The sequence below is a fragment of the Phyllobates terribilis genome, unplaced genomic scaffold (assembly GCF_046119375.1).
Source record: "Phyllobates terribilis strain yellow unplaced genomic scaffold, ASM4611937v1 Scaffold_25__1_contigs__length_18738178, whole genome shotgun sequence".
Classification (NCBI taxonomy): domain Eukaryota; kingdom Metazoa; phylum Chordata; class Amphibia; order Anura; family Dendrobatidae; genus Phyllobates; species Phyllobates terribilis.
The window spans coordinates 17,187,146-17,259,234 of record NW_027362785.1 but is presented as its reverse complement, the minus strand read 5'-3'; positions in this window follow the sequence as shown (position 1 = coordinate 17,259,234).

Sequence of the window (72,089 nt, the reverse complement as noted above, 5' to 3'; positions counted from 1 at the left end):
GACTCCTGTACAGTCTACTACCACAACCAGCTCCTATAACAGCCAGTCTACTGTACAGTGCACCACCAGAACCAGCTCCTATAACAGCCAGTCTCCTGTACAGTCCACCACCAGAACCAGCTCCTATAACAGCCAGTCTCCTGTACAGTGCACCACCAGAACCAGATCCTATAACAGCCAGTCTCCTGTACAGTCCACCACCAGAACCAGCTCCTATAACAGCCAGTTTCCTGTACAGTCCACCACCAGAACCAGAGCCTATAACAGCCAGCCTCCTGTACAGTCCTCCTCCAGAACCAGCTCCTATAACAGCCAGTCTCCTGTACAGTCCACCACCAGAACCAGCTCCTATAACAGCCAGTCTCCTGTACAGTCCACCACCAGAACCAGCTCCTATAACAGCCAGTCTCCTGTACAGTGCACCACCAGAACCAGCTCCTATAACAGCCAGTCTCCTGTACAGTCCACCACCAGAACCAGCACCTATAACAGCCAGCCTCCTGTACAGTCCACCACCAGAAACAGCTCCTATAACAGCCAGTCTCCTGTACAGTCCACCACCAGAACCAGCTCCTATAACAGCCAGTCTCCTGTACAGTCCACCACCAGGACCAGCTCCTATAACAGCCAGTCTCCTGTACAGTCCACCACCAGAACCAGCACCTATAACAGCCAGCCTCCTGTACAGTCCACCACCAGAAACAGCTCCTATAACAGCCAGTCTCCTGTACAGTCCACCACCAGAACCAGCTCCTATAACAGCCAGTCTCCTGTACAGTCCACCACCAGGACCAGCTTCTATAACAGCCAGTCTCCTGTACAGTCCACCACCAGAACCAGCCCCTATAACAGCCCGTCTTCTGTACAGTCCACCACCAGAACCAGCTCCTATAACAGCCAGTCTCCTGTACAGTCCACCACCAGAACCAGCGCCTATAACAGCCAGCCTCCTGTACAGTCCACCACCAGAACCAGCACCTATAACAGCCAGTCTACTGTACAGTCCACCACCAGAACCAGAGCCTATAACAGCCAGTCTCCTGTACAGTCCACCACCAGAACCAGCTCCTATAACAGCCAGTCTCCTGTACAGTCCTCCACCAGAACCAGATCCTATAACAGCCAGTCTCCTGTACAGTCCTCCACCAGAACCAGATCCTATAACAGCCAGTCTCCTGTACAGTCCACCACCAGAACCAGCTCCTATAACAGCCAGTCTCCTGTACAGTCCACCACCAGAACCAGCTCCTATAACAGCCAGTCTCCTGTACAGTCCACCACCAGAACCAGCACCTATAACAGCCAGCCTCCTGTACAGTCCACCACCAGAACCAGCTCCTATAACAGCCAGCCTCCTGTACAGTCCACCACCAGGACCAGCTCCTATAACAGCCAGTCTCCTGTACAGTCCACTACCAGAACCAGCCCCTATAACAGCCCGTCTTCTGTACAGTCCACCACCAGAACCAGCTCCTATAACAGCCAGTCTCCTGTACAGTCTACCACCAGAACCAGCGCCTATAACAGCCAGTATTCTGTACAGTCCACCACCAGAACCAGCACCTATAACAGCCAGTCTACTGTACAGTCCACCACCATAACCAGAGCCTATAACAGCCAGTCTCCTGTACAGTCCACCACCAGAACCAGCACCTATAACAGCCAGTCTCCTGTACAGTCCTCCACCAGAACCAGCTCCTATAACAGCCAGTCTCCTGTACAGTCCTCCACCAGAACCAGTGCCTATAACAGCCAGCCTCCTGTACAGTCCACCACCAGAACCAGCTCCTATAACAGCCAGTCTCCTGTATAGTTCACCACCAGAACCAGTGCCTATAGCAGCCAGTCTCCTGTACAGTCCACCACCAGAACAAGCTCCTATAACAGCCAGCCTCCTGTACAGTCCACCACCAGAACCAGCTCCTATAACAGCCAGTCTACTGTACAGTCCACCACCAGAACCAGCTCCTATAACAGCCAGTCTCCTGTACAGTCCACCACCAGAACCAGCTCCTATAACAGCCAGTCTACTGTACAGTCCACCACCAGAACCAGCTCCTATAACAGCCAGTCTACTGTACAGTCCACCACCAGAACCAGCTCCTATAACAGCCAGACTCCTGTACAGTCTACTACCAGAACCAGCTCCTATAACAGCCAGTCTACTGTACAGTTCACCACCAGAACCAGCTCCTATAACAGCCAGTCTCATGTACAGTCCACCACCAGAACCAGCACCTATAACAGCCAGCCTCCTGTACAGTCCACCACCAGAAACAGCTCCTATAACAGCCAGTCTCCTGTACAGTCCACCACCAGAACCAGCTCCTATAACAGCCAGTCTCCTGTACAGTCCACCACCAGGACCAGCTTCTATAACAGCCAGTCTCCTGTACAGTCCACCACCAGAACCAGCCCCTATAACAGCCCGTCTTCTGTACAGTCCACCACCAGAACCAGCTCCTATAACAGCCAGTCTCCTGTACAGTCCACCACCAGAACCAGCGCCTATAACAGCCAGCCTCCTGTACAGTCCACCACCAGAACCAGCACCTATAACAGCCAGTCTACTGTACAGTCCACCACCAGAACCAGAGCCTATAACAGCCAGTCTCCTGTACAGTCCACCACCAGAACCAGCTCCTATAACAGCCAGTCTCCTGTACAGTCCTCCACCAGAACCAGATCCTATAACAGCCAGTCTCCTGTACAGTCCTCCACCAGAACCAGATCCTATAACAGCCAGTCTCCTGTACAGTCCACCACCAGAACCAGCTCCTATAACAGCCAGTCTCCTGTACAGTCCACCACCAGAACCAGCTCCTATAACAGCCAGTCTCCTGTACAGTCCACCACCAGAACCAGCACCTATAACAGCCAGCCTCCTGTACAGTCCACCACCAGAACCAGCTCCTATAACAGCCAGCCTCCTGTACAGTCCACCACCAGGACCAGCTCCTATAACAGCCAGTCTCCTGTACAGTCCACTACCAGAACCAGCCCCTATAACAGCCCGTCTTCTGTACAGTCCACCACCAGAACCAGCTCCTATAACAGCCAGTCTCCTGTACAGTCCACCACCAGAACCAGCGCCTATAACAGCCAGTATTCTGTACAGTCCACCACCAGAACCAGCACCTATAACAGCCAGTCTACTGTACAGTCCACCACCATAACCAGAGCCTATAACAGCCAGTCTCCTGTACAGTCCACCACCAGAACCAGCACCTATAACAGCCAGTCTCCTGTACAGTCCTCCACCAGAACCAGCTCCTATAACAGCCAGTCTCCTGTACAGTCCTCCACCAGAACCAGTGCCTATAACAGCCAGCCTCCTGTACAGTCCACCACCAGAACCAGCTCCTATAACAGCCAGTCTCCTGTATAGTTCACCACCAGAACCAGTGCCTATAGCAGCCAGTCTCCTGTACAGTCCACCACCAGAACAAGCTCCTATAACAGCCAGCCTCCTGTACAGTCCACCACCAGAACCAGCTCCTATAACAGCCAGTCTACTGTACAGTCCACCACCAGAACCAGCTCCTATAACAGCCAGTCTCCTGTACAGTCCACCACCAGAACCAGCTCCTATAACAGCCAGTCTACTGTACAGTCCACCACCAGAACCAGCTCCTATAACAGCCAGTCTACTGTACAGTCCACCACCAGAACCAGCTCCTATAACAGCCAGACTCCTGTACAGTCTACTACCAGAACCAGCTCCTATAACAGCCAGTCTACTGTACAGTTCACCACCAGAACCAGCTCCTATAACAGCCAGTCTCATGTACAGTCCACCACCAGAACCAGCTCCTATAACAGCCAGTCTCCTGTACAGTGCACCACCAGAACCAGATCCTATAACAGCCAGTCTCCTGTACAGTCCACCACCAGAACCAGCTCCTATAACAGCCAGTCTCCTGTACAGTCCACCACCAGAACCAGAGCCTATAACAGCCAGCCTCCTGTACAGTCCTCCTCCAGAACCAGCTCCTATAACAGCCAGTCTCCTGTACAGTCCACCACCAGAACCAGCTCCTATAACAGCCAGTCTCCTGTACAGTCCACCACCAGAACCAGATCCTATAACAGCCAGTCTCCTGTACAGTCCACCACCAGAACCAGCTCCTATAACAGCCAGTCTCCTGTACAGTCAACCACCAGAACCAGCACCTATAACAGCCAGCCTCCTGTACAGTCCACCACCAGAACCAGCTCCTATAACAGCCAGTCTCCTGTACAGTCCACCACCAGAACGAGCTCCTATAACAGCCAGTCTCCTGTACAGTCCACCACCAGAACCAGCACCTATAACAGCCAGCCTCCTGTACAGTCCACCACCAGAACCAGCATCTATAACAGCCAGTCTCCTGTACAGTCCACCACCAGAACCAGAGCCTATAACAGCCAGTCTCCTGTACAGTCCACCACCAGAACCAGCTCCTATAACAGCCAGTCTCCTGTACAGTCCTCCACCAGAACCAGATCCTATAACAGCCAGTCTCCTGTACAGTCCTCCACCAGAACCAGATCCTATAACAGCCAGTCTCCTGTACAGTCCATCACCAGAACCAGCTCCTATAACAGCCAGTCTCCTGTACAGTCCACCACCAGAACCAGCTCCTATAACAGCCAGTCTCCTGTACAGTCCACCACCAGAACCAGCACCTATAACAGCCAGCCTCCTGTACAGTCCACCACCAGAACCAGCTCCTATAACAGCCAGTCTCCTGTACAGTCCACCACCAGGACCAGCTCCTATAACAGCCAGTCTCCTGTACAGTCCACTACCAGAACCAGGCCCTATAACAGCCCGTCTTCTGTACAGTCCACCACCAGAACCAGCTCCTATAACAGCCAGTCTCCTGTACAGTCCACCACCAGAACCAGCGCCTATAACAGCCAGTCTTCTGTACAGTCCACCACCAGAACCAGCACCTATAACAGCCAGTCTACTGTACAGTCCACCACCAGAACCAGAGCCCATAACAGCCAGTCTCCTGTACAGTCCACCACCAGAACCAGCACCTATAACAGCCAGTCTCCTGTACAGTCCTCCACCAGAACCAGCTCCTATAACAGCCAGTCTCCTGTACAGTCCTCCACCAGAACCAGCGCCTATAACAGCCAGCCTCCTGTACAGTCCACCACCAGAACCAGCGCCTATAACAGCCAGTCTCCTGTACAGTTCACCACCAGAACCAGTGCCTATAGCAGCCAGTCTCCTGTACAGTCCACCACCAGAACAAGCTCCTATAACAGCCAGTCTCCTGTACAGCCCACCACCAGAACCAGTGCCTATAGCAGCCAGTCTTCTGTACAGTCCACCACCAGAACAAGCTCCTATAACAGCCAGTCTTCTGTACAGTCCACCATCAGAACAAGCTCCTATAACAGCCAGTCTCCTGTACAGTCCACCACCAGAACCAGCGCCTATAACAGCCAGTCTCCTGTACAGTACACCACCAGAACCAGCCCCTATAACAACCAGTCTTCTGTACAATCCACCACCAGAACCAGAGCCTATAACAGCCAGTCTCCTGTACAGTCCACCACCAGAACCAGTGCCTATAGCAGCCAGTCTCCTGTACAGTCCACCACCAGAACCAGCGCCTATAACGGCCAGCCTCCTGTACAGTCCACCACTATAACCAGCGCCTATTACAGCCAGTCTACTGTACAGTCCATCACCAGAACCAGAGCATATAACAGCCAGTCTCCTGTACAGTACTCCACCAGAACCAGCGCCTATAACAGCCAGTCTCCAGTACAGTCCACCACCAGAACCAGTGCCTATAGCAGCCAGTCTCCTGTACAGTACATCACCAGAACCAGCTCCTATAACAGCCAGTCTCCTGTACAGTCCACCACCAGAACGAGGTCATATAACAGCCAACCTCCTGTACAGTCCACCACCAGAACCAGGTCCTATAACAGCCAGTCTCCTGTACAGTCCACCACCAGAACCAGCGACTATAACAGCCAGTCTCCTGTACAGTCCACCACCAGAACCAGCTCCTATAACAGCCAGTCTACTGTACAGTCCACCACCAGAACCAAAGCCTATAACAGCCAGTCTCCTGTACAGTCCACCACTAGAACCAGCGCCTATAACAGCCAGCCTCCTGTACAGTCCTCCACCAGAACCAGCTCCTATAACAGCCAGTCTCCTGTACAGTCCACCACCAGAACCAGCGCCTATAACGGCCAGTCTCCTGTACAGTCCACCACCAGAACCAGCGCCTATAACAGCCAGTCTACTGTACAGTCCATCACCAGAACCAGAGCCTATAACAGCCAGTGTCCTGTACAGTACTCCACCAGAACCAGCGCCTATAACAGCCAGCCTCCTGTACAGTCCACCACTAGAACCAGCGCCTATAACAGCCAGTCTACTGTACAGTCCATCACCAGAACCAGAGCCTATAACAGCCAGTCTCCTGTACAGTACTCCACCAGAACCAGCTCCTATAACAGCCAGTCTCCAGTACAGTCCACCACAAGAACCAGCGCCTATAACAGCCAGTCTCCTGTACAGTCCTCCACCAGAACCAGCACCTATAACAGCCAGTCTCCTGTACAGTCCACCACCAGAACCAGCGCCTATAACAGCCAGTCTCCTGTACAGTCCTCCACCAGAACCAACTCCTATAACAGCCAGTCTCCTGTACAGTCCACCACCAAAACCAGAGCCTATAACAGCCCGTCTCCTGTACAGTCCTCCACCAGAACCAGTGCCTATAATGGCCAGTCTCCTGTACAGTCCTCCACCAGAACCAGAGCCTATGACAGCCAGTCTACTGTACAGTCCACCACCAGAACCAGCACCTATAACAGCCAGTCTCCTGTACAGTCCACCACCAGAACCAGAGCCTATAACAGCCAGTCTCCTGTACAGTCCACCACCAGAACCAGAGCCTATAACAGCCAGTATCCTGTACAGTAATCCATGAGAACCAGAGCCTAAAACAGCCAGTCTCCAGTACAGTCCACCACCAGAACCAGCACCTATAACAGCCAGTCTCCTGTACAGTCCACCACCAGAACCAGCTCCTATAACAGCCAGCCTCCTGTACAGTCCACCACCAGAACCAGCTCCTATAACAGCCAGTCTCCTGTACAGTCTACCACCAGAACCAGCTCCTATTACAGCCAGTTTCCTGTACAGTCCTCCACCAGAACCAGCTCCTATAACAGACAGTCTCCTGTACAGTCCACCACCAGAACCAGTGCCTATAGCAGCCAGTCTCCTGTACAGTCCATCACCAGAACCAGCTCCTATAACAGCCAGTCTCCTGTACAGTCCACCACCAGAACCAGGTCCTATAACAGCCAGCCTCCTGTACAGTCCACCACCAGAACCAGCTCCTATAACAGCCAGTCTCCTGTACAGTCCACCACCAGAACCAGCTCCTATAAAAGCCAGTCTCCTGTACAGTCCACCACCAGAACCAGAGCCTATAACAGCCAGTCTCCTGTACAGTACTCCAACAGAACCAGCGCCTATAACAGCCAGTCTCCAGTACAGTCCACCACAAGAACCAGCGCCTATAACAGCCAGTCTCCTGTACAGTCCACCACCAGAACCAGCACCTATAACAGCCAGTCTCCTGTACAGTCCACCACCAGAACCAGAGCCTATAACAGCCCGTCTCCTGTACAGTCCTACACCAGAACCAGTGCCTATAATGGCCAGTCTCCTGTACAGTCCTCCACCAGAACCAGAGCCTATGACAGCCAGTCTACTGTACAGTCCACCACCAGAACCAGCACCTATAACAGCCAGTCTCCTGTACAGTCCACCACCAGAACCAGTGCCTATAACAGCCAGTCTCCTGTACAGTCCACCACCAGAACCAGAGCCTATAACAGCCAGTATCCTGTACAGTAATCCATGAGAACCAGAGCCTAAAACAGCAAGTCTCCAGTACAGTCCACCACCAGAACCAGCACCTATAACAGCCAGTCTCCTGTACAGTCCACCACCAGAACCAGCTCCTATAACAGCCAGCCTCCTGTACAGTCCACCACCAGAACCAGCTCCTATAACAGCCAGTCTCCTGTACAGTCCTCCACCAGAACCAGCTCCTATAACAGCCAGTCTCCTGTACAGTCCACCACCAGAGCCAGAGCCTATAACAGCCAGTCTCCTGTACAGTCCACCACCAGAACCAGCACCTATAACAGCCAGTCTCCTGTACAGTCCACCACCAGAACCAGCTCCTATAACAGCCAGCCTCCTGTACAGTCCACCACCAGGACCAGCTCCTATAACAGCCAGTCTCCTGTACAGTCCACCACCAGAACCAGCTCCTATAACAGCCAGTCTCCTGTACAGTCCACCACCAGAACCAGCTCCTATAAAAGCCAGTCTCCTGTACAGTCCACCACCAGAACCAGCTCCTATAACGGCCAGACTCCTGTACAGTCCTCCACCAGAGCCAGCTCCTATAACAGCCAGTCTCCTGTACAGTCCACCACCAGAACCAGCACCTATAACAGCCAGTCTACTGTACAGTGCACCACCAGAACCAGATCCTATAACAGCCAGTCTCCTGTACAGTCCACCAACAGAACCAGAGCCTATAACAGCCAGTATCCTGTACAGTCCTCCACCAGAACCAGCTCCTATAACAGCCAGTCTCCTGTAAAGTCCACCACCAGAACCAGCTCCTATAACAGCCAGCCTCCTGTACAGTCCACCACCAGAACCAGAGCCTATAACAGCCAGTCTCCTGTACAGTCCACCACCAGAACCAGCTCCTATAACAGCCAGTCTCCTGTACAATCCACCACCAGAACCAGCGACTATAACAGTCAGTCTACTGTACAGTCCTCCACCAGAATGAACTCCTATAACAGCCAGTCTCCTGTACAGTCCACCACCAGAACCAGCGCTTATAACAGCCAGTCTCTTGTACAGTCCTCCACCAGAATGAACTCCTATAACAGCCAGTCTCCTGTACAGTCCACCACCAGAACCAGAGCCTATAACGGCCAGTCTCCTGTACAGTCCTCCACCAGAACCAGTGCCTATGACAGCCAGTCTACTGTACAGTCCACCACCAGAACCAGCACCTATAACAGCCAGTCTCCTGTACAGCCCTCCACCAGAACCAGAGCCTATAATGGCCAGTCTCCTGTACAGTCCTCCACCAGAACCAGTGCCTATGACAGCCAGTCTCCTGTACAGTCCACCACCAGAACCAGCGACTATAACAGTCAGTCTCCTGTACAGTCCTCCACCAGAATGAACTCCTATAACAGCCAGTCTCCTGTACAGTCCACCACCAGAACCAGCTCCTATAACAGCCAGTCTCCTGTACAGTCCACCACCAGAACCAGCTCCTATAACAGCCAGTCTCCTGGACAGTCCTCCACCAGAACCAGCTCCTATAACAGCCAGTCTCCTGTACAGTCCACCACCAGAACCAGCTCCTACAACAGCCAGCCTCCTGTACAGTCCACCACCAGAACCAGAGCCTATAACAGCCAGTCTCCTGTACAGTCCACCACCAGAACCAGCTCCTATAACAGCCAGTCTCCTGTACAGTCCACCACCAGAACCAGCACCTATAACAGCCAGCCTCCTGTACAGTCCACCACCAGAACGAGCTCCTATAACAGCCAGCCTCCTGTACAGTCCACCACCAGAACCAGCGCCTATAACAGCCAGTCTCCTGTACAGTCCACCACCAGAACGAGCTCCTATAACAGCCAGTCTCCTGTACAGTCCACCACCAGAACCAGCTCCTATAACAGCCAGTCTCCTGTACAGTCCACCACCAGAACCAGGCCCTATAACAGCCAGTCTCCTGTACAGTCCTCCACCAGAACCAGCTCCTATAACAGCCAGTCTCCTGTACAGTCCACCACCAGAACCAGCGACTATAACAGCCAGTCTCCTGTACAGTCCACCACCAGAACCAGCTCCTATAACAGCCAGTCTCCTGTACAGTCCACCACCAGAACCAGCTCCTATAACAGCCAGTCTCCTGTACAGTCCACCACCAGAACGAGCTCCTATAACAGCCAGTCTCCTGTACAGTCCACCACCAGAACCAGCGACTATAACAGTCAGTCTCCTGTACAGTCCTCCACCAGAATGAACTCCTATAACAGCCAGCCTCCTGTACAGTCCACCACCAGAACCAGTGCCTATAACAGCCAGCCTCCTGTACAGTCCACCACCAGAACCAGTGCCTATAACAGCCAGTCTCTTGTACAGTCCTCCACCAGAACCAGCACACCTATAACAGCCAGTCTCCTGTACAGTCCACCACCAGAACCAGCGACTATAACAGTCAGTCTCCTGTACAGTCCTCCACCAGAATGAACTCCTATAACAGTCAGTCTCCTGTACAGTCCTCCACCAGAATGAACTCCTATAACAGCCAGTCTCCTGTACAGTCCTCCACCAGAACCAGTGCCTATAACAGCCAGTCTCCTGTACAGTCCTCCACCAGAACCAGAGCCTATAACAGCCAGTCTCCTGTACAGTCCTCCACCAGAACCAGCACCTATAACAGCCAGTCTCCTGTACAGTCCACCACCAGAACTAGCGCCTATAACAGCCAGTCTACTGTACAGTCCTCCACCAGAACCAACTCCTATAACAGCCAGTCTCCTGTACAGTCCACCACCAGAACCAGAGCCTATAACAGCCAGCGTCCTGTACAGTCCACCACCAGAACCAGAGCCTATAACAGCCAGTCTCCTGTACAGTCCTCCACCAGAACCAGCTCCTAAAACAGCCAGTCTCCTGTACAGTCCACCACCAGAACCAAATCCTATAACAGCCAGTCTCCTGTACAGTCCACCACCAGAACCAAATCCTATAACAGCCAGTCTCCTGTACAGTCCACCACCAGAACCAGAGCCTATAACAGCCAGTCTCCTGTACAGTCCTCCACCAGAACCAGCTCCTATAACAGCCAGTCTCCTGTAAAGTCCACCACCAGAACCAGTGCCTATAACAGCCAGTCTCCTGTACAGTCCACCACCAGAACCAGCGCCTATAACAGCCAGTCTCCTGTACAGTCCACCACCAGAACCAGCTCCTATAACAGCCAGCCTCCAGTACAGTCCATCACCAGAACCAGAGCCTATAACAGCCAGTCTCCTGTAAAGTCCACCACCAGAACCAGTGCCTATAACAGCCAGTCTCCTGTACAGTCCACCACCAGAACCAGCGCCTATAACAGCCAGTCTCCTGTACAGTCCACCACCAGAACCAACTCCTATAACAGCCAGCCTCCTGTACAGTCCACCACCAGAACCAGAGCCTATAACAGCCAGTCTATTGTACAGTCCACCACCACCAGAACCAGCTCCTATAACAGCCAGTCTACTGTACAGTCCACCACCACCAGAACCAGCTCCTATAACAGCCAGTCTACTGTACAGTCCACCACCAGAACCAAAGCCTATAACAGCCAGTCTCCTGTACAGTCCTCCACGAGAACCAGAATCAATAACAGCCAGTCTCCTGTACTGTCCTCCATCAGAACCAGCTCCTATAACAGCCAGTCTCCAGTACAGTCCACCACCAGAACCAGAGCCTATAACAGCCAGTCTCCTGTAAAGTCCACCACCAGAACCAGTGCCTATAACAGCCAGTCTCCTGTACAGTCCACCACCAGAACCAGCGCCTATAACAGCCAGTCTCCTGTACAGTCCACCACCAGAACCAGCTCCTATAACAGCCAGCCTCCTGTACAGTCCACCACCAGAACCAGAGCCTATAACAGCCAGTCTACTGTACAGTCCACCACCACCAGAACCAGCTCCTATAACAGCCAGTCTACTGTACAGTCCACCACCAGAACCAGCGCCTATAACAGTCAGTCTCCTGTACAGTCCTCCACCAGAACCAGAGCCTATAACAGCCAGTCTCCTGTACAGTCCTCCACCAGAACCAGCGACTATAACAGCCAGTCTCCTATACAGTCCACCAACAGAACCAGCTCCTATAACAGCCAGTCTCCTGTACAGTCTACCACAAGAACCAACTCCTATAACAGCCAGTCTCCTGTACAGTCCACCACCAGAACCAGCGCCTATAACAGTCAGTCTCCTGTACAGTCCTCCACCAGAACCAGAGCCTATAACAGCCAGTCTCCTGTACAGTCCTCCACCAGAACCAGATCCTATAACAGCCAGTCTCCTGTACAGTCCACCACCAGAACCAGCTCCTATAACAGCCAGTCTCCTGTACAGTCCACCACCAGAACCAGCACCTATAACAGCCAGCCTCCTGTACAGTCCACCACCAGAACGAGCTCCTATAACAGCCAGCCTCCTGTACAGTCCACCACCAGAACCAGCGCCTATAACAGCCAGTCTCCTGTACAGTCCACCACCAGAACGAGCTCCTATAACAGCCAGTCTCCTGTACAGTCCACCACCAGAACCAGCGACTATAACAGCCAGTCTCCTGTACAGTCCACCACCAGAACCAGCTCCTATAACAGCCAGTCTCCTGTACAGTCCACCACCAGAACCAGCTCCTATAACAGCCAGTCTCCTGTACAGTCCACCACCAGAACGAGCTCCTATAACAGCCAGTCTCCTGTACAGTCCACCACCAGAACCAGCGACTATAACAGTCAGTCTCCTGTACAGTCCTCCACCAGAATGAACTCCTATAACAGCCAGCCTCCTGTACAGTCCACCACCAGAACCAGTGCCTATAACAGCCAGCCTCCTGTACAGTCCACCACCAGAACCAGTGCCTATAACAGCCAGTCTCTTGTACAGTCCTCCACCAGAACCAGCACACCTATAACAGCCAGTCTCCTGTACAGTCCACCATCAGAACCAGCGACTATAACAGTCAGTCTCCTGTACAGTCCTCCACCAGAATGAACTCCTATAACAGTCAGTCTCCTGTACAGTCCTCCACCAGAATGAACTCCTATAACAGCCAGTCTCCTGTACAGTCCTCCACCAGAACCAGTGCCTATAACAGACAGTCTCCTGTACAGTCCTCCACCAGAACCAGAGCCTATAACAGCCAGTCTCCTGTACAGTCCTCCACCAGAACCAGCACCTATAACAGCCAGTCTCCTGTACAGTCCACCACCAGAACCAGCGCCTATAACAGCCAGTCTACTGTACAGTCCTCCACCAGAACCAACTCCTATAACAGCCAGTCTCCTGTACAGTCCACCACCAGAACCAGAGCCTATAACAGCCAGCCTCCTGTACAGTCCACCACCAGAACCAGAGCCTATAACAGCCAGTCTCCTGTACAGTCCTCCACCAGAACCAGCTCCTAAAACAGCCAGTCTCCTGTACAGTCCACCACCAGAACCAAATCCTATAACAACCAGTCTCCTGTACAGTCCACCACCAGAACCAAATCCTATAACAGCCAGTCTCCTGTACAGTCCACCACCAGAACCAGAGCCTATAACAGCCAGTCTCCTGTACAGTCCTCCACCAGAACCAGCTCCAATAACAGCCAGTCTCCTGTAAAGTCCACCACCAGAACCAGTGCCTATGACAGCCAGTCTCCTGTACAGTCCACCACCAGAACCAGCGCCTATAACAGCCATTCTCCTGTACAGTCCACCACCAGAACCAGCTCCTATAACAGCCAGCCTCCAGTACAGTCCATCACCAGAACCAGAGCCTATAACAGCCAGTCTCCTGTACAGTCCACCACCAGAACCAGCGCCTATAACAGCCAGTCTCCTGTACAGTCCACAACCAGAACCAGCTCCGAAAACAGCCAGCCTCCTGTACAGTCCAGCACCAGAACCAGAGCCTATAACAGCCAGTCTACTGTACAGTCCACCACCACCAGAACCAGCTCCTATAACAGCCAGTCTACTGTACAGTCCACCACCACCAGAACCAGCTCCTATAACAGCCAGTCTACTGTACAGTCCACCACCAGAACCAAATCCTATAACAGCCAGTCTCTTGTACAGTCCACCACCAGAACCAAAGCCTATAACAGCCAGTCTCCTGTACAGTCCTCCACCAGAACCAGAATCAATAACAGCCAGTCTCCTGTACTGTCCTCCATCAGAACCAGCTCCTATAACAGCCAGTCTCCAGTACAGTCCACCACCAGAACCAGAGCCTATAACAGCCAGTCTCCTGTAAAGTCCACCACCAGAACCAGCGCCTATAACAGCCAGTCTCCTGTACAGTCCACCACCAGAACCAGCTCCTATAACAGCCAGCCTCCTGTACAGTCCACCACCAGAACCAGAGCCTATAACAGCCAGTCTACTGTACAGTCCACCACCACCAGAACCAGCTCCTATAACAGCCAGTCTACTGTACAGTCCACCACCAGAACCAGCGCCTATAACAGTCAGTCTCCTGTACAGTCCTCCACCAGAACCAGAGCCTATAACAGCCAGTCTCCTGTACAGTCCTCCACCAGAACCAGCGACTATAACAGCCAGTCTCCTATACAGTCCACCAACAGAACCAGCTCCTATAACAGCCAGTCTCCTGTACAGTCCACCACAAGAACCAACTCCTATAACAGCCAGTCTCCTGTACAGTCCACCACCAGAACCAGCGCCTATAACAGTCAGTCTCCTGTATAGTTCTCCACCAGAACCAGAGCCTATAACAGCCAGTCTCCTGTACAGTCCTCCACCAGAACCAGATCCTATAACAGCCAGTCTCCTGTACAGTCCACCACCAGAACCAGCTCCTATAACAGCCAGTCTCCTGTATAGTACACCACCAGAACCAGCTCCTATAACAGACAGTCTCCAGTACAGTCCACCACCAGAACCAGCGCCTATAACAGCCAGTCTCCTGTACAGTCCACCAACAGAACCAGCTCCTAAAACAGCCAGTCTCCTGTACAGTCCTCCACCAGAACCAGAGCCTATAACGGCCAGTCTCCTGTACAGTCCACCACCAGAACCAGCTCCTATAACAGCCAGCCCCCTGTACATTACACCACCAGAACCAGAACCTATAACAGTCAGTCTCCTGTACAGTCCACCACCAGAACCAGCTCCTATAACAGCCAGTCTCCTGTACAGTCCTCCACCAGAACCAGCTCCTATAACAGCCAGTCTCCTGTACAGTCCACCACCAGAACCAGCTCCTATAACAGCCAGCCTCATGTACAGTCCACCACCAGAACCAGCTCCTATAACAGCCAGCCTCCTGTACAGTCCACCACCAGAACCAGCTCCTATAACAGCCAGTCTCCTGTACAGTCCACCACTAGAACCAGCGCCTATAACAGTCAGTCTCCTGTACAGTCCTCCACCAGAACCAGAGCCTATAACAGCCAGTCTCCTGTACAGTCCTCCACCAGAACCAGCGACTATAACAGCCAGTCTCCTATACAGTCCACCAACAGAACCAGCTCCTATAACAGCCAGTCTCCTGTACAGTCCACCACAAGAACCAACTCCTATAACAGCCAGTCTCCTGTACAGTCCACCACCAGAACCAGCGCCTATAACAGTCAGTCTCCTGTATAGTTCTCCACCAGAACCAGAGCCTATAACAGCCAGTCTCCTGTACAGTCCTCCACCAGAACCAGATCCTATAACAGCCAGTCTCCTGTACAGTCCACCACCAGAACCAGCTCCTATAACAGCCAGTCTCCTGTATAGTACACCACCAGAACCAGCTCCTATAACAGACAGTCTCCAGTACAGTCCACCACCAGAACCAGCGCCTATAACAGCCAGTCTCCTGTACAGTCCACCAACAGAACCAGCTCCTAAAACAGCCAGTCTCCTGTACAGTCCTCCACCAGAACCAGAGCATATAACGGCCAGTCTCCTGTACAGTCCACCACCAGAACCAGCTCCTATAACAGCCAGCCCCCTGTACATTACACCACCAGAACCAGAACCTATAACAGCCAGTCTCCTGTACAGTCCACCACCAGAACCAGCTCCTATAACAGCCAGTCTCCTGTACAGTCCTCCACCAGAACCAGCTCCTATAACAGCCAGTCTCCTGTACAGTCCACCACCAGAACCAGCTCCTATAACAGCCAGCCTCCTGTACAGTCCACCACCAGAACCAGCTCCTATAACAGCCAGCCTCCTGTACAGTCCACCACCAGAACCAGCTCCTATAACAGCCAGTCTCCTGTACAGTCCACCACCAGAACCAGCTCCAATAACAGTCAATCTCCTGTACAGTCCATCACCAGAACCAGCACCTATAACAGCCAGTCTCCTGTACAGTCCACCACCAGAACCAGAGTCTGTAACAGCCAGTCTCCTGTACAGTCCACCACCAGAGCCAGCGCCTATAACAGCCAGCCTCCTGTACAGTCCACCACCAGAACCAGCTCCTATAACAACCAGTCTACTGTACAGTCCACCACCAGAACCAGCTCCTATAACAGCCAGTCTCCTGTACAGTGCACCACCAGAACCAGCTCATATAACAGCCAGCCTCCTGTACAGTCCTCCAAAAGAACCAGCTCCTATAACAGCCAGTCTCCTGTACAGTCCTCCACCAGGACCCGAGCCTATAACAGCCAGCTTCCTGTACAGTCCACCACCAGAACCAGCTCCTATAACAGCCAGTCTCCTGTACAGTCGACCACCAGAACCAGAGCCTATAACAGCCAGTCTCCTGTACAGTCCACCACCAGAACCAGCTCCTATAACAGCCAGCCTCCTGTACAGTCCACCACCAGAACCAGCTTCTATAACAGCCAGCCTCCTGTACAGTCCACCACCAGAACCAGAGCCTATAACAGCCAGTCTACTGTACAGTCCACCACCACCAGAACCAGCTCCTATAACAGCCAAACTACTGTACAGTCCACCACCACCAGAACCAGCTCCTATAACAGCCAGTCTCCTGTACAGTCCACCACCAGAACCAAATCCTATAACAGCCAGTCTCTTGTACAGTCCACCACCAGAACCAAAGCCTATAACAGCCAGTCTCCTGTACAGTCCTCCACCAGAACCAGAATCAATAACAGCCAGTCTCCTGTACTGTCCTCCATCAGAACCAGCTCCTATAACAGCCAGTCTCCAGTACAGTCCACCACCAGAACCAGAGCCTATAACAGCCAGTCTCCTGTAAAGTCCACCACCAGAACCAGTGCCTATAACAGCCAGTCTCCTGTACAGTCCACCACCAGAACCAGCGCCTATAACAGCCAGTCTCCTGTACAATCCACCACCAGAACCAGCTCCTATAACAGCCAGCCTCCTGTACAGTCCACCACCAGAACCAGAGCCTATAACAGCCAGTCTACTGTACAGTCCACCACCACCAGAACCAGCTCCTATAACAGCCAGTCTACTGTACAGTCCACCACCAGAACCAGCGCCTATAACAGTCAGTCTCCTATACAGTCCTCCACCAGAACCAGAGCCTATAACAGCCAGTCTCCTGTACAGTCCTCCACCAGAACCAGCGACTATAACAGCCAGTCTCCTATACAGTCCACCAACAGAACCAGCTCCTATAACAGCCAGTCTCCTGTACAGTCCACCACAAGAACCAACTCCTATAACAGCCAGTCTCCTGTACAGTCCACCACCAGAACCAGCGCCTATAACAGTCAGTCTCCTGTACAGTCCTCCACCAGAACCAGAGCCTATAACAGCCAGTCTCCTGTACAGTCCTCCACCAGAACCAGATCCTATAACAGCCAGTCTCCTGTACAGTCCACCACCAGAACCAGCTCCTATAACAGCAAGTCTCCTGTACAGTCCACCACCAGAACCAGCACCTATAACAGCCAGCCTCCTGTACAGTCCAACACCAGAACGAGCTCCTATAACAGCCAGCCTCCTGTACAGTCCACCACCAGAACCAGCGCATATAACAGCCAGTCTCCTGTACAGTCCACCACCAGAACGAGCTCCTATAACAGCCAGTCTCCTGTACAGTCCACCACCAGAACCAGCGACTATAACAGCCAGTCTCCTGTACAGTCCACCACCAGAACCAGCTCCTATAACAGCCAGTCTCCTGTACAGTCCACCACCAGAACCAGCTCCTATAACAGCCAGTTTCCTGTACAGTCCACCACCAGAACGAGCTCCTATAACAGCCAGTCTCCTGTACAGTCCACCACCAGAACCAGCGACTATAACAGTCAGTCTCCTGTACAGTCCTCCACCAGAATGAACTCCTATAACAGCCAGCCTCCTGTACAGTCCACCACCAGAACCAGTGCCTATGACAGCCAGCCTCCTGTACAGTCCACCACCAGAACCAGTGCCTATAACAGCCAGTCTCTTGTACAGTCCTCCACCAGAACCAGCACACCTATAACAGCCAGTCTCCTGTACAGTCTACCACCAGAACCAGCGACTATAACAGTCAGTCTCCTGTACAGTCCTCCACCAGAATGAACTCCTATAACAGTCAGTCTCCTGTACAGTCCTCCGCCAGAATGAACTCCTATAACAGCCAGTCTCCTGTACAGTCCTCCACCAGAACCAGTGCCTATAACAGACAGTCTCCTGTACAGTCCTCCACCAGAACCAGAGCCTATAACAGCCAGTCTCCTGTACAGTCCTCCACCAGAACCAGCACCTATAACAGCCAGTCTCCTGTACAGTCCACCACCAGAACCAGCACCTATAACAGCCAGTCTACTGTACAGTCCTCCACCAGAACCAACTCCTATAACAGCCAGTCTCCTGTACAGTCCACCACCAGAACCAGAGCCTATAACAGCCAGCCTCCTGTACAGTCCACCACCAGAACCAGAGCCTATAACAGCCAGTCTCCTGTACAGTCCTCCACCAGAACCAGCTCCTAAAACAGCCAGTCTCCTGTACAGTCCACCACCAGAACCAAATCCTATAACAACCAGTCTCCTGTACAGTCCACCACCAGAACCAAATCCTATAACAGCCAGTCTCCTGTACAGTCCACCACCAGAACCAGAGCCTATAACAGCCAGTCTCCTGTACAGTCCTCCACCAGAACCAGCTCCTATAACAGCCAGTCTCCTGTAAAGTCCACCACCAGAACCAGTGCCTATAACAGCCAGTCTCCTGTACAGTCCACCACCAGAACCAGCGCCTATAACAGCCAGTCTCCTGTACAGTCCACCACCAGAACCAGCTCCTATAACAGCCAGCCTCCAGTACAGTCCATCACCAGAACCAGAGCCTATAACAGCCAGTCTCCTGTACAGTCCACCACCAGAACCAGCGCCTATAACAGCCAGTCTCCTGTACAGTCCACCAACAGAACCAGCTCCTAAAACAGCCAGCCTCCTGTACAGTCCAGCACCAGAACCAGAGCCTATAACAGCCAGTCTACTGTACAGTCCACCACCACCAGAACCAGCTCCTATAACAGCCAGTCTACTGTACAGTCCACCACCACCAGAACCAGCTCCTATAACAGCCAGTCTACTGTACAGTCCACCACCAGAACCAAATCCTATAACAGCCAGTCTCTTGTACAGTCCACCACCAGAACCAAAGCCTATAACAGCCAGTCTCCTGTACAGTCCTCCACCAGAACCAGAATCAATAACAGCCAGTCTCCTGTACTGTCCTCCATCAGAACCAGCTCCTATAACAGCCAGTCTCCAGTACAGTCCACCACCAGAACCAGAGCCTATAACAGCCAGTCTCCTGTAAAGTCCACCACCAGAACCAGCGCCTATAACAGCCAGTCTCCTGTACAGTCCACCACCAGAACCAGCTCCTATAACAGCCAGCCTCCTGTACAGTCCACCACCAGAACCAGAGCCTATAACAGCCAGTCTACTGTACAGTCCACCACCACCAGAACCAGCTCCTATAACAGCCAGTCTACTGTACAGTCCACCACCAGAACCAGCGCCTATAACAGTCAGTCTCCTGTACAGTCCTCCACCAGAACCAGAGCCTATAACAGCCAGTCTCCTGTACAGTCCTCCACCAGAACCAGCGACTATAACAGCCAGTCTCCTATACAGTCCAACAACAGAACCAGCTCCTATAACAGCCAGTCTCCTGTACAGTCCACCACAAGAACCAACTCCTATAACAGCCAGTCTCCTGTACAGTCCACCACCAGAACCAGCGCCTATAACAGTCAGTCTCGTGTATAGTCCTCCACCAGAACCAGAGCCTATAACAGCCAGTCTCCTGTACAGTCCTCCACCAGAACCAGATCCTATAACAGCCAGTCTCCTGTACAGTCCACCACCAGAACCAGCTCCTATAACAGCCAGTCTCCTGTATAGTACACCACCAGAACCAGCTCCTATAACAGACAGTCTCCTGTACAGTCCACCAACAGAACCAGCTCCTAAAACAGCCAGTCTCCTGTACAGTCCTCCACCAGAACCAGAGCCTATAACGGTCAGTCTCCTGTACAGTCCACCACCAGAACCAGCTCCTATAACAGCCAGCCCCCTGTACATTACACCACCAGAACCAGAACCTATAACAGCCAGTCTCCTGTACAGTCCACCACCAGAACCAGCTCCTATAACAGCCAGTCTCCTGTACAGTCCTCCACCAGAACCAGCTCCTATAACAGCCAGCCTCCTGTACAGTCCACCACCAGAACCAGCTCCTATAACAGCCAGCCTCCTGTACAGTCCACCACCAGAACCAGCTCCTATAACAGCCAGTCTCCTGTACAGTCCACCACCAGAACCAGCTCCTATAACAGTCAATCTCCTGTACAGTCCATCACCAGAACCAGCGCCTATAACAGCCAGTCTCCTGTACAGTCCACCACCAGAACCAGCTCCTATAGCAGCCAGTCTCCTGTACAGTCCACCACCAGAACCAGAGTCTATAACAGCCAGTCTCCTGTACAGTCCACCACCAGAGCCAGCGCCTATAACAGCCAGTCTCCTGTACAGTCCACCACCAGAACCAGCTCCTATAACAACCAGTCTACTGTACAGTCCACCACCAGAACCAGCTCCTATAACAACCAGTCTACTGTACAGTCCACCACCAGAACCAGCTCCTATAGCAGCCAGTCTCCTGTACAGTCCACCACCAGAACCAGAGCCTATAACGGCCAGTCTCCTGTACAGTCCTCCACCAGAACCAGCCCCTATAACAGCCAGTCTCCTGTACAGCCCTCCACCAGAACCAGAGCCTATAACGGCCAGTCTCCTGTACAGTCCTCCACCAGAACCAGTGCCTATGACAGCCAGTCTACTGTACAGTCCACCACCAGAACCAGCACCTATAACAGCCAGTCTCCTGTACAGCCCTCCACCAGAACCAGAGCCTATAACGTCCAGTCTCCTGTACAGTCCTCCACCAGAACCAGTGCCTATGACAGCCAGTCTCCTGTACAGACCACCACCAGAACCAGCGACTATAACAGTCAGTCTCCTGTACAGTCCTCCACCAGAATGAACTCCTATAACAGCCAGTCTCCTGTACAGTCCACCACCAGAACCAGCTCCTATAACAGCTAGTCTCCTGTACAGTCCTCCACCAGAACCAGCTCCTATAACAGCCAGTCTTCTGTACAGTCCACCACCAGAACCAGAGCCTATAACAGCCAGTCTCCTGTACAGTCCACCACCAGAACGAGCTCCTATAACAGCCAGTCTCCTGTACAGTCCTCCACCAGAACCAGCGACTATAACAGTCAGTCTCCTGTACAGTCCTCCACCAGAATGAACTCCTATAACAGCCAGCCTCCTGTAAAGTCCACCACCAGAACCAGTGCCTATAACAGCCAGCCTCCTGTACAGTCCACCACCAGAACCAGTGCCTATAACAGCCAGTCTCTTGTACAGTCCTCCACCAGAACCAGCACACCGATAACAGCCAGTCTCCTGTACAGTCCACCACCAGAACCAGCGACTATAACAGTCAGTCTCCTGTACAGTCCTCCACCAGAATGAACTCCTATAACAGCCAGTCTCCAGTACAGTCCTCCACCAGAACCAGTGCCTATAACAGCCAGTCTCCTGTACAGTCCTACACCAGAACCAGAGCCTATAACAGCCAGTCTCCTGTACAGTCCTCCACCTGAACCAGCACCTATAACAGCCAGTCTCCTGTACAGTCCACCACCAGAACCAGCGCCTATAACAGCCAGTCTCATGTACAGTCCTCCACCAGAACCAACTCCTATAACAGCCAGTCTCCTGTACAGTCCACCACCAGAACCAGAGCCTATATGTCACACTGTCACAGAATACTGGAGGTAGGGGGCCTAAGCTGACCCTAAGCTGGGGCCCTGACTAATCCCTCACCCTGGAGGTACTGTTAAAGGTACAGAGGTCCAGGCCGCCAGCGTAACCCCTACCTCCTGAGGATCCCTGCACCTAAGTAATCTAGTCCTGAGAAGGACCCCGATCACAACAATTGGGAACCAGAAATAATATGCCCACACACAGTATTTAGACGAACGAGACAGTACAAGGGAAAAACCAAAACCACCTTGCATACAACTTCTACACAACTACAACAGAGGGAACACCAACGGGAAAGGAGATAAATGATAAAGCGAGGAAAGGGGAAAAACACTTCCAAATACACTTATCTCAGCAACTCCAAACACCACGATCCGCTCTGTAAGTCTGAATGAAAAGCTTTCACCGACACTTCCCAAACAGACCTGCAGGAATATGAAGGAGTCTCACTAAAGAAGCATTGATTGCAGCTGGGCGAGGCTGGACCTCAGCTAGCCCAGAGAGAGAGAGAATTAACTCCTACACTGCCGAGAAAACACAAAGCACCAACAAGTCAGCTGCGAGAAGTCAGGCTGTGTACTCGTGACGATCTTCGTGGCAACACACCCGTGACAGTACCCCCCCTTCTACGAGGGGCCTCCGGACCCTCAGGGCCAGGTTTATCCGGGTGAGTCGTGTGGAAGGCCCGAACTAATCGGTCTGCGTTAATATCCGACGCAGGAACCCACATCCTCTCCTCAGGACCATACCCCTTCCAATGAACCAAGTACTGAAGGGACCGGCGATTAAAGCGTGAATCAATGACCCTCGATACCTGGAACTCCAAGTTACCATTGACAACCACAGGAGGGGGAGGTAAAGGTGACGGTACCACCGGCGCCACATACCTCTTAAGCAATGATCTGTGAAACACGTTGTGAATTTTAAACGTAGGGGGGAGGTCAAGACGGAATGCCACCGGATTAATAACAGAACTGATTCTGTACGGCCCGATGAACCTGGGACCCAGTTTCCAGGAGGGAACCTTAAGTTTAATATTCCTGGTAGACAACCATACCTGATCGTTCACACTTAGGTCCGGACCAGACACTCTCCTCCTATCAGCCATACGTTTGTATCGGTTCCCCATAGTATTCAGATTCTTCAGCACCCCTCTCCATACTGAAGCGAGAGATGAGGAAAATCGTTCCTCCTCCGGAACCCCCGAAGAGCCCCCCCTACTGAAAGTACAAAACTGGGGGTGAAAACCATATGCCCCAAAAAACGGGGACTTACCAGTGGACTCGCTCCGCCTATTATTGAGAGCAAACTCTGCCAGAGGTAGGAAAGAAGCCCAGTCCTCCTGGTTCTCTGACACAAAACACCGAAGATATGTCTCCAAGCTCTGGTTCATACGTTCCGTCTGACCATTGGTCTGAGGATGAAAAGCCGACGAGAATGACAAATGCATCCCCCGCCGTGCACAAAACGCCCTCCAGAACTTGGACACAAACTGAGACCCCCGATCAGACACCACCTCGGAGGGTACCCCGTGAAGCCTCACAATCTCCCCAATGAACACCTGCGCAAGAGTTTTAGCATTAGGGAGAGCCGGAAGAGCGATGAAATGTGCCATCTTGCTGAACCTGTCCACTACAACGAGTATGACCGTTTTACCCGAAGACGGAGGGAGGTCCGTAATAAAGTCCATAGACAGATGAGTCCAAGGACGCTCCGGGATCTTCAAAGGTAAAAGGGCCCCAGACGGACGGGTATGTGAGGTCTTAGAGCGCGCACAAACCCCACAGGACGCGACAAAAGTTACCACCTCTTTATGTAAGTTAGGCCACCAAAACCGACGCGAGAGGAGATCCACAGTTGCTTTACTCCCCGGGTGTCCTGCAAAAACTGAGTTATGGTGTGCCTCGATCACCTTTTGCCGCAACTGATCTGGAACGAACAGTCTCCCCGGAGGTCCAACAGGGGCGTCCCCCTGAGCCTCCAATATCTCCTCCTCCAGCTCAGAGCATACTGCCGAAACCACCACCCCCTCCTGAAGAATAGGAATCGGGTCGTCCGTATTCCCGGCCCCAGGGAAACTACGAGATAAGGCATCCGCCTTTACATTTTTAGACCCAGGACGATATGTAACGACGAAATTAAACCTGGTAAAAAACAATGACCACCTAGCTTGTCTGGGATTCAGACGTTTAGCGGACTCCAGATATAGCAGGTTCTTGTGATCGGTGATGACGGTGACCGGATGAACTGCCCCCTCCAAAAAATGGCGCCACTCCTCAAAAGCTAACTTAATGGCCAAGAGTTCCCTATTGCCGACATCGTAATTCCTCTCAGCGGACGACAATTTTTTAGAGAAAAAGGCGCACGGATGCCACTTACCAGGGGACGAACCCTGTGACAATACTGCTCCCACCCCTACCTCGGAAGCGTCTACCTCTACAAAGAATGGCTGAGACGCATCAGGTTGAATGAGTATAGGTGCCGAGGCAAAACATTTTTTCAAGGAGGAGAATGCTTGACAAGCCTTGTCAGACCACCTAGAAAAATCCGTCCCCTTTTTAGTCATGTCTGTGAGAGGCTTAACCATGGACGAGAAATTACGAATGAACTTCCGGTAATAGTTAGCAAACCCCAGGAAACGTTGTAGTGCCTTAAGATTCTCCGGCCGATCCCACTCAAGAACTGCCCGCACTTTCCCAGGGTCCATACGAAAACCGGACGCTGAAACCAGGAAGCCTAAAAACTGGAGTTCCTGTACGGCGAACACACACTTTTCCCACTTGGCATACAGTTTATTATCCCGCAAGATCTGTAACACCTGTCTAACGTGCTCCTGATGAGACACCAGATCCGGCGAGTAAATTAAGATATCATCCAGATATATGACAACAAACTGTCCCACCAGGTGGCGAAAAATATCATTAACAAAGTGTTGAAACACCGCCGGGGCATTAGTCAGACCGAATGGCATGACAAGGTTCTCATAATGCCCCTCCGGAGTGTTAAAAGCCGTCTTCCACTCATCCCCCTCCTTCATCCTAATCAGATTGTACGCCCCCCTGAGATCCAACTTAGAGAACCATTTGGCGCCCACGATCTGATTAAAGAGATCGGGAATAAGTGGGAGCGGATACGGATCTCGGACCGTAATCCGATTAAGTTCACGGAAATCCAGGCAAGGGCGTAGGCCTCCATCTTTCTTCTTAACAAAGAAGAACCCCGCGGCCACCGGTGAAGATGAAGGTCTAATATGCCCCTTAGCCAGACTTTCAGAAATATAATCCTTCATGGCCTGCCTCTCAGGACCAGAAAGGTTATACAACCTAGCTTTAGGTAACTTGGCCTCATGGAGCAGTTTTACAGAACAGTCATACTCGCGATGAGGAGGTAGTTCCTGACACCCATTCTCCGAGAATACATCCTCAAAGTCCGCCAGAAATGGAGGTAAGACCCAAGGAGTAACCGCACCGATGACCGTGTTCATGCAGTTTTTATTACAGAATTTACTCCATTGGCTTATCTCTCTGGTTTGCCAATTAATAACCGGGTTATGCTTAGCTAACCAAGGAAGGCCCAACACTATAGGAGTGGGAAGACCCTCCAACACGTAGCAAGACAACAGTTCTTTATGTATTGCCCCCACTTGAAGTTTTACGCCATGCACAGCTTGCAAAAAACTTCCCTGACCGAGAGGCCTGGCATCGATCGAGAATATGGGGATGGGTTTAGCCAACTCACTCAATCGCATACCTTGAACCCGGGCAAACCGAGCATCAACCAGATTAGCCCCGGCCCCACTATCCAGAAGAACAGATATCCTCTCAGTTCTCGTACCCACCACCACCTCCGCCGGTACGAGAAACTGAGACGAACCTAGGGACGAAATACCTACTCCCAGATTGCCGTCCACCACACAACCTGGGATCAACAGTTTTTTCGACGACTCTTTACTCTGCAAGGGACGGGATGGACACCCCCCAATAAAATGTCCCTTTTTCCCGCAGAGGAAACACCTTCCTGTCTTATGGCGCACCACCGGTCCCCTTCCCCGAAATGATGTCCCTCCTAATTGCATAGGCTCCTCCGGACTGACCAGGGGAACCACCATATGAGGGGACCTTGTAGGAGGTGGAGACATTACAGGGGGTAGAGTTATCCCGCACCTCTCCCGAAGCCGTCTGTCAACGCGAATAGCAAGGGCCATAGCGGCTTCCAGTGACGCAGGAGAGTCATACTGTGCCAACACATCCTGTAATTTGTCGGATAAACCATGACAAAACTGGCTCCTAAGAGCCGGGTCATTCCACTGGGTGTCCGTGGCCCACCTACGGAACTCCGAACAGAATTCCTCCGCCGGACGATCTCCCTGCTGAATCCTACGTAACTTAGACTCAGCAAGGGAGATCCGATCTGGGTCATCATATACGAGTCCCAGAGCAGCGAAAAACCTATCCACTGACTGGAGAACCGGGGAGCTTGGGGGAAGAGAGAACGCCCAAGATTGTGGGTCCCCTTGTAGGAGCGAGATGACAATTCCCACCCTTTGTTCTTCGCTGCCCGATGACCGAGGCCGCAGCCGAAAGTACAATTTGCATGCCTCCCGGAAAACAAAAAACTTGTCCCGCCCCCCAGTGAACCTGTCAGGGAGAGCTACTTTAGGTTCTGGTCCGGCTTGCTCCAGAGGATGCAAAACCTTGGACCTAACGTCCGCCAGCCCCATGGACAAACTCTGCAACTGCCGAGCTAGACCGGCTACTGGATCCATGGTAGCTGGAGAAAAACTAAGTTGGTCGGTGAAAATGTCACACTGTCACAGAATACTGGAGGTAGGGGGCCTAAGCTGACCCTAAGCTGGGGCCCTGACTAATCCCTCACCCTGGAGGTACTGTTAAAGGTACAGAGGTCCAGGCCGCCAGCGTAACCCCTACCTCCTGAGGATCCCTGCACCTAAGTAATCTAGTCCTGAGAAGGACCCCGATCACAACAATTGGGAACCAGAAATAATATGCCCACACACAGTATTTAGACGAACGAGACAGTACAAGGGAAAAACCAAAACCACCTTGCATACAACTTCTACACAACTACAACAGAGGGAACACCAACGGGAAAGGAGATAAATGATAAAGCGAGGAAAGGGAAAAAACACTTCCAAATACACTTATCTCAGCAACTCCAAACACCACGATCCGCTCTGTAAGTCTGAATGAAAAGCTTTCACCGACACCTCCCAAACAGACCTGCAGGAATATGAAGGAGTCTCACTAAAGAAGCATTGATTGCAGCTGGGCGAGGCTGGACCTCAGCTAGCCCAGAGAGAGAGAGAATTAACTCCTACACTGCCGAGAAAACACAAAGCACCAACAAGTCAGCTGCGAGAAGTCAGGCTGTGTACTCGTGACGATCTTCGTGGCAACACACCCGTGACACTATAACAGCCAGCCTCCTGTACAGTCCAACACCAGAACCAGAGCCTATAACAGCCAGTCTCCTGTACAGTCCTCCACCAGAACCAGCTACTAAAACAGCCAGTCTCCTGTACAGTCCACCACCAGAACCAAATCCTATAACAGCCAGTCTCCTGTACAGTCCACCACCAGAACCAAATCCTATAACAGCCAGTCTCCTGTACAGTCCACCACCAGAACCAGAGCCTATAACAGCCAGTCTCCTGTACAGTCCTCCACCAGAACCAGCTCCTATAACAGCCAGTCTCCTGTAAAGTCCACCACCAGAACCAGTGCCTATAACAGCCAGTCTCCTGTACAGTCCACCACCAGAACCAGCGCCTTTAACAGCCAGTCTCCTGTACAGTCCACCACCAGAACCAGCTCCAATAACAGCCAGCCTCCAGTACAGTCCATCACCAGAACCAGAGCCTATAACAGCCAGTCTCCTGTAAAGTCCACCACCAGAACCAGTGCCTAACAGCCAGTCTCCTGTACAGTCCACCACCAGAACCAGCGCCAAAAACAGCCAGTCTCCTGTACAGTCCACCACCAGAACCAGCTCCTATAACAGCCAGCCTCCTGTACAGTCCACCACCAGAACCAGAGCCTATAACAGCCAGTCTACTGTACAGTCCACCACCACCAGAACCAGCTGCTATAACAGCCAGTCTACTGTACAGTCCACCACCAGAACCAAATCCTATAACAGCCAGTCTCCTGTACAGTCCACCACCAGAACCAGAGCCTATAACAGCCAGTCTCCTGTACAGTCCTCCACCAGAACCAGAGTCAATAACAGCCAGTCTCCTGTACTGTCCTCCATCAGAACCAGCTCCTATAACAGACAGTCTCCAGTACAGTCCATCACCAGAACCAGAGCCTATAACAGCCAGTCTCCTGTAAAGTCCACCACCAGAACCAGTGCCTATAACAGCCAGTCTCCTGTACAGTCCACCACCAAAACCAGCGCCTATAACAGCCAGTCTCCTGTACAGTCCACCACCAGAACCAGCTCCTATAACAGCCAGCCTCCTGTACAGTCCACCACCAGAACCAGAGCATATAACAGCCAGTCTACTGTACAGTCCACCACCACCAGAACCAGCTCCTATAACAGCCAGTCTACTGTACACTCCACCACCAGAACCAGCGCCTATAACAGTCAGTCTCCTGTACAGTCCTCCACCAGAACCAGAGCCTATAACAGCCAGTCTCCTGTACAGTCCTCCACCAGAACCAGCGACTATAAGAGCCAGTCTCCTATACAGTCCACCAACAGAACCAGCTCCTATAACAGCCAGTCTCCTGTACAGTCCACCACCAGAACCAACTCCTATAACAGCCAGTCTCCTGTACAGTCCACCACCAGAACCAGCTCCTATAACAGCCAGCCTCCTGTACAGTCCACCACCAGAACCAGAGCCTATAACAGCCAGTCTCCTGTACAGTCCACCACCAGAACCAGCTCCTATAACAGCCAGTCTCCTGTACAGTCCACCACCACACCACCAGAACCAGCGACTATAACAGTCAGTCTACTGTACAGTCCTCCACCAGAATGAACTCCTATAACAGCCAGCCTCCTGTACAGTCCACCACCAGAACCAGTGCCTATAACAGCCAGCCTCCTGTACAGTCCACCACCAGAACCAGTGCCTATAACAGCCAGTCTCTTGTACAGTCCTCCACCAGAACCAGCACACCTATAACAGCCAGTCTCCTGTACAGTCCACCACCAGAACCAGCGACTATAACAGTCAGTCTCCTGTACAGTCCTCCACCAGAATGAACTCCTATAACAGTCAGTCTCCTGTACAGTCATCCAGCAGAATGAACGTCTATAACAGCCAGTCTCCTGTACAGTCCACCACCAGAACCAGAGCCTATAACAGCCAGTCTCCTGTACAGTCCTCCACCAGAACCAGAGTCAATAACAGCCAGTCTCCTGTACTGTCCTCCATCAGAACCAGCTCCTATAACAGACAGTCTCCAGTACAGTCCATCACCAGAACCAGAGCCTATAACAGCCAGTCTCCTGTAAAGTCCACCACCAGAACCAGTGCCTATAACAGCCAGTCTCCTGTACAGTCCACCACCAAAACCAGCGCCTATAACAGCCAGTCTCCTGTACAGTCCACCACCAGAACCAGCTCCTATAACAGCCAGCCTCCTGTACAGTCCACCACCAGAACCAGAGCCTATAACAGCCAGTCTCCTGTACAGTCCACCACCAGAACCAGCTCCTATAACAGCCAGTCTCCTGTACAGTCCACCACCACACCACCAGAACCAGCGACTATAACAGTCAGTCTACTGTACAGTCCTCCACCAGAATGAACTCCTATAACAGCCAGCCTCCTGTACAGTCCACCACCAGAACCAGTGCCTATAACAGCCAGCCTCCTGTACAGTCCACCACCAGAACCAGTGCCTATAACAGCCAGTCTCTTGTACAGTCCTCCACCAGAACCAGCACACCTATAACAGCCAGTCTCCTGTACAGTCCACCACCAGAACCAGCGACTATAACAGTCAGTCTCCTGTACAGTCCTCCACCAGAATGAACTCCTATAACAGTCAGTCTCCTGTACAGTCCTCCAGCAGAATGAACTTCTATAACAGCCAGTCTCCTGTACAGTCCACCACCAGAACCAGAGCCTATAACAGCCAGTCTCCTGTACAGTCCTCCACCAGAACCAGAGTCAATAACAGCCAGTCTCCTGTACTGTCCTCCATCAGAACCAGCTCCTATAACAGACAGTCTCCAGTACAGTCCATCACCAGAACCAGAGCCTATAACAGCCAGTCTCCTGTAAAGTCCACCACCAGAACCAGTGCCTATAACAGCCAGTCTCCTGTACAGTCCACCACCAAAACCAGCGCCTATAACAGCCAGTCTCCTGTACAGTCCACCACCAGAACCAGCTCCTATAACAGCCAGCCTCCTGTACAGTCCACCACCAGAACCAGAGCCTATAACAGCCAGTCTACTGTACAGTCCACCACCACCAGAACCAGCTCCTATAACAGCCAGTCTACTGTACACTCCACCACCAGAACCAGCGCCTATAACAGTCAGTCTCCTGTACAGTCCTCCACCACAACCAGAGCCTATAACAGCCAGTCTCCTGTACAGTCCTCCACCAGAACCAGCGACTATAAGAGCCAGTCTCCTATACAGTCCACCAACAGAACCAGCTCCTATAACAGCCAGTCTCCTGTACAGTCCACCACCAGAACCAACTCCTATAACAGCCAGTCTCCTGTACAGTCCACCACCAGAACCAGCTCCTATAACAGCCAGCCTCCTGTACAGTCCACCACCAGAACCAGAGCCTATAACAGCCAGTCTCCTGTACAGTCCACCACCAGAACCAGCTCCTATAACAGCCAGTCTCCTGTACAGTCCACCACCACACCACCAGAACCAGCGACTATAACAGTCAGTCTCCTGTACAGTCCTCCACCAGAATGAACTCCTATAACAGCCAGCCTCCTGTACAGTCCACCACCAGAACCAGTGCCTATAACAGCCAGCCTCCTGTACAGTCCACCACCAGAACCAGTGCCTATAACAGCCAGTCTCTTGTACAGTCCTCCACCAGAACCAGCACACCTATAACAGCCAGTCTCCTGTACAGTCCACCACCAGAACCAGCGACTATAACAGTCAGTCTCCTGTACAGTCCTCCACCAGAATGAACTCCTATAACAGTCAGTCTCCTGTACAGTCCTCCAGCAGAATGAACTTCTATAACAGCCAGTCTCCTGTACAGTCCTCCACCAGAACCAGTGCCTATAACAGCCAGTCTCCTGTACAGTCCTCCACCAGAACCAGAGCCTATAACAGCCAGTCTCCTGTACAGTCCTCCACCAGAACCAGCACCTATAACAGCCAGTCTCCTGTACAGTCCACCACCAGAACCAGCGCCTATAACAGCCAGTCTCATGTACAGTCCTCCACCAGAACCAACTCCTATAACAGCCAGTCTCCTGTACAGTCCACCACCAGAACCAGAGCCGATAACAGCCAGCCTCCTGTACAGTCCACCACCAGAACCAGAGCCTATAACAGCCAGTCTCCTGTACAGTCCACCACCAGAACCAGCTCCTATAACAGCCAGTCTCCTGTACAGTCCACCACCAGAACCAGCTCCTATAACAGCCAGCCTCCAGTACAGTCCATCACCAGAACCAGAGCCTATAACAGCCAGTCTCCTGTAAAGTCCACCACCAGAACCAGTGCCTAACAGCCAGTCTCCTGTACAGTCCACCACCAGAACCAGCGCCTATAACAGCCAGTCTCCTGTACAGTCCACCACCAGAAACAGCTCCTATAACAGCCAGCCTCCAGTACAGTCCATCACCAGAACCAGAGCCTATAACAGCCAGTCTACTGTACAGTCCACCACCACCAGAACCAGCTCCTATAACAGCCAGTCTACTGTACAGTCCACCACCAGAACCAAATCCTATAACAGCCAGTCTCCTGTACAGTCCACCACCAGAACCAGAGCCTATAACAGCCAGTCTCCTGTACAGTCCTCCACCAGAACCAGAGTCAATAACAGCCAGTCTCCTGTACTGTCTACCATCAGAACCAGCTCCTATAACAGCCAGTCTCCAGTACAGTCCATCACCAGAACCAGAGCCTATAACAGCCAGTCTCCTGTAAAGTCCACCACCAGAACCAGTGCCTATAACAGCCAGTCTCCTGTACAGTCCACCACCAGAACCAGCGTCTATAACAGTCAGTCTCCTGTACAGTCCACCACCAGAACCAGCTCCTATAACAGCCAGCCTCCTGTACAGTCCACCACCAGAACCAGAGCCTATAACAGCCAGTCTACTGTACAGTCCACCACCACCAGAACCAGCTCCTATAACAGCCAGTCTACTGTACAGTCCACCACCAGAACCAGCGCCTATAACAGTCAGTCTCCTGTACAGTCCTCCACCAGAACCAGAGCCTATAACAGCCAGTCTCCTGTACAGTCCTCCACCAGAACCAGCGACTATAACAGCCAGTCTCCTATACAGTCCACCAACAGAACCAGCTCCTATAAGAGCCAGTCTCCTGTACAGTCCACCACCAGAACCAACTCCTATAACAGCCAGTCTCCTGTACAGTCCACCACCAGAACCAGCGTATATAACAGTCAGTCTCCTGTACAGTCCTCCACCAGAACCAGAGCCTATAACAGCCAGTCTCCTGTACAGTCCTCCACCAGAACCAGATCCTATAACAGCCAGTCTCCTGTACAGTCCACCATCAGAATCAGCTCCTATAACAGCCAGTCTCCTGTATAGTACACCACCAGAACCAGCTCCTATAACAGACAGTCTCCAGTACAGTCCACCACCAGAACCAGCGCCTATAACAGCCAGTCTCCTGTACAGTCCACCAACAGAACCAGCTCCTAAAACAGCCAGTCTCCTGCACAGTCCTCCACCAGAACCAGAGCCCATAACGGCCAGTCTCCTGTACAGTCCACCACCAGAACCAGCTCCTATAACAGCCAGCCCCCTGTACATTACACCACCAGAACCAGAGCCTATAACAGCCAGTCTCCTGTACAGTCCACCACCAGAACCAGCTCCTATAACAGCCAGTCTCCTGTACAGTCCTCCACCAGAACCAGTTACTATAGCAGCCAGTCTCCTGTACAGTCCACCACCAGAACCAGCTCCTATAATGGCCAGTCTCCTGTACAGTCCACCACCAGAACCAGCGCCTATAACAGCCAGCCTCCTGTACAGTTCTCCACAAGAACCAGAGCCTATAACAGCCAGTCTCCTGTACAGTCCACCACCAGAACCAGCTCCTATAACAGCTAGTCTCCTGTTCAGTCCTCCACCAGAACCAGCTCCTATAACAGCCAGTCTCCTGTACAGTCCACCACCAGAACCAGCTCCTATAACAGCCAGTCTCCTGTACAGTCCACCACCAGAACCAGAGCCTATAACAGCCAGTCTCCTGTACAGTCCACCACCAGAACCAGCTCCTATAACAGCCAGTCTACTGTACAGTCCACCACCAGAACCAGCTCCTATAATGGCCAGTCTCCTGTACAGTCCACCACCAGAACCAACGCCTATAACAGCCAGTCTCCTGTACAGTCCACCACCAGAACCAGCGCCTATAACAGCCAGCCTCCTGTACAGTCCTCCACCAGAACCAGAGCCTATAACAGCCAGTCTCATGTACAGTCCACCACCAGAACCAGCTCCTATAACAGTCAATCTCCTGTACAGTCCACCACCAGAATCAGCTCCTATAACAGCTAGTCTCCTGTACAGTCCACCACCAGAACCAGAGCCTATAACAGCCAGCCTCCTGTACAGTCCACCACCAGAACCAGCTCCTATAACGGCCAGACTCCTGTACAGTCCACCACCAGAACCAGCTCCTATAACAGCCAGTCTCCTGTACAGTCCACCACCAGAATCAGCTCCTATAACAGCCAGTCTCCTGTACAGTCCACCACCAGAACCAGCTCCTATAACGGCCAGTCTCCTGTACAGTCCACCACAAGAACCAGCTCCTATAACAGCCAGTCTCCTGTACAGTCCACCTCCAGAACCAGAGCCTATAACAGCCAGTCTCCTGTACAGTCCACCACCAGAACCAGAGCCTATAACAGCCAGCCTCCTGTACAGTCCACCACCAGAACCAGCTCCTATAACAGCCAGTCTCCTGTACAGTCCACCACCAGAACCAGCTCCTATAACAGTCAATCTCCTGTACAGTCCATCACCAGAACCAGCGCCTATAACAGCCAGTCTCCTATACAGTCCACCACCAGAACCAGCTCCTATAGCAGCCAGTCTCCTGTACAGTCCACCACCAGAACCAGAGTCTATAACAGCCAGTCTCCTGTACAGTCCACCACCAGAGCCAGCGCCTATAACAGCCAGTCTCCTGTACAGTCCACCACCAGAACCAGCTCCTATAACAACCAGTCTACTGTACAGTCCACCACCAGAACCAGCTCCTATAACAGCCAGTCTCCTGTACAGTCCACCACCAGAACCAGCTCATATAACAGCCAGCCTCCTGTACAGTCCTCCAAAAGAACCAGCTCCTATAACAGCCAGTCTCCTGTACAGTCCTCCACCAGGACCCGAGCCTATAACAGCCAGCCTCCTGTACAGTCCACCACCAGAACCAGCTCCTATAACAGCCAGTCTCCTGTACAGTCCACCACCAGAACCAGAGCCTATAACAGCCAGTCTCCTGTACAGTCCTCCACCAGATCCAGCTCCTATAACAGCCAGTCTCCTGTACAGTCCTCCTCCAGAACCAGCTCCTATAACAGCCAATCTCCTGTACAGTCCTCCACCAGAACCAGTGCCTATAACAGCCAGACTCCTGTACAGTCCTCCTCCAGAACCAGCTCCTATAACAGCCAATCTCCTGTACAGTCCACCACCAGAACCAGCTCCTATAACTGCCAGCTTCCTGTATAGTCCTCCACCAGAACAAGCGCTTATAGCAGCAAGTCTCCTGTACAGTCCACCACCAGAACCAGCTCCTATAACAGCCAGTCTCCTGTACTGTCCACCACCAGAACCAGCTCCTATAACAGTCAGTCTCCTGTACAGTCCACCACCAGAACCAGCTCCTATAACAGCCAGTCTCCTGTACAGTCAACCAAAAGAACCAGTGCCTATAACGGCCAGTCAACTGTACAGTCCACCACCAGAACCAGCGCCTATAACGGCCAGTCTCCTGTACAATCCACCACCAGAACCAGCGCCTATAACGGCCAGTCTCCTGTACAGTCCACCACCAGAACCAGCTCCTATAACTGCCAGCTTCCTGTATAGTCCTCCACCAGAACCAGCGCTTATAGCAGCCAGTCTCCTGTACTGTCCACCACCAGAACCAGCTCCTATAACAGCCAGCCTCCTGTACAGTCCACCACCAGAACCAGCTCCTATAACAGCCAGTCTCCTGTACAGTCTACCACAAGAATCAGCACCTATAACAGCCAGCCTCCTGTACAGTCCACCACCAGAACCAGCTCCTATAACAGCCAGTCTCCTGTACTGTCCACCACCAGAACCAGAGCCTATAACAGCCAGTCTCCTGTACAGTCCACCACAAGAACCAGAGCCTATAACAGCCAGCCTCCTGTACAGTCCTCCACCAGAACCAGCACACCTATAGCAGCCAGTCTCCTGTACAGTCCACCACCAGAACCAGCGCCTATAACAGCCAGTCTCCTGTACAGTCCACCACCAGAACCAGCTCCTATAACAGCCAGTCTCCTGTACAGTCCACCAGAACGAACTCCTATAACAGCCAGTCTCCTGTACAGTCCACCAGAACCAGCTCTTATAACAGCCAGTCTCCTGTACAGTCCTCCACAAGAACCAGGTCCTATAACAGCCAGTCTCCTGTATAGTACACCACCAGAAACAGAGCCTATAACAGCCAGTCTCCTGTACAGTCCACCACCAGAACCAGCACCTATAACAGCCAGTCTCCTGTACAGTCCTCCACCAGAACCAGCTCCTATAACAGCCAGCCTCCTGTACAGTCCACCACCAGAACCAGCACCTATAACAGCCAGTCTCCTGTACAGTCCACCACCAGAACCAGCTCCTATAACAGCCAGTCTCCTGTACAGTCCTCCACCAGAACCAGCTCCTATAACAGACAGTCTCCTGTACAGTCCTCCACCAGAACCAGCTCCTATAACAGCCAGTCTCCTGTACAGTCCACCACCAGAACCAGCTCCTATAACAGCCAGTCTCCTGTACAGTCCATCACCAGAACCAGCTCCTATAACAGCCAGTCTCCTGTACAGTCCTCCACCAGAACCAGCTCCTATAACAGCCAGCCTCCTGTACAGTCCACCACCAGAACCAGCTCCTATAACAGCCAGTCTCCTGTACAGTCTACCACAAGAATCAGCACCTATAACAGCCAGCCTCCTGTACTGTCCTCCACCAGAACCAGAGCCTATAACAGCCAGCCTCCTGTACAGTCCACCACCAGAACCAGCTCCTATAACAGCCAGCCTCCCGTACAGTCCTCCTCCAGAACCAGCTCCTATAACAGCCAGTCTTCTGTACAGTCCTCCACATAGAATCAGCTCCTATAACAGCCAGTCTCCTGTACAGTCCACCACCAGAACCAGCTCCTATAACAGCCAGCCTCCTGTACAGTCCACCACCAGAACCAGAGCCTATAACAGCCAGTCTCCTGTACAGTCCACCACCAGAACCAGCTCCTATAACTGCCAGCTTCCTGTATAGTCCACCACCAGAACCAGCTCCTATAACAGCCAGTCTCCTGTACAGTCCTCCACCAGAACCAGCTGCTATAACAGCCAGTCTACTGTACAGTCCTCCACCAGAACCAGCGCTTATAGCAGCCAGTCTCCTGTACAGTCCACCACCAGAACCAGCTCCTATAACAGCCAGTCTCCTGTACAGTCCACCACCAGAACCAGCTCCTATAACAGCCAGCCTCCTGTACAGTCCACCACCAGAACCAGCTCCTATAACAGCCAGTCTCCTGTACAATCCACCACCAGAACCAGCTCCTATAACAGCCAGTCTCCTGTACTATCTGCCACAAGAATCAGCACCTATAACAGCCAGTCTCCTGTACTGTCCACCACCAGAACCAGAGCCTATAACAGCCAGTCTCCTGTACAGTCCACCACCAGAACCAGAGCCTATAACAGCCAGCCTCCTGTACAGTCCTCCACCAGAACCAGCACACCTATAACAGCCAGTCTCCTGTACTGTCCACCACCAGAACCAGCTCCTATAACAGCCAGTCTCCTGTACAGTCCACCACCAGAACCAGCGCTTATAACAGCCAGTCTCCTGTACAGTCCACCACCAGAACCAGCTCCTATAACGGCCAGTCTCCTGTACAGTCCACCACCAGAACCAGCTCCTATAACAGCCAGTCTCCTGTACAGTCCACCACCAGAACCAGCTCCTATAACAGCCAGTCTCCTGTACAATCCACCACCAGAACCAGCTCCTATAACAGCCAGTCTCCTGTACTATCTGCCACAAGAATCAGCACCTATAACAGCCAGTCTCCTGTACTGTCCACCACCAGAACCAGAGCCTATAACAGCCAGTCTCCTGTACAGTCCACCACCAGAACCAGAGCCTATAACAGCCAGCCTCCTGTACAGTCCTCCACCAGAACCAGCACACCTATAACAGCCAGTCTCCTGTACTGTCCACCACCAGAACCAGCTCCTATAACAGCCAGTCTCCTGTACAGTCCACCACCAGAACCAGCGCTTATAACAGCCAGTCTCCTGTACAGTCCACCACCAGAACCAGCTACTATAACGGCCAGTCTCCTGTACAGTCCACCACCAGAACCAGCTCCTATAACAGCCAGTCTCCTGTACAGTCCACCACCAGAACCAGCTCCTATAACAGCCAGTCTACTGTACAGTCCACCACCAGAACCAGAGCCTATAACAGCCAGTCTCCTGTACAGTCCACCACCAGAACCAGAGCCTATAACAGCCAGATTCCTGTACAGTCCTCCACCAGAACCAGCACACCTATAACAGCCAGTCTCCTATACAGTCCACCACCAGAACCAGCTCCTATAACAGCCAGTCTCCTGTACAGTCCACCACCAGAACCAGCTCCTATAAAAGCCAGTCTACTGTACAGTCCACCACCAGAACCAGCTCCTATAACAGCCAGTCTACTATACAGTACACCACCAGAACCAGCTCCTATAACAGCCAGCCTCCTGTACAGTCCACCACCAGAACCAGCTCCTATAACAGCGAGTCTCCTGTACAGTCCACCACCAGAACCAGCTCCTATAACAGCCAGTCTACTGTACAGTCCACCACCAGAACCAGAGCCTATAACAGCCAGTCTCCTGTACAGTCCACCACCAGAACCAGCTCCTATAACAGCCAGCCTCCGGTACAGTCCTCCAACAGAACCAGCTCCTATAACAGCCAGCCTCCTGTACAGTCCTCCACCAGAACCAGCTCCTATAACAGCCAGTCTCCTGTACAGTCCTCCACCAGAACCAGCTCCTATAACGGCCAGTCTCCTGTACAGTCCACCACCAGAACCAACTCCTATAACAGCCAGTCTCCTGTACAGTCCACCACCAGAACCAGCTCCTATAACAGCCAGTCTCCTGTACAGTCCACCACCAGAACCAGCTCCTATAACGGCCAGACTCCTGTACAGTCCTCCACCAGAGCCAGCTCCTATAAGAGCCAGTCTCCTGTACAGTCCACCACCAGAACCAGCTCCTATAACGGCCATACTCCTGTACAGTCCACCACCAGAACCAGCTCCTATAACAGCCAGCCTCCTGTACAGTCCACCACCAGAACCAGCTCCTATAACAGCCAGTCTCCTGTACAGTCCTCCACCAGAACCAGCACACCTATAACAGCCAGTCTCCTGTACAGTCCACCACCAGAACCAGCGCCTATAACAGCCAGTCTCCTGTTCAGTCCACCACCAGAACCAGCTCCTATAACGGCCAGTCTCCTGTACAGTCCACCACCAGAAACAGCTCCTATAACAGCCAGTCTCCTGTACAGTCCACCACCAGAACCAGCTCCTATAACAGCCAGTCTCCTGTACAGTCCACCACCAGAACCAGCTTCTATAACAGCCAGTCTCCTGTACAGTCCACCACCAGAACCAGCTCCTATAACAGCCAGTCTACTGTACAGTCCACCACCAGAACCAGCTCCTATAACAGCCAGTCTACTGTACAGTCCACCACCAGAACCAGAGCCTATAACAGTCAGTCTCCTGTACAGTCCACCACCAGAACCAGCACCTATAACAGCCAGTCTCCTGTACAGTCCACCACCAGAACCAGCTCCTATAACAGCCAGTCTCCTGTACAGTCCACCACCAGAACCAGCTCCTATAACAGCCAGTCTCCTGTACAGTCCTCCACCAGAACCAGCTCCTATAACAGCCAGTCTCCTGTACAGTCCACCACCAGAACCAGCTCCTATAACAGCCAGTCTCCTGTACAGTCCACCACCAGAACCAGCTCCTATAACGGCCAGACTCCTGTACAGTCCACCACCAGGACCAGCTCCTATAACAGCCAGCCTCCTGTACAGTCCACCACCAGAAGCAGCTCCTATAACAGCCAGTCTCCTGTACAGTCCTCCACCAGAACCAGCTCCTATAACGGCCAGACTCCTGTACAGTCTACTACCAGAACCAGCTCCTATAACAGCCAGTCTCCTGTACAGTCCACCACCAGAACCAGCTCCTATAACAGCCAGTCTCCTGTACAGTCCTCCACCAGAACCAGCTCCTATAACAGCCAGTCTCCTGTACAGTCCACCACCAGAACCAGCTCCTATAACGGCCAGTCTCCTGTACAGTCCACCACCAGATCCAGCTCCTATAACAGCCAGTCTCCTGTACAGTCCACCACCAGAATCAGCTCCTATAACAGCTAGTCTCCTGTGCAGTCCTCCACCAGAACCAGCTCCTATAACAGCCAGTCTCCTGTACAGTCCACCACCAGAACCAGCTCCTATAACAGCTAGTCTCCTGTACAGTCCACCACCATAACCAGCTCCTATAACAGCCAGCCTCCTGTACAGTCCTCCACCAGAACCAGCTCCTATAACAGCCAGTCTCCTGTACAGTCCACCACCAGAACCAGCTCCTATAACAGCCAGTCTCCTGTACAGTCCACCACCAGAACCAGCTCCTATAACGGCCAGACTCCTGTACAGTCCTCCACCAGAGCCAGCTCCTATAACAGCCAGTCTCCTGTACAGTCCACCACCAGAACCAGCTCCTATAACGGCCATACTCCTGTACAGTCCACCACCAGAACCAGCTCCTATAACAGCCAGCCTCCTGTACAGTCCACCACCAGAACCAGCTCCTATAACAGCCAGTCTCCTGTACAGTCCTCCACCAGAACCAGCACACCTATAACAGCCAGTCTCCTGTACAGTCCACCACCAGAACCAGCGCCTATAACAGCCAGTCTGCTGTACAGTCCACCACCAGAACCAGCTCCTATAACGGCCAGTCTCCTGTACAGTCCACCACCAGAACCAGCTCCTATAACAGCCAGTCTCCTGTACAGTCCACCACCAGAACCAGCTCCTATAACAGCCAGTCTCCTGTACAGTCCACCACCAGAACCAGCTCCTATAACAGCCAGTCTCCTGTACAGTCCACCACCAGAACCAGCTCCTATAACAGCCAGTCTACTGTACAGTCCACCACCAGAACCAGCTCCTATAACAGCCAGTCTACTGTACAGTCCACCACCAGAACCAGCTCCTATAACAGCCAGCCTCCTGTACAGTCCACCACCAGAACCAGATCCTATAACAGCCAGTTTCCTGTACAGTCCTCCACCAGAACCAGCTCCTATAACAGCCAGTCTCCTGTACAGTCCACCACCAGAACCAGCTTCTATAACAGCCAGTCTCCTGTACAGTCCACCACCAGAACCAGCTCCTATAACAGCCAGTCTACTGTACAGTACACCACCAGAACCAGCTCCTATAACAGCCAGTCTACTGTACAGTCCACCACCAGAACCAGAGCCTATAACAGTCAGTCTCCTGTACAGTACACCACCAGAACCAGCACCTATAACAGCCAGTCTCCTGTACAGTCCACCACCAGAACCAGCTCCTATAACAGCCAGTCTCCTGTACAGTCCACCACCAGAACCAGCTCCTATAACAGCCAGTCTCCTGTACAGTCCTCCACCAGAACCAGCTCCTATAACAGCCAGTCTCCTGTACAGTCCACCACCAGAACCAGCTCCTATAACAGCCAGTCTCCTGTACAGTCCACCACCAGAAACAGCTCCTATAACGGCCAGACTCCTGTACAGTCCACCACCAGGACCAGCTCCTATAACAGCCAGTCTCCTGTACAGTCCTCCACCAGAACCAGCTCCTATAACAGCCAGTCTCCTGTACAGTCCACCACCAGAACCAGCGCCTATAACGGCCAGTCTCCTGTACAGTCCACCACCAGATCCAGCTCCTATAACAGCCAGTCTCCTGTACAGTCCACCACCAGAATCAGCTCCTATAACAGCTAGTCTCCTGTGCAGTCCTCCACCAGAACCAGCTCCTATAACAGCCAGTCTCCTGTACAGTCCACCACCAGAACCAGCTCCTATAACAGCCAGTCTCCTGTACAGTCCACCACCAGAACCAGCTCCTATAACAGCCAGTCTCCTGTACAGTCCACCACCAGAACCAGCTCCTATAACGGCCAGACTCCTGTACAGTCCTCCACCAGAGCCAGCTCCTATAACAGCCAGTCTCCTGTACAATCCACCACCAGAACCAGCTCCTATAACGGCCATACTCCTGTACAGTCCACCACCAGAACCAGCTCCTATAACAGCCAGCCTCCTGTACAGTCCACCACCAGAACCAGCTCCTATAACAGCCAGTCTCCTGTACAGTCCTCCACCAGAACCAGCACACCTATAACAGCCAGTCTCCTGTACAGTCCACCACCAGAACCAGCGCCTATAACAGCCAGTCTGCTGTACGGTCCACCACCAGAACCAGCTCCTATAACGGCCAGTCTCCTGTACAGTCCACCACCAGAACCAGCTCCTATAACAGCCAGTCTCCTGTACAGTCCACCACCAGAACCAGCTCCTATAACAACCAGTCTCCTGTACAGTCCACCACCAGAACCAGCTCCTATAACAGCCAGTCTCCTGTACAGTCCACCACCAGAACCAGCTCCTACAACAGCCAGTCTACTGTACAGTCCACCACCAGAACCAGCTCCTATAACAGCCAGTCTACTGTACAGTCCACCACCAGAACCAGCTCCTATAACAGCCAGCCTCCTGTACAGTCCACCACCAGAACCAGATCCTATAACAGCCAGTTTCCTGTACAGTCCACCACCAGAACCAGCTCCTATAACAGCCAGTCTCCTGTACAGTCCACCACCAGAACCAGCTTCTATAACAGCCAGTCTCCTGTACAGTCCACCACCAGAACCAGCTCCTATAACAGCCAGTCTACTGTACAGTACACCACCAGAACCAGCTCCTATAACAGCCAGTCTACTGTACAGTCCACCACCAGAACCAGAGCCTATAACAGTCAGTCTCCTGTACAGTACACCACCAGAACCAGCACCTATAACAGCCAGTCTCCTGTACAGTCCACCACCAGAACCAGCTCCTATAACAGCCAGTCTCCTGTACAGTCCACCACCAGATCCAGCTCCTATAACAGCCAGTCTCCTGTACAGTCCACCACCAGAATCAGCTCCTATAACAGCTAGTCTCCTGTGCAGTCCTCCATCAGAACCAGCTCCTATAACAGCCAGTCTCCTGTACAGTCCACCACCAGAACCAGCTCCTATAACAGCTAGTCTCCTGTACAGTCCACCACCATAACCAGCTCCTATAACAGCCAGCCTCCTGTACAGTCCTCCACCAGAACCAGCTCCTATAACAGCCAGTCTCCTGTACAGTCCTCCACCAGAACCAGCTCCTATAACAGCCAGTCTCCTGTACAGTCCCCCACCAGAACCACCTCCTATAACAGCCAGCCTCCTGTACAGTCCACCACCAGAACCAGCACCTATAACAGCCAGTCTCCTGTACAGTCCACCACCAGAACCAGCTCCTATAACAGCCAGTCTCCTGTACAGTCCTCCACCAGAACCAGCTCCTATAACAGACAGTCTCCTGTACAGTCCTCCACCAGAACCAGCTCCTATAACAGCCAGTCTCCTGTACAGTCCACCACCAGAACCAGCTCCTATAACAGCCAGTCTCCTGTACAGTCCATCACCAGAACCAGCTCCTATAACAGCCAGTCTCCTGTACAGTCCTGCACCAGAACCAGCTCCTATAACAGCCAGCCTCCTGTACAGTCCACCACCAGAACCAGCTCCTATAACAGCCAGTCTCCTGTACAGTCTACCACAAGAATCAGCACCTATAACAGCCAGTCTTCTGTACAGTCCTCCACAAAGAATCAGCTCCTATAACAGCCAGTCTCCTGTACAGTCCACCACCAGAACCAGCTCCTATAACAGCCAGCCTCATGTACAGTCCACCACCAGAACCAGAGCCTATAACAGCCAGTCTCCTGTACAGTCCACCACCAGAACCAGCTCCTATAACTGCCAGCTTCCTGTATAGTCCACCACCAGAACCAGCTCCTATAACAGCCAGTCTCCTGTACAGTCCTCCACCAGAACCAGCTCCTATAACAGCCAGTCTCCTGTACAGTCCTCCACCAGAACCAGCGCTTATAGCAGCCAGTCTCCTGTACAGTCCACCACCAGAACCAGCTCCTATAACAGCCAGTCTCCTGTACAGTCCACCACCAGAACCAGCTCCTATAACAGCCAGCCTCCTGTACAGTCCACCACCAGAACCAGCTCCTATAACAGCCAGTCTCCTGTACAATCCACCACCAGAACCAGCTCCTATAACAGCCAGTCTCCTGTACTATCTGCCACAAGAATCAGCACCTATAACAGCCAGTCTCCTGTACTGTCCACCACCAGAACCAGAGCCTATAACAGCCAGTCTCCTGTACAGTCCACCACCAGAACCAGAGCCTATAACAGCCAGCCTCCTGTACAGTCCTCTACCAGAACCAGCACACCTATAACAGCCAGTCTCCTGTACTGTCCACCACCAGAACCAGAGCCTATAACAGCCAGTCTCCTGTACAGTCCACCACCAGAACCAGCACTTATAACAGCCAGTCTCCTGTACAGTCCACCACCAGAACCAGCTCCTATAACGGCCAGTCTCCTGTACAGTCCACCACCAGAACCAGCTCCTATAACAGCCAGTCTCCTGTACAGTCCACCACCAGAACCAGCTCCTATAACAGCCAGTCTACTGTACAGTCCACCACCAGAACCAGAGCCTATAACAGCCAGTCTCCTGTACAGTCCACCACCAGAACCAGAGCCTATAACAGCCAGTCTACTGTACAGTCCACCACCAGAACCAGCTCCTATAACAGCCAGCCTCCTGTACAGTCCACCACCAGAACCAGATCCTATAACAGCCAGTTTCCTGTACAGTCCACCACCAGAACCAGCTCCTATAACAGCCAGTCTCCTGTACAGTCCACCACCAGAACCAGCTTCTATAACAGCCAGTCTCCTGTACAGTCCACCACCAGAACCAGCTCCTATAACAGCCAGTCTACTGTACAGTACACCACCAGAACCAGCTCCTATAACAGCCAGTCTACTGTACAGTCCACCACCAGAACCAGAGCCTATAACAGTCAGTCTCCTGTACAGTACACCACCAGAACCAGCACCTATAACAGCCAGTCTCCTGTACAGTCCACCACCAGAACCAGCTCCTATAACAGCCAGTCTCCTGTACAGTCCACCACCAGAACCAGCTCCTATAACAGCCAGTCTCCTGTACAGTCCTCCACCAGAACCAGCTCCTATAACAGCCAGTCTCCTGTACAGTCCACCACCAGAACCAGCTCCTATAACAGCCAGTCTCCTGTACAGTCCACCACCAGAACCAGCTCCTATAACGGCCAGACTCCTGTACAGTCCACCACCAGGACCAGCTCCTATAACAGCCAGTCTCCTGTACAGTCCTCCACCAGAACCAGCTCCTATAACAGCCAGTCTCCTGTACAGTCCACCACCAGAACCAGCGCCTATAACGGCCAGTCTCCTGTACAGTCCACCACAAGATCCAGCTCCTATAACAGCCAGTCTCCTGTACAGTCCACCACCAGAATCAGCTCCTATAACAGCTAGTCTCCTGTGCAGTCCTCCACCAGAACCAGCTCCTATAACAGCCAGTCTCCTGTACAGTCCACCACCAGAACCAGCTCCTATAACAGCCAGTCTCCTGTACAGTCCACCACCAGAACCAGCTCCTATAACAGCCAGTCTCCTGTACAGTCCACCACCAGAACCAGCTCCTATAACGGCCAGACTCCTGTACAGTCCTCCACCAGAGCCAGCTCCTATAACAGCCAGTCTCCTGTACAGTCCACCACCAGAACCAGCTCCTATAACGGCCATACTCCTGTACAGTCCACCACCAGAACCAGCTCCTATAACAGCCAGCCTCCTGTACAGTCCACCACCAGAACCAGCTCCTATAACAGCCAGTCTCCTGTACAGTCCTCCACCAGAACCAGCACACCTATAACAGCCAGTCTCCTGTACAGTCCACCACCAGAACCAGCGCCTATAACAGCCAGTCTGCTGTACGGTCCACCACCAGAACCAGCTCCTATAACGGCCAGTCTACTGTACAGTCCACCACCAGAACCAGCTCCTATAACAGCCAGTCTCCTGTACAGTCCACCACCAGAACCAGCTCCTATAACAACCAGTCTCCTGTACAGTCCACCACCAGAACCAGCTCCTATAACAGCCAGTCTCCTGTACAGTCCACCACCAGAACCAGCTCCTACAACAGCCAGTCTACTGTACAGTCCACCACCAGAACCAGCTCCTATAACAGCCAGTCTACTGTACAGTCCACCACCAGAACCAGCTCCTATAACAGCCAGCCTCCTGTACAGTCCACCACCAGAACCAGATCCTATAACAGCCAGTTTCCTGTACAGTCCACCACCAGAACCAGCTCCTATAACAGCCAGTCTCCTGTACAGTCCACCACCAGAACCAGCTTCTATAACAGCCAGTCTCCTGTACAGTCCACCACCAGAACCAGCTCCTATAACAGCCAGTCTACTGTACAGTACACCACCAGAACCAGCTCCTATAACAGCCAGTCTACTGTACAGTCCACCACCAGAACCAGAGCCTATAACAGTCAGTCTCCTGTACAGTACACCACCAGAACCAGCACCTATAACAGCCAGTCTCCTGTACAGTCCACCACCAGAACCAGCTCCTATAACAGCCAGTCTCCTGTACAGTCCACCACCAGAACCAGCTCCTATAACAGCCAGTCTCCTGTACAGTCCTCCACCAGAACCAGCTCCTATAACAGCCAGTCTCCTGTACAGTCCAGCACCAGAACCAGCTCCTATAACAGCCAGTCTCCTGTACAGTCCACCACCAGAACCAGCTCCTATAACGGCCAGTCTCCTGTACAGTCCACCACCAGAACCAGCTCCTATAACAGCCAGTCTCCTGTACAGTCCACCACCAGAACCAGCTCCTATAACAGCCAGTCTACTGTACAGTCCACCACCAGAACCAGAGCCTATAACAGCCAGTCTCCTGTACAGTCCACCACCAGAACCAGAGCCTATAACAGCCAGTCTACTGTACAGTCCACCACCAGAACCAGCTCCTATAACAGCCAGCCTCCTGTACAGTCCACCACCAGAACCAGATCCTATAACAGCCAGTTTCCTGTACAGTCCACCACCAGAACCAGCTCCTATAACAGCCAGTCTCCTGTACAGTCCACCACCAGAACCAGCTTCTATAACAGCCAGTCTCCTGTACAGTCCACCACCAGAACCAGCTCCTATAACAGCCAGTCTACTGTACAGTACACCACCAGAACCAGCTCCTATAACAGCCAGTCTACTGTACAGTCCACCACCAGAACCAGAGCCTATAACAGTCAGTCTCCTGTACAGTACACCACCAGAACCAGCACCTATAACAGCCAGTCTCCTGTACAGTCCACCACCAGAACCAGCTCCTATAACAGCCAGTCTCCTGTACAGTCCACCACCAGAACCAGCTCCTATAACAGCCAGTCTCCTGTACAGTCCTCCACCAGAACCAGCTCCTATAACAGCCAGTCTCCTGTACAGTCCACCACCAGAACCAGCTCCTATAACAGCCAGTCTCCTGTACAGTCCACCACCAGAACCAGCTCCTATAACGGCCAGACTCCTGTACAGTCCACCACCAGGACCAGCTCCTATAACAGCCAGTCTCCTGTACAGTCCTCCACCAGAACCAGCTCCTATAACAGCCAGTCTCCTGTACAGTCCACCACCAGAACCAGCGCCTATAACGGCCAGTCTCCTGTACAGTCCACCACCAGATCCAGCTCCTATAACAGCCAGTCTCCTGTACAGTCCACCACCAGAATCAGCTCCTATAACAGCTAGTCTCCTGTGCAGTCCTCCACCAGAACCAGCTCCTATAACAGCCAGTCTCCTGTACAGTCCACCACCAGAACCAGCTCCTATAACAGCCAGTCTCCTGTACAGTCCACCACCAGAACCAGCTCCTATAACAGCCAGTCTCCTGTACAGTCCACCACCAGAACCAGCTCCTATAACGGCCAGACTCCTGTACAGTCCTCCACCAGAGCCAGCTCCTATAACAGCCAGTCTCCTGTACAGTCCACCACCAGAACCAGCTCCTATAACGGCCATACTCCTGTACAGTCCACCACCAGAACCAGCTCCTATAACAGCCAGCCTCCTGTACAGTCCACCACCAGAACCAGCTCCTATAACAGCCAGTCTCCTGTACAGTCCTCCACCAGAACCAGCACACCTATAACAGCCAGTCTCCTGTACAGTCCACCACCAGAACCAGCGCCTATAACAGCCAGTCTGCTGTACGGTCCACCACCAGAACCAGCTCCTATAACGGCCAGTCTCCTGTACAGTCCACCACCAGAACCAGCTCCTATAACAGCCAGTCTCCTGTACAGTCCACCACCAGAACCAGCTCCTATAACAACCAGTCTCCTGTACAGTCCACCACCAGAACCAGCTCCTATAACAGCCAGTCTCCTGTACAGTCCACCACCAGAACCAGCTCCTACAACAGCCAGTCTACTGTACAGTCCACCACCAGAACCAGCTCCTATAACAGCCAGTCTACTGTACAGTCCACCACCAGAACCAGCTCCTATAACAGCCAGCCTCCTGTACAGTCCACCACCAGAACCAGATCCTATAACAGCCAGTTTCCTGTACAGTCCACCACCAGAACCAGCTCCTATAACAGCCAGTCTCCTGTACAGTCCACCACCAGAACCAGCTTCTATAACAGCCAGTCTCCTGTACAGTCCACCACCAGAACCAGCTCCTATAACAGCCAGTCTACTGTACAGTACACCACCAGAACCAGCTCCTATAACAGCCAGTCTACTGTACAGTCCACCACCAGAACCAGAGCCTATAACAGTCAGTCTCCTGTACAGTACACCACCAGAACCAGCACCTATAACAGCCAGTCTCCTGTACAGTCCACCACCAGAACCAGCTCCTATAACAGCCAGTCTCCTGTACAGTCCACCACCAGAACCAGCTCCTATAACAGCCAGTCTCCTGTACAGTCCTCCACCAGAACCAGCTCCTATAACAGCCAGTCTCCTGTACAGTCCAGCACCAGAACCAGCTCCTATAACAGCCAGTCTCCTGTACAGTCCACCACCAGAACCAGCTCCTATAACGGCCAGACTCCTGTACAGTCCACCACCAGGACCAGCTCCTATAACAGCCAGTCTCCTGTACAGTCCTCCACCAGAACCAGCTCCTATAACAGCCAGTCTCCTGTACAGTCCACCACCAGAACCAGCGCCTATAACGGCCAGTCTCCTGTACAGTCCACCACCAGATCCAGCTCCTATAAGAGCCAGTCTCCTGTACAGTCCACCACCAGAATCAGCTCCTATAACAGCTAGTCTCCTGTGCAGTCCTCCACCAGAACCAGCTCCTATAACAGCCAGTCTCCTGTACAGTCCACCACCAGAACCAGCTCCTATAACAGCTAGTCTCCTGTACAGTCCACCACCATAACCAGCTCCTATAACAGCCAGCCTCCTGTACAGTCCTCCACCAGAACCAGCTCCTATAACAGCCAGTCTCCTGTACAGTCCTCCACCAGAACCAGCTCCTATAACAGCCAGTCTCCTGTACAGTCCTCCACCAGAACCACCTCCTATAACAGCCAGCCTCCTGTACAGTCCACCACCAGAACCAGCACCTATAACAGCCAGTCTCCTGTACAGTCCACCACCAGAACCAGCTCCTATAACAGCCAGTCTCCTGTACAGTCCTCCACCAGAACCAGCTCCTATAACAGACAGTCTCCTGTACAGTCCTCCACCAGAACCAGCTCCTATAACAGCCAGTCTCCTGTACAGTCCACCACCAGAACCAGCTCCTATAACAGCCAGTCTCCTGTACAGTCCATCACCAGAACCAGCTCCTATAACAGCCAGTCTCCTGTACAGTCCTGCACCAGAACCAGCTCCTATAACAGCCAGCCTCCTGTACAGTCCACCACCAGAACCAGCTCCTATAACAGCCAGTCTCCTGTACAGTCTACCACAAGAATCAGCACCTATAACAGCCAGTCTTCTGTACAGTCCTCCACAAAGAATCAGCTCCTATAACAGCCAGTCTCCTGTACAGTCCACCACCAGAACCAGCTCCTATAACAGCCAGCCTCATGTACAGTCCACCACCAGAACCAGAGCCTATAACAGCCAGTCTCCTGTACAGTCCACCACCAGAACCAGCTCCTATAACTGCCAGCTTCCTGTATAGTCCACCACCAGAACCAGCTCCTATAACAGCCAGTCTCCTGTACAGTCCTCCACCAGAACCAGCTCCTATAACAGCCAGTCTCCTGTACAGTCCTCCACCAGAACCAGCGCTTATAGCAGCCAGTCTCCTGTACAGTCCACCACCAGAACCAGCTCCTATAACAGCCAGTCTCCTGTACAGTCCACCACCAGAACCAGCTCCTATAACAGCCAGCCTCCTGTACAGTCCACCACCAGAACCAGCTCCTATAACAGCCAGTCTCCTGTACAATCCACCACCAGAACCAGCTCCTATAACAGCCAGTCTCCTGTACTATCTGCCACAAGAATCAGCACCTATAACAGCCAGTCTCCTGTACTGTCCACCACCAGAACCAGAGCCTATAACAGCCAGTCTCCTGTACAGTCCACCACCAGAACCAGAGCCTATAACAGCCAGCCTCCTGTACAGTCCTCTACCAGAACCAGCACACCTATAACAGCCAGTCTCCTGTACTGTCCACCACCAGAACCAGAGCCTATAACAGCCAGTCTCCTGTACAGTCCACCACCAGAACCAGCACTTATAACAGCCAGTCTCCTGTACAGTCCACCACCAGAACCAGCTCCTATAACGGCCAGTCTCCTGTACAGTCCACCACCAGAACCAGCTCCTATAACAGCCAGTCTCCTGTACAGTCCACCACCAGAACCAGCTCCTATAACAGCCAGTCTACTGTACAGTCCACCACCAGAACCAGAGCCTATAACAGCCAGTCTCCTGTACAGTCCACCACCAGAACCAGAGCCTATAACAGCCAGCCTCCTGTACAGTCCTCCACCAGAACCAGCACACCTATAACAGCCAGTCTCCTGTACAGTCCACCACCAGAACCAGCTCCTATAACAGCCAGTCTCCTGTACAGTCCACCACCAGAACCAGCTTCTATAAAAGCCAGTCTACTGTACAGTCCACCACCAGAACCAGTTCCTATAACAGCGAGTCTACTGTACAGTCCACCACCAGAACCAGCTCCTATAACAGCCAGCCTCCTGTACAGTCCACCACCAGAACCAGCTCCTATAACAGCCAGTCTCCTGTACAGTCCACCACCAGAACCAGCTCCTATAACAGCCAGTCTACTGTACAGTCCACCACCAGAACCAGAGCCTATAACAGCCAGTCTCCTGTACAGTCCACCACCAGAACCAGAGCCTATAACAGCCAGCCTCCTGTACAGTCCTCCACCAGAACCAGCACACCTATAACAGCCAGTCTCCTGTACAGTCCACCACCAGAACCAGCTCCTATAACAGCCAGTCTCCTGTACAGTCCACCACCAGAACCAGCTCCTATAAAAGCCAGTCTACTGTACAGTCCACCACCAGAACCAGTTCCTATAACAGCGAGTCTACTGTACAGTCCACCACCAGAACCAGCTCCTATAACAGCCAGCCTCCTGTACAGTCCACCACCAGAACCAGCTCCTATAACAGCCAGTCTACTGTACAGTCCACCACCAGAACCAGAGCCTATAACAGCCAGTCTCCTGTACAGTCCACCACCAGAACCAGCTCCTATAACAGCCAGCCTCCGGTACAGTCCTCCACCAGAACCAGCTCCTATAACAGCCAGCCTCCTGTACAGTCCTCCACCAGAACCAGCTCCTAGAACAGCCAGTCTCCTGTACAGTCCTCCACCAGAACCAGCTCCTATAACAGCCAGCCTCCTGTGCAGTCCTCCTCCAGAACCAGCTCCTATAACAGCCAGTCTTCTGTACAGTCCTCCACAAAGAATCAGCTCCTATAACAGCCAGTCTCCTGTACAGTCCACCACCAGAACCAGCTCCTATAACAGCCAGCCTCCTGTACAGTCCACCACCAGAACCAGAGCCTATAACAGCCAGTCTCCTGTACAGTCCACCACCAGAACCAGCTCCTATAACTGCCAGCTTCCTGTATAGTCCACCACCAGAACCAGCTCCTATAACAGCCAGTCTCCTGTACAGTCCTCCACCAGAACCAGCTCCTATAACAGCCAGTCTCCTGTACAGTCCTCCACCAGAACCAGCGCTTATAGCAGCCAGTCTCCTGTGCAGTCCACCACCAGAACCAGCTCCTATAACAGCCAGTCTCCTGTACAGTCCACCACCAGAACCAGCTCCTATAACAGCCAGCCTCCTGTACAGTCCACCACCAGAACCAGCTCCTATAACAGCCAGTCTCCTGTACAATCCACCACCAGAACCAGCTCCTATAACAGCCAGTCTCCTGTACTATCTGCCACAAGAATCAGCACCTATAACAGCCCGTCTCCTGTACTGTCCACCACCAGAACCAGAGCCTATAACAGCCAGTCTCCTGTACAGTCCACCACCAGAACCAGAGCCTATAACAGCCAGCCTCCTGTACAGTCCTCCACCAGAACCAGCACACCTATAACAGCCAGTCTCCTGTACTGTCCACCACCAGAACCAGAGCCTATAACAGCCAGACTCCTGTACAGTCCACCACCAGAACCAGCGCTTATAACAGCCAGTCTCTTGTACAGTCCACCACCAGAACCAGCTCCTATAACGGCCAGTCTCCTGTACAGTCCACCACCAGAACCAGCTCCTATAACAGCCAGTCTCCTGTACAGTCCACCACCAGAACCAGCTCCTATAACAGCCAGTCTACTGTACAGTCCACCACCAGAACCAGAGCCTATAACAGCCAGTCTCCTGTACAGTCCACCACCAGAACCAGAGCCTATAACAGCCAGCCTCCTGTACAGTCCTCCACCAGAACCAGCACACCTATAACAGCCAGTCTCCTGTACAGTCCACCACCAGAACCAGCTCCTATAACAGCCAGTCTCCTGTACAGTCCACCACCAGAACCAGCTCCTATAAAAGCCAGTCTACTGTACAGTCCACCACCAGAACCAGCTCCTATAACAGCCAGTCTACTGTACAGTCCACCACCAGAACCAGCTCCTATAACAGCCAGCCTCCTGTACAGTCCACCACCAGAACCAGCTCCTATAACAGCCAGTCTACTGTACAGTCCACCACCAGAACCAGAGCCTATAACAGCCAGTCTCCTGTACAGTCCACCACCAGAACCAGCTCCTATAACAGCCAGCCTCCGGTACAGTCCTCCATCAGAACCAGCTCCTATAACAGCCAGCCTCCTGTACAGTCCTCCACCAGAACCAGCTCCTATAACAGCCAGTCTCCTGTACAGTCCTCCACCAGAACCAGCTCCTATAACGGCCAGTCTCCTGTACAGTCCACCACCAGAACCAACTCCTATAACAGCCAGTCTCCTGTACAGTCCACCACCAGAACCAGCTCCTATAACAGCCAGTCTCCTGTACAGTCCACCACCAGAACCAGCTCCTATAACGGCCAGACTCCTGTACAGTCCTCCACCAGAGCCAGCTCCTATAACAGCCAGTCTCCTGTACAGTCCACCACCAGAACCAGCTCCTATAACGGCCATATTCCTGTTCAGTCCACCACCAGAACCAGTTCCTATAACAGCCAGCCTCCTGTACAGTCCACCACCAGAACCAGCTCCTATAACAGCCAGTCTCCTGTACAGTCCTCCACCAGAACCAGCACACCTATAACAGCCAGTCTCCTGTACAGTCCACCACCAGAACCAGCGCCTATAACAGCCAGTCTCCTGTACAGTCCACCACCAGAACCAGCTCCTATAACGGCCAGTCTCCTGTACAGTCCACCACCAGAACCAGCTCCTATAACAGCCAGTCTCCTGTACAGTCCACCACCAGAACCAGCTCCTATAACAGCCAGTCTCCTGTACAGTCCACCACCAGAACCAGCTCCTATAACAGCCAGTCTCCTGTACAGTCCACCACCAGAACCAGCTCCTAAAACAGCCAGTCTACTGTACAGTCCACCACCAGAACCAGCTCCTATAACAGCCAGTCTACTGTACAGTCCACCACCAGAACCAGCTCCTATAACAGCCAGCCTCCTGTACAGTCCACCACCAGAACCAGATCCTATAACAGCCAGTTTCCTGTACACTCCACTACCAGAACCAGCTCCTATAACAGCCAGTCTCCTGTACAGTCCACCAACAGAACCAGCTTCTATAACAGCCAGTCTCCTGTACAGTCCACCTCCAGAACCAGCTCCTATAACAGCCAGTCTACTGTACAGTCCACCACCAGAACCAGCTCCTATAACAGCCAGTCTACTGTACAGTCCACCACCAGAACCAGAGCCTATAACAGTCAGTCTCCTGTACAGTCCACCACCAGAACCAGCACCTATAACAGCCAGTCTCCTGTACAGTCCACCACCAGAACCAGCTCCTATAACAGCAAGTCTCCTGTACAGTCCTCCACCAGAACCAGCTCCTATAACAGCCAGTCTCCTGTACAGTCCACCACCAGAACCAGCTCCTATAACAGCCAGTCTCCTGTACAGTCCACCACCAGAACCAGCTCCTATAACGGCCAGACTCCTGTACAGTCCACCACCAGGACCAGCTCCTATAACAGCCAGCCTCCTGTACAGTCCACCACCAGAACCAGCTCCTATAACAGCCAGTCTCCTGTACAGTCCTCCACCAGAACCAGCTCCTATAACGGCCAGACTCCTGTACAGTCTACTACCAGAACCAGCTCCTATAACAGCCAGTCTCCTGTACAGTCCACCACCAGAACCAGCTCCTATAACAGCCAGTCTCCTGTACAGTCCTCCACAAGAACCAGCTCCTATAACAGCCAGTCTCCTGTACAGTCCACCACCAGAACCAGCGCCTATAACGGCCAGTCTCCTGTACAGTCCACCACCAGATCCAGCTCCTATAACAGCCAGTCTCCTGTACAGTCCACCACCAGAATCAGCTCCTATAATAGCTAGTCTCCTGTGCAGTCCTCCACCAGAACCAGCTCCTATAACAGCCAGTCTCCTGTACAGTCCACCACCAGAACCAGCTCCTATAACAGCTACTCTCCTGTACAGTCCACCACCATAACCAGCTCCTATAACAGCCAGCCTCCTGTACAGTCCTCCACCAGAACCAGCTCCTATAACAGCCAGTCTCCTGTTGTCACGGGTGTGTCGCCACGAAGATCGTCACGATTACACAGCCTGACTTCTCGCAGCTGACTTTTTGGTGCTTTGTGTTTTCGGCAGTGAGGGAGTTAATTCTCTCTCTCTCTGTGCTAGACGAGGTCCAGCCTCGCCCAGCTGCAATCAATGCTGCTGTAGTGAGTCTCCTTCAAATGCCTGCTGGTCTGTTTGGGAAGTGTCGGTGAAAGCATTTCATACAGACTTACAGAGCGGATCGTTGTATTTGGAGTTTCTGAGATAAGTGTATTTGGAGTGTTTTTTCCCTTCCTCGCTTTATCATTTATCTCCTTTCCCGTTGGTGTTCCCTCTGTTGTAGTTGTGTAGTTTTTGTATGCAAGGTGGTTTTGGTTTTTCCCTTGTACTGTCTCGTTCGTCTAAGTACTGTGTGTGGGCATATTATTACTTGTCCTCTTTTGTTGTGATCGGGGTCCTTCTCAGGACTAGATTACTTAGGTGCAGGGATCCTCAGGAGGTAGGGGTTACGCTGGCGGCCTGGACCTCTGTACCTTTAACAGTACATCCAGGTTGAGGGATTAGTCAGGGCCCCAGCTTAGGGTCAGCTTAGGCCCCCTACCTCCAGTATACAGAGACAGCGTGACATTTTCACCGACCCACTTAGTTTTTCTCCAGCTACCATGGATCCAGTAGCCGGTCTAGCTCGGCAGTTGCAGAGTTTGTCCATGGAGCTGGCGGACGTTAGGTCCAAGGTTTTGCATCCTCAGGAGCAAGCCGGACCAGAACCTAAAGTAGCTCTTCCTGACAGGTTCACTGGGGGGCGGGACAAGTTTTTTGTTTTCCGGGAGGCATGCAAATTGTACTTTCGGCTGCGGCCTCGGTCATCGGGGAGTGAAGAACAAAGGGTGGGAATTGTCATCTCGCTCCTACAAGGGGACCCACAATCTTGGGCGTTCTCTCTTCCCCCGGGCTCCCCGGCTCTCCAGTCAGTGGATAGGTTTTTCGCTGCTCTGGGACTTGTATATGATGACCCAGATCGGATCTCCCTTGCTGAGTCTAAGTTACGTAGGATCCAGCAGGGAGATCGTCCGGCGGAGGAATTCTGTTCGGAGTTCCGTAGGTGGGCCACGGACACCCAGTGGAATGACCCGGCTCTTAGGAGCCAGTTTTGTCAAGGTTTATCCGACAAATTACAGGATGTGTTGGCACAGTATGACTCTCCCGCGTCACTGGAAGCCGCTATGGCCCTGGCTATTCGCGTTGACAGACGGCTTCGGGAGAGGTGCGGGATAACTCGACCCCCTGTGATGACTCCACCTCCTACAAGGTCCCCTCATATGGTGGTTCCCCTGGTCAGTCCAGAGGAGCCTATGCAATTAGGAGGGACATCATTTCGGGGGAGGGGACCGGTGGTGCGCCATAAGACAGGAAGGTGTTTCTTCTGCGGGAGAAAGGGACATTTTATTGGGGGGTGTCCATCCCGTCCCTTGCAGAGTGAAGAGTCGTCGGAAAACTGTTGATCCCAGGTTGTGTGGTGGACGGCAATCTGGGAGTAGGTATTTCGTCCCTAGGTTCGTCTCAGTTTCTCGTACCGGCGGAGGTGGTGGTGGGTACGAGAACTGAGAGGATATCTGTTCTTCTGGATAGTGGGGCCGGGGCTAATCTGGTTGATGCTCGGTTTGCCCGGGTTCAAGGTATGCGATTGAGTGAGTTGGCTAAACCCATCCCCATATTCTCGATCGATGCCAGGCCTCTCGGTCAGGGAAGTTTTTTGCAAGCTGTGCATGACGTAAAACTTCAAGTGGGGGCGATACATAAAGAACTGTTGTCTTGCTACGTGTTGGAGGGTCTTCCCACTCCTATAGTGTTGGGCCTTCCTTGGTTAACTAAGCATAACCCAGTTATTAATTGGCAAACCAGAGAGATAAGCCAATGGAGTAAATTCTGTAATAAAAACTGCATGAACACGGTCATCGGTGCGGTTACTCCTTGGGTCTTACCTCCATTTCTGGCGGACTTTGAGGATGTATTCTCGGAGAAAGGGTGTCAGGAACTACCTCCTCATCGCGAGTATGACTGTTCTGTAAAACTGCTCCCTGAGGCCAAGTTACCTAAAGCTAGGTTGTATAACCTTTCTGGTCCTGAGAGGCAGGCCATGAAGGATTATATTTCAGAAAGTCTGGCTAAGGGGCATATTAGACCTTCATCTTCACCGGTGGCTGCGGGGTTCTTCTTTGTTAAGAAGAAAGATGGAGGCCTACGCCCTTGCCTGGATTTCCGTGAACTTAATCGGATTACGGTCCGAGATCCGTATCCACTCCCACTTATTCCCGATCTCTTTAATCAGATCGTGGGCAACAAATGGTTCTCTAAGTTGGATCTCAGGGGGGCGTACAATCTGATTAGGATGAAGGAGGGGGATGAGTGGAAGACGGCGTTTAACACTCCGGAGGGGCATTATGAGAACCTTGTCATGCCATTCGGTCTGACTAATGCCCCGGCGGTGTTCCAACACTTTGTTAATGACATTTTTCGCCGCCTGGTGGGACAGTTTGTTGTCATATATCTGGATGATATCTTAATTTACTCGCCGGATCTGGTGTCTCATCAGGAGCACGTTAGGCAGGTGTTACAGATCTTGCGGGATAATAAACTGTATGCCAAATGGGAAAAGTGTGTGTTCGCCGTACAGGAACTCCAGTTTTTAGGCTTCCTGGTTTCAGCGTCCGGTTTTCGTATGGACCCTGGGAAAGTGCGGGCAGTTCTTGAGTGGGATCGGCCAGAGAATCTTAAGGCACTACAACGTTTCCTGGGGTTTGCTAATTATTACCGGAAGTTCATTCGTAATTTCTCGTCCATGGTTAAGCCTCTCACAGACATGACTAAAAAGGGGATGGATTTTTCTAGGTGGTCTGACAAGGCTTGTCAAGCATTCTCCTGCTTGAAAAAATGTTTTGCCTCAGCACCCATACTCATTCAACCTGATGCGTCACAGCCATTCATTGTAGAGGTAGACGCTTCCGAGGTAGGGGTGGGAGCAGTATTGTCACAAGGTTCGTCCCCTGGTAAGTGGCATCCGTGCGCCACTATAACAGCCAGTCTCCTGTACAGTCCACCACCAGGACCAGCGCCTATAACAGCCAGTCTCCTGTACAGTCCTCCACCAGAACCAGCTCCTATAACAGCCAGTCTCCTGTACAGTCCACCACCAGAACCAGCGCCTATAACGGCCAGTCTCCTGTACAGTCCACCACCAGAACCAGAGCCTATAACAGCCAGTCTCCTGTACAGTCCTCCACCAGAACCAGCTCCTATAACAGCCAGTCTCCTGTACAGTCCACCACCAGAACCAGCACCTATAACGGCCAGTCTCCTGTACAGTCCACCACCAGAACCAGCGCCTATAACAGCCAGTCTCCTGTACAGTCCTCCACCAGAACCAGCTCCTATAACGGCCAGTCTCCTGTACAGTCCACCACCAGAACCAGCGCCTATATCGGCCAGTCTCCTGTACAGTCCACCACCAGAACCAGCGCCTATAACGGCCAGTCTCCTGTACAATCCACCACCAGAACCAGCACCTATAACAGCCAGCCTCCTGTACAGTCCACCACCAGAACCAGCACCTATAACAGCCAGTCTACTGTACAGTCCACCACCAGAACCAGCTCCTATAACAGACAGTCTCCTGTACAGTCCACCACCAGAACCAGAGCCTATAACAGCCAGTCTCTTGTACAGTCCACCACCAGAACCAGCGCCTATAACAGCCAGTCTCCTGTACAGTCCACCACCAGAACCAGCTCCTATAACAGCCAGTCTCCTGTACAGTCCACCACCAGAACCAGCTCCTATAACAGCCAGTCTCCTGTACAGTCCACCACCAGAACCAGCTCCTATAACGGCCAGTCTCCTGTACAGTCCACCACCAGAACCAGCTCCTATAACAGCCAGTCTCCTGTACAGTCCACCACCAGAACCAGCTCCTATAACAGCCAGCCTCCTGTACAGTCCACCACCAGAACCAGAGCCTATAACAGCCAGTCTCCTGTACAGTCCACCACCAGAACCAGCTCCTATAACGGCCAGTCTCCTGTACAGTCCACCACCAGAACCAGAGCCTATAACAGCCAGCCTCCTGTACAGTTCACCATCAGAACCAGCGCCTATAACGGCCAGTCTCCTGTACAGTCCACCACCAGAACCAGCTCCTATAACGGCCAGTCTCCTGTACAGTCCACCACCAGAACCAGCTCCTATAACGGCCAGTCTCCTGTACAGTCCACCACCAGAACCAGCTCCTATAACAGCCAGTCTCCTGTACAGTCCACCACCAGAACCAGCTCCTATAACAGCCAGCCTCCTGTACAGTCCACCACCAGAACCAGAGCCTATAACGGCCAGCCTCCTGTACAGTTCACCATCAGAACCAGCTCCTATAACGGCCAGTCTCCTGTACAGTCCACCACCAGAACCAGCACCTATAACGGCCAGTCTCCTGTACAGTCCACCACCAGAACCAGCGCCTATAACGGCCAGTCTCCTGTACAGTCCACCACCAGAACCAGCTCCTATAACAGCCATTCTCCTGTACAGTCCACCATCAGAACCAGCTCCTATAACGGCCAGTCTCCTGTACAGTCCACCACCAGAACCAGCGCCTATAACGGCCAGTCTCCTGTACAGTCCACCACCAGAACCAGCTCCTATAACGGCCAGTCTCCTGTACAGTCCACCACCAGAACCAGCGCCTATAATGTCCAGTCTCTTCACACGTATGCAACATTATTGTAGTTTTGTTACTTTTATTCTCCCCCTGTATGATTTCAGATTTTTCTTAGTGGATTTGGACAGTTAATGAGCGACATTACAGGGGAAAAACATCTGAAATTATTCTTATTGGTTTGATTTGTTACATGACAAATACCTGGGCTTTTACAGGGGTGTGTAGACTTGTTATACCACTCTACCATTTGTATAGCTGCACAGGGCTGGAGAGGTAAGGAGGCCATTTCCACCAGGTCACAGGCGCATAAAGGGGGGCCATGTAATGAGCTTCAGAATTCAAACATTTCGGCATCTGGACTCGTCCTCCACAATCCCAGAGACTTATCCATCAGATTGGTGGCCTCTTCTCTGACCTCTGCTTTCCATCCACGTCTGCCCTAACAGTGGTGCACTGACCGACTCATCCACATCGGCACATTCCCTCCTTCCCTGTTAGCACTAATGGACACCCTTGTAAAAGAAACACCGCTACAGGAGAGATGTCACCGGCACCAACACTGCTGTGGTGCCGGTGATAGCTTTCCTGTGGCGGTGCCGTTCTGACCACAATCCTTAGCACCAATCCAGTAGGGGGAGGCTAAGAAGCTGTGGATGCGGATTAGCAGGTCAGTGCATGGCTGATCTTGGTGACGCCCCTCCTGAGGATGGGAATCTGACCGGCTGTTTATTTACAATAGCCCCTGTGATACCAACTATGTAAATAGATTAGCTCAAACAATGAGAGCTGAATCATGTGAATAATGGCCTCTCTAACCCCAATCTTTGACTGATGACCTTACACAGATGTAAATAAAAACAGGGATGTCTGTAGTGCTGCAGACTGAATCAAGGAGAATCATAAAGACTTTACAAGGAAAATGAGAGACATCCTTCAGGAAAGTAGATGGATGGCATGGCATTACCCAAAGAGACACAGATTTGGATTCTGCATGATTCCGGCCTAAGGGTATGGCCCTGACTGGAAAGATGCGGATCTGCTCCATTGACCATCAGAGAGACATGGATACATTTTGTGGAGACCAGGTTGGGACGAGGAAGTCACCTGGCCCTATGGATATGTTGTTTGGGGTTGCCAGAAGGGAACCAACGGTCTTCTGGAACCCATGGAAACATTCGGAGAAGCCAAATTGGGACCCACCGGTCATCTGGCCCCATGGAAACTCTCGGAGAGGCCAAGTTGGGCCACTAGCGTCTCCTGGCCTTGTTCCTTGATGGACTGCTAGCTTTCTAAGCTTGCCGCTACCTCCTCTCTGTGGGGGCCCGCCCGAAGCAGGGGGCCACTGGTTGAGGTAGTTGGCCCTGGAAGTCCCAAAGTCGCAACGGTTCAATCCCTGGCAGGCAGAGTAGGAAGGGTGAGACTTTGTAATGTTGTACCATCTTGGGTAATTGCTGGGACTGTTCTATGTGTTTATTGTCCACTTGGTGGTTCAATACAGTATCGCCACGCTGTTTTATCCTCAACCTGTGTTGTCTGAATAGTGTTACGCGCACGGAAGACCCCGGGTCTTCACACCAGCTCCCATCGACCCTTGCTAGTGAGTTTGGGGAACCCGTGGGCCACTTTAGCAGCTGGGGTCCTGTTGAAGGCCCCTGTAACCACCATGTTAGTTCTCGTGTGAAGCTCAGCCACAGGCATCAGAAAAATGGAAGTGCTGTGGTTTGTGCACAGTATGGTAGTATGTAGTTTAAGCGATGGAGCCACGGAAGGTGATTGTTTGCTGAAGGAACTAAAAATTACACCAAGATAAAAAACTGTTAATAAAATATATAAAAATAAATAAAAATATATAAATACCCCCATTTCCCCTTCAAAAATAAAGAAATTAAAAAGGTAAAAAAATGAAACATTTTACAAACAAAATTTAGTAAAGTGTAAAAAAAAGTCTGATCAATAACAAAATTACCAAAACCATACAAAGAATGGTCATTTTCTGCCCGCTGCACTTCCCACAACTACAAGAAAAAGCTATGAAAATGTCACAAGTTCCCACAACGGCAACAATAAAAACATAAGCGCAGGAGGCAGAAAACGAGCCTTTATTTGGCTCCGAAAACAAGGAGGCTCAGGCTGACAGCTCTGAAGTGGCAGCTCCAAGAACATGGCGGCGGCTCAGGCTGATGCCTCTGAAGTGTTAGCTCTGAGCACACAATGGTGGCTCAGGATGATGCTTCTGCAGTGGCAGCTCCAAGAACACGGCAGCGGTTCAGTCTGAAACCTCTGAAGTGGGGTGTCCGAGAACATCGCAGAATTGTATTTGCCTTTTTTGCTGCTGCATCACACTGTTGACTCATGTGCAGGCTGTGATCTATTAGTATACCTAAGTCTGTTTCACACGTGCTGTTGCTTAGCTCTATTCCTCCCATTTTGTACATGCTTTTTTCATTTTTATTGCCCAGATGTAGCACTTTACATTTTTCCCTGTTAAAAACCATTCTGTTGGTTGCTGCCCACTGCTCCAGGTTATTTAGGTCTTTTTGAATCCTCTCTCTCTCTTCTCTAGTGTTAGCTATCCCTCCTAGCTTTGTGTCATCAGCAAATTTAATCAGTTTACCCTCAATTCCTTCATCTAAATCATTGATAAAGACGTTGAACAGTACAGGTCCCAGGACGGAGCCCTGTGGTACCCCACTTGAGACATTCATCCAGCTGGATGTGAAGCCATTTACAACCACCCTTTGAGTCCGATCACTAAGCCAGTTATGAATCCACCTAACAGTTGCCTGGTCCATTGCATACTTGGTCATTTTTTCAATAAGGATGGTGTGAGATACTTTGTCAAATGCTTTGCTGAAGTCAAGATATACTATATCTACAGCATTTCCCTGATCCACCCAGTCAGTGATTCTGTCATAGAAGGAAATTAAGTTAGTCTGACATGACTTGTTAGTTACAAACCCATGCTGACTCTGGTTAGTCACTTCATTCTTATCCATGTACTTACATACATATTGTTTAATAATTTGTTCAAAGATCTTTCCTGGGATAGAAGTCAGACTCACCGGCGTATAGTTCCCTGGATCCACCTTCTTCCCCTTTTTGAAGTTAGGAACAACATTTGCTCTTCTCCAGTCTTCTGGGACTTCTCCTGTGTAACGGGTCTGGGAGGCGGAACCTCTGAGCAACTTATACAAGGGGGCAGTCCTTGTAAGGAAGCGGGTGGCGACCAGGGAAGACAGGCAGGCGGTCACAGCAGGTGACCGGGACAGTCTCTGGGTAAACGGGCAGGAGGTCACAGCAAGTGACCAGGACAGTCTCTGGGTAAACGGGCAGGAGGTCACAGCAAGTGACCGGGACAGTCTCTGGGTAAACGGGCAGGAGGTCACGGCAAGTGACCGGGGCAGTCTCTGGGTAAACGGGCAGGAGGTCACGGCAAGTGACCGGGGCAGTCTCTGGGTAAACGGGCAGGTACGACCTGTGACGGCTGAGCCTCCAGGTAGGCTAGCAGGCAGATGGCAGATGAGTGCTCCCAGGTGAGCAGGCGAGAGTCTCAGGATAAGCAGGTGGTCACAGCATGTGACGGCGGAGCCTCCAGGTAGGCTAACAGGCAGGTAGCAGATGAGCGCTCCCAGGTGAGCGGGCAAGAGTCTCTGGACTGGCAGGTGGTCACAGCACGTGACGGCGGAGCCTCTAGGTAGGCTAACAGGCAGGTAGCAGATGAGCGCTCCCAGGTGAGCGGGCAAGAGTCTCTGGACTGGCAGGTGGTCACAGCACGTGACGGCGGAGCCTCTAGGTAGGCTAACAGGCAGGTAGCAGATGAGCGCTCCCAGGTGAGCGGGCAAAAGTCTTTGGACTGGCAGGTGGTCACAGCACGTGACGGCGGAGCCTCCAGGTAGGCTATCAGGCAGGTAGCAGGTGAGCGCTCCCAGGTGAGCGGGCAAGAGTCTCTGGACTGGCAGGTGGTCACAGCACGTGACGGCGGAGCCTCCAGGTAGGCTATCAGGCAGGTAGCAGGTGAGCGGGCAAGCTGGTCCATAGACAGACTGACAGGTGTCGGAAGGCAGACCGTCAGACCTCAGGCTAGCAAGCAGGAAAGCGGATGACAGGCAGGAATCAGGCAGCAAACTGGCAGGAGACTGGCAGGTAACTGGCAACGGGACCTGAGGGCTGAAGCAGAGTAGTGAACAGTGCAACAACATTGCTCGGGCACCTCCATATATGGAGGGATCCTCCGGCCTTTAAGAGAGGGGGAGCGCGCGCGCGCGCGCGCCCTAAGCACAGTGACCGGGGGAGAGCGGGCGCTGCAAGCAGAGCGGGAGGAAGCCGCCGGGCACGGAGCAGAGAGGTGAGGGGAACAGCGTTCCTGCCTAGCAGGAGGCAGGGACGCCGACGCTACATCCTGTTCTCCAAGAATTTTCAAAGATTATGGAGAGTGGTTCTAAAATTTCTTGTACGATCTCCTTCAGTACTCTGTGGTGTAATTCATCTGGACCTGGAGACTTGAACTCATTTATGTTAGCTAAATATTCCCTCACAATCTTTCTGCTTACAGATAACCTGGATTCTTCTATTCCTTTAAAAGGACAGTGAAGATCAGTTGATGTTACATTTTCTTTTTTGAGAGCAAACTGATGCAAAATAGGAATTAAAAAGTTCGGCCTTCTCAACATCCTTTCTTACCATTTCACCATTTTCATCCTGTAAAAATCCTATAGCATCGTTGACTTTTCTTTTACTTTTGACATACCCCCAAAATCCTTTTTTATTGCTTTTGACATCTCTTGCAAGCCTTAATTCATTGTCAGCTTTAGCTAACCTGATACGTGCCCTGCAGGTTCTGCAGACTGCATTATAATCTTCTTTAGATATGCCTCCCTCTTTCCATTTAATAAACATTTCTTTCTTTCTTTTTAGCATGTGTTTAAGTTCTGTGTTCATCCATCCTGGTTTCCTTAAATGCTTCCCATTCTTCCTACTTTTCGGGATTGTTAACGATTGTGCTTTGAGAATCTCATTTTTAAAAATTTCCCATCCTTCCTGGACATTTCTGTCCTTAAAGACATCCAGCCATTGGATCCCTCCTATTCTCTTTCTGAGTCGCTTAAGATCTGCCTTTCTGAAATCTAACCTTGAAGTTTGAGTCTTCACATGTCTTCCTCCTCTAGTTATCCAAAATTCTATAATAGCATGATCGCTGCCTTCTAGGGTCCAAGCCACTTTTACCTCCTCAACCATTTCCTCCCTGTTTATAAGGATTAGATCCAAAGTAGCAGATCCCCTTGTTTCCTCCCCTGCCTTTTGGAAGATAAAGTTGTCAGCAAGAGAGGATAAGAATTTGCTTGACCTGTTAGTTTTACTTGAGAGAGATTCCCAACAAATGTCTGGATAGTTGAAATCTCCCATGACCACTACGTCATATTTTTTGCAGAACTTGGTCATTTGATACATAAAGAGTTCATCCATATCTTCAGCTTGCCCAGGTGGCCTGTAGTAAATGCCTACAATGGTGTCCTTTCCGTTGTTCTCTCCTTGTATTCTTACCCAGACAGTTCCCACAGAACTCCCAGTCTCTGAAGCTTCAATCTCTGTGCAGATATACGCTTTTCTAACATACAATGCGACACCTCCTCCTCGTTTATCAAGTCTGTTTCTTGCAAATAAGTTGTATCCTTTTAGCCTTGTATTCCAATCATGTGTATCGTCCCACCAAGTTTCAGTGATTCCAATGACATCATATTCCTTTTCCTGCATTAGTAGTTCCAATTCTCCTTGTTTGTTGCCCATGCTTTGTGCATTTGTATAAAAACATTTTAGTTTGTGATTGGTTTCTCTTCCTCCCATATTTTTATTATTTAGATTTTTTTGTCTTTGTTCTTCTTTTCCACTTCCAGTAGCAGAGATCTCAATAGTATTTGTCAGCTGTATGGCTTTTCCTGGCCTTTTGCTTCCCTTCCCACATTGTTCTAGTTTAAAGCTCTCCTGATGAGTGTAGCAAGGCGACTTCCAAATACATGTTTTCCAGTTAGTTTGGAGTGGTAGCTCCAAAAAACAGCAGCTCAGGCTGACACATGTGAAGTGGCAGCTCCGAGAACATGCTGGCAGCTCGGGCTGAAGTCTCTGAAGTGGCGGCTCTGAGTCTGAGAACACAGCGGAGGCTCAGGCTGATGCCTCTGAAGTGGCGGCTCTGAGAACATGGCGGCGGCTCAGGCTGATGCCTCTGAAGTGGGGTGTTCGAGAACACGGCAGCGGCTCAAGCGAAAGTCTCTGAAGTGGCGGCTCCAAGAAAACGGCGGCTCAGTCTGACACCTGTGAAGTGGCGGCTCCGAGAACATGCTGGCAGCTCAGGCTGAAGTTTCTGAAGTGGGGGCTCCGAGTCTGAGAACACGGTGCCGGCTCAGGCTGACACCTCTGAAGTGGCGGCTCCGAGTCTGAGAACACGGTGGTGGCTCAGGCTGACACCTATAAAGTGGCGGCTCCGAGTCTGAGAACACGGTGGTGGTTCAGACTGACACCTCTGAAGTGCTGGCTCCGAGAACACGGTGGTGGCTCAGGTTGATGTCTCTGAAGTGGCGGCTCCGAGTCTGAGAAAAAAGTGGCGGCTCTGAAAACATGGAGGCGGCTCAGGCTGACGTCTCTGAAGGCCGCGGCTTGGGATTACGTCTTAAGGCCGCAGCTCGGGATCACGTCTCTGAAGGCCGCGGCTCGGGATCACGTCTCTGAAGGTGGTGGTTTAGGTTGACGTCTCTGAAGGCGGTGGTGTAGGTTGACTTCTCTGAAGGCGGTGCTTTAGGTTGACGCCTCTGAAGGCAGTGCTTTAGGTTGACGCCTCTGAAGGCGGTGCTTTAGGTTGACGCCTCTGAAGGCGGTGCTTTAGGTCGACGCCTCTGGAGGCGGTGCTTTTGGTCGATGTCTCTGGAGGCGGTGCTTTTGGTCGATGTCTCTGGAGGCGGTGATTTAGGTCGATGTCTCTGGAGTCGGTGCTTTAGGTCGATGTCTCTGAAGGCGGTGCTTTAGGTCGATGTCTCTGGAGGCGGTGCTTTAGGTCGATGTCTCTGGAGGCGGTGCTTTAGGTCGATGTCTCTGGAGGCGGTGCTTTAGGTCGATGTCTCTGGAGGCGGTGCTTTAGGTCGATGTCTCTGGAGGCGGTGCTTTAGCTCGATGTCTCTGAAGGCGGTGCTTTAGGTCGATGTCTCTGAAGGCGGTGCTTTAGGTCGATGTCTCTGAAGGCGGTGGTTTAGGTTGATGTCTCTGGAGGCGGTGGTTTAGGTTGATGTCTCTGAAGGCGGTGGTTTAGGTTGATGTCTCTGGAGGCAGTGGTTTAGGTTGATGTCTCTGGAGGAGGTGGTTTAGGTTGATGTCTCTGGAGGCGGTGGTTTAGGTTGATGTCTCTGGAGGAGGTGGTTTAGGTTGATGTCTCTGGAGGCGGTGGTTTAGGTTGATGTCTCGGAAGGCGGTGCTTTAGGTTGATGTCTCTGGAGGCGGTGCTTTAGGTTGATGTCTCTGGAGGCGGTGGTTTAGGTTGATGTCTCTGGAGGCGGTGGTTTTGGTTGATGTCTCTGGAGGTGGTGGTTTAGGTTGATGTCTCTGAAGGCGGTGCTTGAGGTTGATGTCTCTGGAGGCGGTGGTTTAGGTTGATGTCTCTGGAGGCGGTGATTTAGGTTGATGTCTCTGGAGGCGGTGGTTTTGGTTGATGTCTCTGGAGTTGGTGCTTTAGGTCGATGTCTCTGGAGGCTGTGGATTAGGTTGAGGTCTCTGGAGGCGGTGGTTTAGGTTGATGTCTCTGGAGGCGGTGGTTTAGGTTGATGTCTCTGGAGTTGGTTCTTTAGGTTGATGTCTCTGAAGGCTGTGGATTAGGTTGAGGTCTCTGGAGGCGGTGGTTTAGGTTGATGTCTCTGGAGGCTGTGGATTAGGTTGAGGTCTCTGGAGCCGGGGGTTTAGGTCGATGTCTCTGGAGGCGGTGCTTTATGTTGATGTCTCTGGAGGCGGTGGATTAGGTTGATGTCTCTGGAGGTGGTGGTTTAGGTTGATGTCTCTGGAGGCGGTGGTTTAGGTTGATGTCTCGGAAGGCGGTGCTTTAGGTTGATGTCTCTGGAGGCGGTGCTTTAGGTTGATGTCTCTGGAGGCGGTGGTTTAGGTTGATGTCTCTGGAGGCGGTGGTTTTGGTTGATGTCTCTGGAGGTGGTGGTTTAGGTTGATGTCTCTGAAGGCGGTGCTTGAGGTTGATGTCTCTGGAGGCGGTGGTTTAGGTTGATGTCTCTGGAGGCGGTGATTTAGGTTGATGTCTCTGGAGGCGGTGGTTTTGGTTGATGTCTCTGGAGTTGGTGCTTTAGGTCGATGTCTCTGGAGGCTGTGGATTAGGTTGAGGTCTCTGGAGGCGGTGGTTTAGGTTGATGTCTCTGGAGGCGGTGGTTTAGGTTGATGTCTCTGGAGTTGGTTCTTTAGGTTGATGTCTCTGAAGGCTGTGGATTAGGTTGAGGTCTCTGGAGGCGGTGGTTTAGGTTGATGTCTCTGGAGGCTGTGGATTAGGTTGAGGTCTCTGGAGCCGGGGGTTTAGGTCGATGTCTCTGGAGGCGGTGCTTTATGTTGATGTCTCTGGAGGCGGTGGATTAGGTTGATGTCTCTGGAGGTGGTGGTTTAGGTTGATGTCTCTGGAGGTGGTGGTTTAGGGTGATGTCTCTGGAGGTGGTGGTTTAGGTTGATGTCTCTGGAGGCGGTGGTTTAGGTCGATGTCTCTGGAGGCGGTGGCTGAGGTCTCTGGAGGCGATGGTTTAGGTTGACGTCTCTAGAGGCGGTGGTTTAGGTTGATGTCTCTGGAGGCGGTGGTTGACATCTCTGGAGGCGGTGGTTTAGGTCGATGTCTCTGGAGGAGTTGGTTTAGGTTGATGTCTCTGGAGGCGCTGGTTTAGGTTGATGTGTCTGAAGGCGGTGGTTTAGGCTGAGGTTTCTGGAGGCGGTGGTTTAGGCTGAGGTTTCTGGAGGCGGTGCTTTAGGTTGATGTCTCTGGAGGCAGTGGTTTAGGTCGATGTCTCTGGAGGCGGTGGTTTAGGTTGATGTCTCTGGAGGCGGTGGATTAGGTTGATGTCTCTGGAGGTGGTGGTTTAGGTTGATATCTCTGGAGGCGGTGGTTTAGGTTGATATCTCTGAAGGCGGTGCTTTAGGTTGATGTCTCTGGAGGCGGTGCTTTAGGTTGATGTCTCTGGAGGCGGTGGTTTAGGCTGAGGTTTCTGGAGGCGGTGCTTTAGGTTGATGTCTCTGGAGGCAGTGGTTTAGGTCGATGTCTCTGGAGGCAGTGGTTTAGGTTGATGTCTCTGGAGGCAGTGGATTAGGTTGATGTCTCTGGAGGCGATGGTTTAGGTTGATGTCTCTGGAGGCGGTGGTTTAGGTTGATGTCTCTGGAGGCGGTGGATTAAGTTGATGTCTCTGGAGGTGGTGGTTTAGGTTGATGTCTCTGGAGGCGGTGGTTTAGGTTGATATCTCTGAAGGCGGTGCTTTAGGTTGATGTCTCTGGAGGCGGTGCTTTAGATTGATGTCTCTGGAGGAGGCGGTGCTTTAGGTTGATGTCTCTGGAGGAGGCGGTGCTTTAGGTTGATGTCTCTGGAGGTGGTGGTTTAGGTTGATGTCTCTGAAGGCGGTGGTTTAGGTTGATGTCTCTGGAGGCGGTGGTGTAGGTTGATGTCTCTGGAGGTGGTGGTTTAGGTTGAGGTCTCTGGAGGCGGTGGTTTAGGTCGATGTCTCTGGAGGAGTTGGTTTAGGTTGATGTCTCTGGAGGCAGTGGTTTAGGTTGATGTCTCTGGAGGGGGTGGTTTAGGTTGATGTCTCTGGAGGTGGTGGTTTAGGTTGATGTCTCTGAAGGCGGTGGTTTAGGTTGATGTCTCTGGAGGCGGTGGTGTAGGTTGATGTCTCTGGAGGTGGTGGTTTAGGTTGAGGTCTCTGGAGGCGGTGGTTTAGGTTGATGTCTCTGGAGGCGGTGGTTTAGGTTGATGTCTCTGGAGGCAGTGGTTTAGGTTGATGTCTCTGGAGGGGGTGCTTTAGGTTGATGTCTCTGGAGGAGGCGGTGCTTTAGGTTGATGTCTCTGGAGGGGGTGCTTTAGGTTGATGTCTCTGGAGGAGGCGGTGCTTTAGGTTGATGTCTCTGGAGGCGGTGGTTTAGGTTGATATCTCTGAAGGCGGTGCTTTAGGTTGATGTCTCTGGAGGCGGTGCTTTGGGTTGATGTGTGACACCCCAGGGGTCTGGTTGCCACAGTGATAGAGATATTACGTCTGAGAGCAGGTGGGAGGTCTCTTGGTCAGGGATCCTATGCATGCCACACCTCCTGCCCAGTCCTGGGAGGGGAAGAACTTCCCCTATAAAAACCTAGGGCTGAGGCAGGGTTAGTGAGTAGAGAAGAAGTAGAGACAGAGAAAAGAAGCAAATATAGGAACAGAACATCAGGAGCTCTGTGGGAGCAGTGTTACAAGGAGTCAGGGGCTGGCAGCTGCAGAGCTCGCCCTGACTGAGAAGATTTCTTACCGGACCCGGAGTCCGAGGCTGTGGGGACTAACTCCTACCCAGCAGCAGAATCCGTCAGGCAGGGGATTCCAGGTCCTCTGGCCAAGAAACCCGAAGGCACGGTCACACGCGTGGGACCAGCACCGCCATCGTGGAGCGGAAGCCATTAGAAGGCCCCGAGTCACCGGCCATACGGGTGAGCACCACACGGTACACTCAGGGACGTGGGCTACTTTTACCCGCCTCTAGCAAGGTAGCCAGAAGAGTACAGTTAGTTGGGAAGGCCTACAACTCCGCCTGGCCAGGGGAGATCCCATCTGCTCAAGGACTGACCAGGCCCCGATTGCTAGCAAGTACTCCGGGAGGGTCTATCTTTGTCACCAGTAAAGACCCTGAACTACACCGCATCGTCTCTGAGTGGTTCCTGCTACCCCCATCATCCACGTCGGCTGCCCTGAGGCCATACCCCTCCCGTTGGGGGTTATACCATCCACGCTGCACCATCCTTCCACCGGCCTCAGCGGTCTGCCCTGCAGCGGCAGCTCCATAGCTGCATTCAACGGGTGGCGTAGTCATCCACCATCTACTGCTAATAGACTGCCACTTAGTCTGACTCCCTGGGCACGGACTGGGTCACCCCCACGAGACTACTACCCCCATCTGATCCGGCTCCGGGTAGGCTACCGCGTGCGCAACGCTGTGCGACTCAGGCCCAGGGGCGCGTCAACTTTTGGCGTAGTCGGCAGGATTTCGTGCCCGCAACCACCGGGTACTGCGTGCCTGAAAAAGAGACTTTTAAAACTTACCTGTGGTGAAGATTCCCGCCATCCGGCGCCATCTTCAGCCTTCTTCCCGCCATCGGTGAAGATTCCCGCCATCCGGCGCCATCTTCGGCCTTCTTCCCGCCATCCGTGGAGTTTTCCCGCCGTTGGACGCCATCTTGGGGACGCCGCGCGGGAAGAAGAGGGGCGTGGACTCCGAAGGCGCGCGAGAACTGAAGCCCCGCCTCACGTCCGGACGTTGCGTAAGGTCCTGGAAGGAGCCCAGCAGACGCCGACGTCACCGGAGCGCGACGGAAGGTCCTCAACCCTGACGATCCACTGCGGAGCCGCGGCCTACGGAAGAGGATCATCGCAAGGTAGGCCACGGTCCACTAGGGGGGAGAAGGATGTTGGATACGGAGGAGAGCTTCACCGCTCCAACCCCCGCCAGCGCCACCGCTGTGGCGGTCATGCCTTTCACCATGCCCTATATCCCGGGGGCAGCCTGGCTACCCCAGTACTCAGGGGAGTCACATACCCTGCAGGACTTTAGAGAAAAACTGGATAGCCTCTTCCAGGTGTACCCCCTCACAGAAGAGCAAAAAGTGAGCATCCTGGTGGCCCAATTAACCGGGGCAGCCCAAAGGGAGGTAAAGTCCTGGCCACCTGGGGGGAGGACTGTCACAGGGATACTAACCTGGCTGAGGGACACCTTTGATACCCGCACCTCAGCCGAGATCAAGCTTAGATTCTACGGGTGCAAACAGCGGGCACATGAGAGTATAAGGGACTATGCCCTGAACCTACAAGAGGCCCTGAGGGCCATTAAGCAGACCGACCCTGACGGCGTGGGAGATGAGGACAGGCTGTTAACTGAACAATTTATAGAGGGTTTATATTGCAATGCCCACCGAACCCAGTTGCGGGCAATGGCCTTACAGGACCCTCATCTGGGATTTGCACAGTTCAAGGACAGAGCCATCCGGGTGCTCCGAGAACCGGCACCAGGTGGCGTTGTGACCCACAGACGCCCCACTACCACTTACCACCAGGAGGCGGC